This window comes from Podarcis raffonei, chromosome 1 (assembly GCF_027172205.1).
Source record: "Podarcis raffonei isolate rPodRaf1 chromosome 1, rPodRaf1.pri, whole genome shotgun sequence".
In the NCBI taxonomy this organism is placed as follows: Eukaryota; Metazoa; Chordata; class Lepidosauria; order Squamata; family Lacertidae; genus Podarcis; species Podarcis raffonei.
Window position 1 is genome coordinate 31,027,460 of NC_070602.1, and position 65,743 is coordinate 31,093,202.

General features: G+C 42.6%; 4 protein-coding genes and 1 long non-coding RNA gene across 14 annotated transcripts in view; 2 read left to right on the top strand and 3 right to left on the bottom strand.

The window, feature by feature from the left end:
• Positions 1-990: 990 nt before the first annotated feature.
• Positions 991-6,754, bottom strand: ZC2HC1C (zinc finger C2HC-type containing 1C). Of its 4 annotated transcripts, none has more exons than XM_053379212.1 (4): positions 6,637-6,754; positions 6,021-6,116; positions 3,351-4,638; positions 991-2,337 (listed from the first exon to the last, which is right to left on the bottom strand). In XM_053379212.1, the coding sequence occupies exons 3-4, from the start codon at positions 4,617-4,619 to the stop codon at positions 2,032-2,034; spliced, it is 1,575 nt and encodes a 524-aa protein (XP_053235187.1). In that variant the 5' UTR covers positions 4,620-4,638; positions 6,021-6,116; positions 6,637-6,754; the 3' UTR covers positions 991-2,031. The 4 variants fall into 4 exon arrangements, with proteins under 4 accessions (XP_053235187.1, XP_053235172.1, XP_053235180.1 ...); XM_053379197.1 differs by having other exon boundaries at positions 6,623-6,721; XM_053379205.1 differs by lacking the exon at positions 6,637-6,754 and adding an exon at positions 6,495-6,589.
• Positions 6,552-8,890, top strand: ACYP1 (acylphosphatase 1). Of its 4 annotated transcripts, none has more exons than XM_053379234.1 (3): positions 6,552-6,746; positions 7,448-7,543; positions 8,456-8,890. In XM_053379234.1, exons 1-3 carry the CDS (start codon positions 6,567-6,569, stop codon positions 8,669-8,671), a joined length of 492 nt encoding a protein of 163 aa, XP_053235209.1. In that variant the 5' UTR covers positions 6,552-6,566; the 3' UTR covers positions 8,672-8,890. The 4 variants fall into 4 exon arrangements, with proteins under 4 accessions (XP_053235209.1, XP_053235218.1, XP_053235227.1 ...); XM_053379243.1 differs by lacking the exon at positions 6,552-6,746 and adding an exon at positions 6,874-6,979; XM_053379252.1 differs by lacking the exon at positions 6,552-6,746 and adding an exon at positions 7,003-7,129.
• Positions 8,891-10,082: 1,192 nt separating this feature from the next.
• On the top strand, positions 10,083-28,080 carry MLH3 (mutL homolog 3). 4 transcript variants are annotated; one of them, XM_053379165.1, is made up of 13 exons: positions 10,083-10,437; positions 11,797-15,092; positions 16,554-16,652; positions 17,343-17,413; positions 18,565-18,669; positions 19,241-19,313; positions 20,423-20,494; positions 21,266-21,374; positions 22,471-22,630; positions 24,914-24,937; positions 26,101-26,179; positions 26,823-26,974; positions 27,663-28,080. In XM_053379165.1, exons 2-13 carry the CDS (start codon positions 11,861-11,863, stop codon positions 27,741-27,743), a joined length of 4,257 nt encoding a protein of 1,418 aa, XP_053235140.1. In that variant the 5' UTR covers positions 10,083-10,437; positions 11,797-11,860; the 3' UTR covers positions 27,744-28,080. The 4 variants fall into 4 exon arrangements, with proteins under 4 accessions (XP_053235140.1, XP_053235132.1, XP_053235158.1 ...); XM_053379157.1 differs by having other exon boundaries at positions 10,083-10,316; XM_053379183.1 differs by lacking the exons at positions 10,083-10,437; positions 26,823-26,974 and having other exon boundaries at positions 10,606-15,092; positions 27,663-27,751.
• Positions 28,081-29,456: 1,376 nt separating this feature from the next.
• On the bottom strand, positions 29,457-38,426 carry EIF2B2 (eukaryotic translation initiation factor 2B subunit beta). The gene is made up of 8 exons (XM_053379271.1): positions 38,157-38,426; positions 35,703-35,823; positions 34,196-34,350; positions 33,442-33,605; positions 32,272-32,367; positions 31,258-31,395; positions 30,760-30,826; positions 29,457-30,031 (listed from the first exon to the last, which is right to left on the bottom strand). The coding sequence occupies exons 1-8, from the start codon at positions 38,314-38,316 to the stop codon at positions 29,874-29,876; spliced, it is 1,059 nt and encodes a 352-aa protein (XP_053235246.1). The 5' UTR covers positions 38,317-38,426; the 3' UTR covers positions 29,457-29,873.
• Positions 38,427-61,790: 23,364 nt separating this feature from the next.
• The window catches only part of LOC128409085 (uncharacterized), a 5,204-nt gene continuing 1,251 nt past the window's right edge, over positions 61,791-65,743 (bottom strand). The window contains exons 2-3 of the long non-coding RNA XR_008329180.1: positions 65,178-65,256; positions 61,791-62,230 (exon numbers count right to left, since the gene is read on the bottom strand). This is a non-coding gene — a long non-coding RNA (uncharacterized LOC128409085). The remainder of the gene's footprint in view (positions 62,231-65,177; positions 65,257-65,743) is intronic.

Genomic DNA, 65,743 nt, shown 5'->3' on the forward strand with positions numbered 1-65,743 from the left:
CAGAGGTGATGCTGATGTTGGCTTGGATTCACAGTCAAAAAACTCCATACCTCACAGATGGCAGCAAAAATCAATCTATTTAAATTGCCTCCTCAGGCCTCTGGTGCCAAATCAAGGCTCAAGTATATTCAGAAACTTTATACACAACTGACGATATATATTTTGCATATGAAGAAAGACCCAAATAAGAGTAGAGCCATCTCTCTCTTCTATGGCTTTGGCATCTTCCTTAGCCACACATGCATAATAGAGTACACTGCAAGGGTTTTTTTTGGGGGGGGGTCTGCTTGTTTTTAACTCCTTTGAAACAATCTGAATCTCTCCAAGTGCATATTTCTTACTGTTCTGCAGACAGTGCAAACTATTTTGTTGAAGAGATAATCTCTAAATGGTTGTAACTCAAGGAAAATGGGTTCTGGATTTTTCTTTAATTCCTCTTGAAGGGATTTTAAAATTTCCTTTGGCTGGTACAGGAGAAGCAGTGAAAACCTTTGATAACCACCTTTGAAAGCATGCAGAAAGCAAACAAGGGGAGTTGGCAATAGCCATGCGTGCAATGGAGAAAACCAGTTTGTCCTCAACATTTTTTTTTTACTTTGTTAGTAACAGAAATGTGGAGTGTGTTTTGAAAATTGTTTCATATTTCCATTATAGTAGCTCCTACAGTGGGGATACTCTCCTGAATTCCATGTCCTACTTTTTTACAAAGTTAAACACATCAGTACTCTTTGCTGCTCTTTTTTATGACCGGTGATATGAAAGGGGCTTATGCACACCACTAGTTTTGTCCTTACAATCTCTAAAGCCATATCAGTATTTCTCACAAGTGAATCAACACTTGCATTTTGAAGCTTTCGGACATCCGTAGCAATGCTTATGAACCACATAATCTGTTGAAGTACTGCATTGCATAAAATAATGCTGGTATCTCTGAAGAAGCTGTGATGGAGGTAATAGATTCCCACGTTCAATTATTACATTTCCCCCATGTTTTCCAAGTTGCCACATTCCACATATTTTATTACAGTTAGTTCATCACTGGGAGACAATGAATGCATACACACCCTGCTTTTAATGCACTTTTAATGCACTTGTTCCCCTTGCTTGCCTAACACTCTCTCTAGTTGGTGAGCCCCCAAAATGTCTCAGCCACTAACCTGACACCAAAGATATGGCTAGTCCAAATGCCCACCTCCTGAATAACTAACTAGTTTTCCTTCCCCGCTCCCCGAGCTTATGACTGCATAAAGAGGTAGGATTCAGTGGCCAAATCATGCTAAAGTAATCAATCCATTTTACAATCACCATTCTCATATTCCCCATAGCCATTCTTTTTTAGCTTTAGAGAAATTTGGACAGACCAGGTTTCTGTTTGCCAGTATTTGTAGATAGGCAAGAAAACTTAATGGCCAGATGAGATGGATAGCATGCAATATATCCAAGTAGGTATCACCCCTTCGCAGCAGTTATATTAGTAATACAGTTCTATAGTTTGAGCTTTACGTAATGCTGAGCATCTGGGTAGTTTAAGACCTTCATTTCAGTTATGGGAGCTAAGAATTCTCTGTTCTTGTATGAACATGTAAACCAAGAATGGTAGTCCACTTAGCAGATGCCTTACAAAGTTGAAGATTACCTCAAGACAGGTAAGAGTTCCTTCTGATAATTCTCAGTAGTATCTTTCTAGCACATAATCCCATGTCCTAGGAGGCAGACAGAAATCCTAATGTGCATGGGTTCTGTGAAGGGGAGGGAATGAGGACCAGCCAACAGCAGCAACACAGATGTAAGAGCACTACCTTAGGTCTAACTATTTTACAAAGTACTGGACCTTAATATGCAATACATGGGGTTTAATAATCTGTTCATGGTTTATGGGCTTCTCACTGATTTCACACCTTTGTATTTATATATAAAATGAAACTGCAGCACTGGGAATGCTGTCTGCTACTCTGTGCTATCAAACAAGGAAATGGCAGGGAGCCTCAACGTGATGATGCCAGTTGCAGATCTCACTTTGGCCCACTACTATCAGCGCTTCTTTTGCTGTGGCGGTGGGGGTCTGTTCTTAATGTTCTTGCACTTGGGAATGTGTCTCTCTGCCACCTTGGGTGCAAACTGACGGGTGCAATAAGGGCATAACTTGTAGTCTGGGTTCTCCATAGCAGGGGCTGGGGGGAGGTCTGATGCCTTCCCTCCTTTGGAGATTACTCGTTGCAGCTCACGAGCCCTACGCAATGTCTTGATGAACGATTCGTGCTTCTGTCTCCAGTTGCTTTGCTTAGATATCTCACTGTTTTGCTTGGAAGCCTCAAAATTTTGTCTGGAATTCTTTCTCTGTAGTGAGAAGGGGGAAAGGGAGAAACTATTAGTACAACCTGTTAGCTCACACTCTGATATTTCCTGCCACTGTTTTTGTTCTGGACACAGTTTAGTTATCATATACCAGATAGCAGGACATTTCTAATGTAACAAGTTCTTGGTCCCTATAAGGCAAATGGAACTACATAGCATATGTGAAGACCAAAGTTCTGCTAGGTGGACAGAACACGTGATGCTTTTAAAAAGTCATATCACTAACTCACAGGTCCACTGCAGAATGATATCACTAGGTTTTCTACCAAAATCATTGCCACTACTCAGATCATCTGAACATTGTAACTGGAATGCAGATGAAATCTCTTAAACTGGGGTAAAATTACCAGAGTTAATCTGATGATGAAATTGAACAGACCCTCTAAAATAGAAGGACTTTAATGCCACTGGACTGTTCCATACTTTTAAATATGAGTACTTTCTTCATTCTTAATTTCAGAGGATTGTTCTAAGCCTGATCTTAATCTTACCATGCAGCTGTGACATTTGTAGGTTAGTTATGAGTGACTTGATACATAAAATTTATTTGATAATTTTGAAAATTTGTTTTCACATCCTCAACATCTCGTTTTTGTATGATGAAAGAAGGTAAAATAGTTAGCATTCTCCCTACTAAGTCTTGGTGTATTTAACTAAACATTTACCAGGACTTCAACCTACTTATTGGGCTCTTGTCTGGTCTAATTTCTAGCAGTCACCCTACCCATGGCTGAATTGAAGTAAATGAATGGAAATTAGAGGGATATTAGGGATCATCAAGATTTATTAGGAATTCCACATGATTTGAAAGGAACTCCAAGCGTTAAAGAATGACCATCATCCCAGACCAAAGTGGAAACCAGAGAATGATGGCAAATGATGCTGGTACATCATTAAAGCTAAAAAGAACCCAGGCTGATCAGTGACTGTCTAAAAGTTCCAAACAAACCCAAAGGAACAGCAGGGTATGCATAACAAGTAAGTAAATGTATTACCTGAGAGGTGTCTGTACCCTTCAATAGATAATAGGTCTCTAATTCGGTGCCTTTTGCTCTAGCCTTGCTTGAATCAAACACTTTTCTCTTGGAGCCATGATTCTTCCTGCAGATGCTTATGTGCTTCTCCAACCTGGAGCAATAAAGCTTTCGCCCACAGAAATTGCACTCTCCCCAATCCTCTACACTGCTTGGAGCCTCTGTATATGAGGGTTCTGCTGCCACACAGTCAACCTGTCCCAACGAGGCTGCTGCAGAAGGAGCCTGGTCACGCATGGAAGCCAGTTCTGGGCTAGAAGTGGCTGAAATCTGGGATACATTCTCTCGAATTTTACTGTTGCTAGCCACCAATCTTTGCTTTTTTAGCTTTTCCATGTGGAGTGCCTGGGGAGGCAGGGTAGTCCCCACTGAGACAGCAGGGCTGTCTGGAATATGTACCTTTTGACAGTCACGCATTTGCGCTATAGACCTGGAAACATGGCCCTGAGTAATACCTGCTGTTTTCCTCTCAGGCATACATAGTCCTCCCCGCTGCCGTCTTCCTTCTGCTTCTGCCTGCTGCCTCTCCCACTGGATTCTTCGAAGCTCTTCTTCCGTTCTCCTCAGCTTCTCCCTGAGCAGGGCCTCCTTGCGCTGGATCTCCTCCTCTAAGCTCCGCCCAGCAGCCTCCAGTTTTTGAATGTAGCCCGACTCTGCCCTACGGGAATGAGAAACTGCTCTCTTGGATTGCTCTACAGAAAAAGGAGAAGGCCCTCTAACATGATGAGTCTTCACTGCATGTGACCTTCCTTTTTTCTCTGAGCTAGGGCTAATGGGAGGAGTCTTTCTAGCTGGTGGGCTCCCAACTTGCCAAGAACTGGGCAGGTGAACATTCCCAGCTGTATGGGGAAAGACTGGTTTTAGAGGGTATGACCTGTCCACACCTTCTCTCCGTTTGGTTCTCCAGTGGGAGGGCAGACTGTTGGCCTGGCCCTTGAAGTACCAATTGCGTGGGCCAGCAGAATAGAAACCTGCCTTCTCCAAGATCAGTTGACTAGTTTCTGCAGGCTGAGAACAAGAAGAGCTCCGCCCTTTTTGGATATGAAGATCTGCCAGCTTCTTATCTTTGTTGCACAGGAATTGCTGCTGGATATTACTCCTCAAGTGTTCTAGCTGGACCGGCTCTTTAAGAGCCTCAGGGTGGCATCTTTCCTGGCTTGTTGCAGGAAGGCTGGAATTGGCTGCCATTGGATCCATATGTGAACACACGGCCAGCTGCAAATGAGCCATTCAGCATTTCCAGTAAAGCCTGGGGGAATGCAACAAGTTACATACATGCTATGATTGGGGCCCTCATGCTAGAATCCCTTCCCCCTACTATAATAGGGGAAAGCAAGTACACAATCAGCTCTAGGGGGCCTTTACAGATATATACAGGGGGCCCTTGCTTTGCAGTGATGGAAACAGCACTGGCATATGGGGAAGATGACAGAATATTCCATGAGGGCCTGACATTGTATCATCACAATATCCAGAATCCTTAAATCTGTGCAAATGTAAGTGCACCAGGCAAATTTGACCCTATGCCATTAGAAATTTCTGTGTTGACATCAGGGCCTAAGGGAGCAGGAAAGGTGTAGAAAAGGGGACAAGAAGTCAACAGTGTATCAAGTTGTCCAGACCTTTCCTCTCTTAAAATGGACTGGCAGAGGGAGGGATCAAACCATTATATCTGCACAGAAAGCCTTTTACAAAGACTTTAATAAATGGTGGTGGGGAGATTCATAACTTGATGCAATCCACTATCCCACCCCTGATTCAAGGTTAGTGCAAGGAAACCTTTTCACACTTGGTCTTCTGTCTACAGGTTTGATCCACAACACTTCTCTAGTATTGCTTCTGCTACCCAATTATTTAATAAGCTTTTAACAAACAAGCCATTTGTATGTAGCCTTTACCTACTGCTAAAAGATAGTAATAATGGTGTCAGACAAAATTCTCTGGAGAGGGAATTTCATAGACAAGGTGGTACAACCAAGAGACCCTCTCTGTTCTCCATCCTCCCTACTTCAAATAGTGGGGGTACCTAGAAGAGAGCCTCCAAAGATGATAAGCACAGGAAAGCTGACATGGTAGTAAGTTTTCCTTCAGGTACCTGGGTATCAAGTCATTTAAAGATAAGCACCAGCTCTCAGAAATTGATGAGCAGCCAGTGAAGTTTTTAAATACACTTGAAATATGTTCAAAATGATCAGAAAGTATGCTGAACCAACTGAAATTACCAGTACTCAAAAGTACCTCACGTGCAATGTATCACATCTGTCAACCCTAGATTATATCAGGGTATGGACAACTGTGATCAAGCTATCTGTTCAACTGGTGCACCAACCTATGCTTATGAAAGGTTTTGACAATCAAAGGCAGCAGACTAAATAAAATGGATAAAGTTCTATATATAGCATCCAGCTGACAGTATACGTATAGCATCTAGGATACAGGATATTTAACTAGATATACTATTGCTCTCATTCACTATGACAGTTCTCATGTAATAGAAGACAGTAACATAGTGTACATCTAAGGCAGTGTTTAGGGTCAGTGATGCTACTGACCCTAATGGAATCAGCAAAATTCCTAATAATGGGAAGGTGGCCTGACAGGTGTTTGATAGCTCATTACAGGTACACTAACCTTAAGGTAACTGAACAGTTGTTTAGACTACAGTAGAAGCTTCATCAGATGTTGGCAAGAGATGGGCCTCAATGTCAGAAAGCTGATGCAAGATACCTGCCAAAATAATTCTTTTAAATCATGGTAGCTATTCCTATGGGAAACTAATAGAGGTTGCATCCTCAAGTCAAGGGTGGGGAACCAGCGGCCCTCCAGATGTTGCACTCCAGCCTCCATCATCCCTGACTATCCCCTTGCCTATCCTGGCTAAGGCTGACAGGTGTTGGAGACCAACAATTTGTGTCTGGCCACGGGGTCCCGTCCCCCGGCCCTTATTCTTCAACAAGACTGCCAGTTAGGTGCGGAATTAAAAGATTTCAACCCAGCGTCCTATTACCGCTCGCCCCAAGCGACTGCCTGCGGGGCAACAGGAGCCAAGCAAACATCTTCCACCGAGAAATGGGATGAAGTGGGTGAGGGGACACCCACACCCACCTGTTCAGTCTCCAGGGTAACTTGGACCCCCGCGCTTCGCAAGGCCTGCCTGCTCGCCCGCCCTCGCAGAGCATGTCTGGCTGCTCCAGACACTCGTCCCCAGCCCCTCAAGCCAAGCCTATTCTCACCTGCCTCTTCTTACCGCAGCACCCGATCCTCAGGGCAGCTGTTTACCACCGTTGCTTAGCAACGAGCGCCCGCGTGCTACATCCGGCTCCGTCCGTCCCCCCGCTTCCTGTCCGCATCTTTAGGGTCTGTATATCTCTGTGCGTTGACTTATTTTTATTTATTTTTAAGGGAAATGGTCGTCCCCTCTCTATGGTTCGAGCTTATTTGCCGTTCCAGCGTGAAAAGGGCCGGTGAGGCAGCGGGGGGAGGGGAAGGGTTAGAGAAAGAGACGTCGGGTCTCGTTCCTTGACGACTGTCTCCACTTCCGCTCCATCTTCTGGGGCCCTTCTAGTCACCTGGCCCAGAGCAGCTCCATGGTAAGGCGAGCCGTTAGTGGCGGTTGGTGCCACCAGGTGCCCCTGGCTCCTGACTGGGAGCTCGGAGACCGGCTCCGCTGCTTGGCGACGAGCCTGGCGGGAGCTTCGCGCGGTTAGATATAACACGCCGAGAGGCTCCTGAATCGGCAGGTCTCTCCTTCCCTCTTCTGTAGCCAAGGGGATGCAAATGACGGGCGGCGCCCTGACCCCGCCGCGCCCCTTCGCCCTCTGCCCTCCCTAATATGGGGCAGCACGCGGGGCTGGCGCCGAGTGGGAGGCGGTCCTCTCTCCCTGGGAGAGTCGCTGGGCCAAGTAGGCGCCGCCGCCGCCGCCACAACCATGGCTCCTTCGTCGGAGGCTGCGGAGATTACCGTCGTCTTCTCCCAGCATTTGCAGGGGTGGGCAATATGGGACCCTCACCCTCGGCGTCTCCTTTTCTGCCTAATCGCGTTTCTGCTTTTGGTCCAGGCGCCAGCGGCCATGGCGGAGGGAGACGGCCTCATTTCAGTGGACTACGAAGTGTTCGGGAAAGTCCAAGGGGTGTTTTTCCGCAAAAACACACAGGTGGGTGTGCTCTAGTCTGAGGTTTCCCTGGGGTAGGCAAAGGGAAGGTGGTGTGTGACTTTTCCGGTCTCGTCTCCCCAGCGCGCCCACACAGGCATTTGGGGGGGAAGCGTGAGCATTATGAGCGCTTTAGAAGCTTTGCTTGGGCAGCTGAGCAGATTATGTTGTGTATACACTCCCGCATCCAGTGCGTTCCTACTGCCTCTTTGAGATACATACACTACTTGGCCACAACTGCATCTATCTCTAGCTGTGTTTTAAGCTGGGTATGTGGACACAGCCTTGGGCTACAGTCCTATCTCCAGTCCATTTATTTAAGAGTAAACCACGCTGATCCTCAATTTGTATTGTCAAAAGGCTGGATTTTAAACAGTGGCTATTTCTTTCTTTTTTGGTATTGGTTGCTATGCAAATATATTCTGTAGTTTCCTTTCTATTAAGACTAATTACTCTGTGTATGTGTTTGTGTGTGTGTGTGTGTATGTTTCAGCATATATATATTGACAACGGAGCCAAACTGCTGAAGAATTACAGTACCTGCTGTGGCAGCAGAGACCAGTAACTCTTAACTGCTGCCTCCTGTGTTGTTTTTGCTGTGTTAGCAGCACTGAAGTGACCTCCCTGGGGTGCAAGCCTGGGCAGTGTATATGGAGGTCTTGGGCTGCCTAGACAAAAAGACACTCCTTTTGGCCTTGTTGATGTGGTCTAAAGGAAAGGAAAGCAATATGTTTTGCTCCAACATGGCTGCAGGAGCTGCAGGAAGGAGCATACAAGGCTGTCTTAGGGACTCCACTCTGGATTTGTATAGTGTATACTCCTTAGCCTTTCCTTCTCTCAGATATGTCCCACAAGGCAGCGTATTAGTATTTCTTTTTCCAGCATATAAATTGCATCTTTATATATATTTTTTAGACTGAAGGAAAGAAGTTGGGTGTCGTTGGCTGGGTGCAGAATACTGACTATGGCACTGTGCAAGGCCAAATCCAAGGTCCTACTGTCAAGGTGCGACAACTTCAAGAATGGCTTCAGAAGACAGGAAGCCCCAAGTCCCGCATCGACAGAGCTGAATTCCGCAATGAGAAGAAGATTGCTCGTTTAGAGCATAGTGACTTTTGTATTGTCAAATAATAGTGCCCCAGGGGGGAAAGCACTATATTTATAGTAAGAGTAATAAGCTCATTGGGAAGAAAGCGCTCCCTTTAGTTTTTATATTAATTGTTTATGTACAGATTTATTCACTTTTAACTATATATTTAAATTATTTATTTACATTGTGATTACATTGGTTACACTGAATGTTCTAAGAACTTGATGTGTTAAGAGTTGTTAATAAAGTGTATGCTTAGGTTTGTTTATTAATTTATTTATTTAACATCACCCCCTGGAGGTGCACTCCATTGTTTCTTGAGACAGGCAGATGCCAAAAAAAGTTTAGAGCATATGTACCCTGCTCTTAAATCAACAAGGCTCCCAGAGTGGCTTTACATACAATCAATTAAAACAAGGCAGTCCCTGTCCACAGGCTTACAACAATGGCAGACTTTGGTCTTTAAAATGTCAGTGGCACCCTGTGTAAGGCCAAAATCTGGTACCACCTCAGCCTCTCACCTTTGGTTCTGCTCAATTCACTACGTTATAGTTGCAAAGCCCTGCAGCGCCCTCCAGTGCAGTGGAACTGATTGCACTGCCCAAAATTCACCTCTGCCTACAATCTAAAAAGCCACAGCACATAAGGGACAAGGAGGGAAGAGGGGAAAATACATCAAACTCAGACACTAGTTTTTAAAACAGTTGTTTTTATAATGACAAGCTTGCATAGTTCAGGGGTAGGAGGTACATGATGAAGCTGGGCCTTTGGCAAAACTGGTGGAATGAATGATCCCTGGAGGAAAGGATAATCAAAGGCTACTTACTAACCATGAAGTCTATGTTCTACCTCCACTATTGGAGGCTGTATGTCTCTGAATGCCTGTTGCTGGGAATCACATGTGGGAAGAGTGCTGTTGCATTCACTTCTCACTTGTAGGCTTCCCATTGGTATGTGCTTGGCCACACTGGTTACTTGACTAGACAGGCCTTTGGCCTGATCCAGCAAGGCTCTTACATTCTTAACAGTGGAGCCTATCCATATAAAACTATTTTACAAACACTTCATGTGTATGCAGTCTGCACTGCATTGAGAAGGCTATATAGCTAATGCTCAGATCTGACAAATTTAAAGAGCACAAAAAAGGCTCCAACCTGTGTGTTTCAAACCCAACGTTCATCCCCTGATTTGCCTTGGCCTCTGAATAATTTTCACAGAGGCAGCTGTATTAGTCTGTTCAGCTAAAACACTATCATTGCACCTTAAAGGCTAATCAATTTTATTATGTTATCAGCTTTCATGGATTAGAGCCCAGTTCATCGGATGGAAAGAATGCACAGCGCTAGAAACAAATTTTCTGAGTTCCTTCGCTCCCTTGCCTACAGAGATTTCTTCTGCTGCTGCTTATTCCACGCCGCTTTTGCAGGGCTGACTTATCGGCCCTTCCTTCATTAGGAGCGCCCCAGAGACGTCCAACACAGACTATGTGCGGCAAACACAAAGGATCCTACCAGCGGGGCTGGAGAATGAGAGTTTCCAAAAGACTACAATACCCAGGGTGCATTGCAACGCGTTTCTGTACGCGGGGAATCGGTGCCCCGATACTTTCGCCGGTGGCTGTTGAGCAGCAGCAGCAACAACAACGACAGGCCTCCCTCCTCAGCGCTGCCGCCGTCGAGTTTTCAGGTGGTGTCTGACAGTTAATTTCACCAGCTGAGGCAGCGGGAGATGCAAGTCGATTTAGCTGCCACGGATGTGGATTGGTGCCTTGTCCGGTTGCGGGAGGCGGAGCGAGGAAGAGAAGCGGGTCTGTTGCGACCACGCCTGGGATGCAAGGAGGGAGGAGACAGTCCAGCCAGTGGTTTACCCGGGGCAGCCCAACAGCTTTCTACTTCGTCTTTATAAAGTCTGGAGCACCTGCTTTTCTCTCCAGCTTTGGTCACCCCAAAGTCTTGCTTTAGTCGAGGCAAAGAGGCGGGTATATATCCTCCCCCCTTTCCCCTCATCAGCTGGAATCGCTTCATAAGGGGTCTTAATTGTATTTTTAAAAGTGCATTGGCTTTTTTCAAATCCTTCTAGGTACTCCTTTATTCTATTTCTCAAACCCTGGTTGGCACAACAGCAGTCCCATGAGGTGGGATAGACTGAAAGTGGGTGACTGGCCCAAGATCTCCTAAGTGAGTGTCAAAACTGAGGATAGTTTTGAACTTGTGCTTCAGCCAGTATTTTAACAATGACTCTATACCTGCTCTGCAAATACTTGCCTAAGCAATGGGAGTTGGCATTGCAGTAACCAAGAAGCAAAGGAAGCGGTGGCTAGCTGGTGCTTCCTTTTTCATTTTTTAACTTTATGCATCCTCTCAAAGCCAACACCACACTAGCTTCTTTCTGTGTGTAACTAGTCTGAATGGACTGTACAGTTTTTGGGTGCTTCCAGATAAGTGTTTATTGTGGAATCAGTTCTCTTTTCTTATTTATTTTTGCAGCATCCATGTAATGTTATTCGCATGAAAATACCAGAGCATAATTTTTCCCTAGATTTACCCTTTCTGTGGAAAATCCAGTAGGTTAAAAATGTTGCTAATGCCCCATTTACAATATTAAGCCCCCATCTAGAACATTTGTAATAAGCACAATGTTTGTGTATACTTATTACCATCTGTGTGCCAGCTAAATTATGGCACTCTGCATTAGTGTCCAGCAGTTATGCTTAATTTCACCCATATTAAGTTGACACAATCCTGCGTGTATATGTGTGTTGTTTTTAATTTGTGAAACCACATGTTTGAATTCACCAAAAATCAGTTATTTGTCATAATTTAGCTTTGGCATTGATGACTTTGGATTTTGTGTATATGTGCATGTTCATATGGTTTGGACAGAACATAAAGAAGTGTTGAATCAACTTAGAAACAAATGGAGCTATTCTGCAATTGCTGAACTTTTCTAAAATGAGAACTGAATTTTGTTGACAAATGCTGCAAACTGGGACTAAGCACCATTTGCCTCTATGAGGCTAACATATGAGTAGGCAAATATAGGATTGTGCTGTAAGGCAACAAGAATGACCATGGAAACAAACTAGGGAAATGTTAAGGAATTTATGAGGAGTCTGGCTAAATATATCTATTAAGCTTTTGGTTGTTTTCACTCTGTTTTCTTATAGGGGATTCAAAGAAAGTGGCAGTACATATCCAGTCTCCTGAGGTTTTCATCCTTCTACTTTTGTGATGATCAAATGCTTGGCTGAAGAAGTGCAAACCAGCTTGCGGTCTGGAGTGGCCATCAACTCACTAGGCCAGTGTGTTGAGGAGCTTGTCCTTAACAGCATAGATGCTAAAGCAACATGTGTGGCTGTCCGATTGGATATGGAAACTTTTAAAGTCCAGGTGGTGGATAATGGCAGTGGGATGGGAAGAGATGACCTCAACAAAGTGGGAAATAGGTATTTTACCAGTAAATGCTACTCAGTGGAAGACCTAGAAAATCTAAAGTTTTATGGCTTCCGTGGAGAAGCTTTGGCAAGCATAGCAAACATGGCCAGTATATTGGAAATATCATCCAAGACAAATAAGGTAGCAAAAACCTTCCTGAAACTTTTTCACAATGGAAAAGGACTGGAAGTCTCTGAAACAGAATTGAATAGACCAAGTGCTGGAACAACAGTGACTGCATACAATTTATTCCACCAATTACCTGTGAGAAGAAAGTGCATGGATTCCAGATTGGAATTTGAGAGAGTGAGGCATAAAGTAGAGGCTCTTTCACTTATTCATCCTTCCATCTCATTTTCTTTAAGGAATGATGCTTCCTGTTCAATGGTGCTTCAGTTACCAAAGACAAAAGATACACGATCTCGGTTTTCTCAGATTTATGATCTAGGTAGATCCCAGAAATTACGAGAAATAAATTATAAATCTGCAGTATTCGAGATAAGTGGTTTTATCAGTTCTGAAGGGCATTACAATAAGAATATTCAGTTTCTATATGTGAATAATAGATTGGTATTAAAAACAAGATTGCATAAACTTATTGACTTTTTATTAAGAAAACAAAGCATTATATGTAAGACAAAAAGTGGGTCTTCGACTTCAAGTCCTGCTCGTCAGCGCTCTGGCCCAGAGCTCTATGGAGTCTTTATTATCAATGTGAAATGTCCATATGATGCGTATGATGTGTGTTTGGAACCTGCAAAAACTCTAATAGAGTTTCACAACTGGAATGCTCTCCTAGATTGCATTGAGGAAGGAGTAAAATATTTTTTAAAGCGAGAACATTTATTTATTGAGCTGTGTGGTGAAGACGTTAAGGAATTTAATGAAAACAATGACTTTTGTTTAGTTAAAACTGTAGATTTACACCCATCTCTCCTTGAGGAGAAGGACTTGCAGGAGAGTTTCAAGAGAGCTTCTGATAATATTGTGGATTCTTATGAAATGTTTAATCTGCAGTCAAAGTCTATCAAAAGGAAATTAATTCATGAAAATAAGACATCAGACCACACAGCACCAACTAACAATTTGGAGGGAATAGATGCTGGCTCAGATTTGACTAGCACTGGACCTGTTCATGATCTGAGTAGCAGTAATGTGAAGAATCTTCTGCCTGACAAAAATGGCACAATTCCCAGCTTGCCAAAGTTGGGTAACCTACACCAAGAATCAAACATTTCTGATAATCTCCCTGTTGAGCCAATTAATTCCAAGTGTCCAGAAGAAATCGGCGAACAGGACAGGACAGTTGCTTTAGAAATAGACAAGTATGCTTCTACTTCACTTTGTACTGAGAAACATGATAACTGTGCAAATAGGCAACAAGACAGAGCCCTTCAGGAAAGTAACCCCAGCACTGTCACTCTGAGACATATTGAAGCTATGGAAGATGTTAATGAGTTTGAAGGTGAATCTCTTCTTGGACACGGATTGATAGGAAAATATAAGCCAGTGACAGGTAGGGAACCGTCTGCAGGATCAAATGTCAATGGAGAAGTGGTAATGGGAAGGAAAAAAATTAAGTTGTGTTCCACAGGCCTTATAACACATCTGATGCAAAATCTGCCACCTCACAAAACAACAGAAATTAACAGTTCATTAGACAGACAGACACAACTGGGTCCAATAAGTGCCAAGGATATATTTGGAAAAAAGCTAGAGTTTTCAGAGAAAACTCCAAGTGCTGAAGAAAACTTGAGGACCAGTGCTGCCATTGGAAACAAATGTATGAGGAAGAAGAACATGTCAGGTCAAAAGAATGAGGTAGTTTCTTTTCCTCCACATGGTAGTGTTGACTTTGTAACATCACATGGCAAAGAATTTATTTATAAGGCACCTTCAGGTCCTGTTCATCATCTAGACAGTGCAACTCAGACTAGGGAAATGATTGATCCTTCAGTTAGGCCTAGATCCTGTGGCTTTACAAAACTAAGCTTGTATCCAAAGCTGGGGTCATTAGATAGATTCAGAAGACATTATGGGAACATAAAGAGTACGCCAACAACTGATGCGGAAAAGAGTGAGGTTAAAAGGCCAGCCTGTGGCAGGTATCCCACTAATGAGAATACAAATTTTCAGAACTCTAGTACTTGTGAAATTCCAACTAACAAACATTATGTGTCTAATAACAGTGGTCATGATTGCCTTTTTTCTTTAGAAAGATCTCAGCACTCCATAAAAGAAAGTCTATTACATGGAGAAGCTGTTCATATAAGGGAGAGTCCTCTGACACTGACAGAATACTCTCAGATAAAAAATAAACCTCTTTCTGACACTAACTTCACAGGAACACTTGCCTCTAAAGTATCTAGAATGAAGGACTGCCTTATAGAAACTTTAACTACAGAACCTCTAGGGCATACTTCAGAACAATCCCAAGCACATTCAAGCCAAAAAGATGAAGTCAGACATGACCACCTATCTCAAAATAATCTTTTGCAGAGTGCTTGCCAAATACCTCAAATTTCCCCAAGAAAAACAGGAGCAGAGAGTTTTTCTTTTGCTTCAGCCTCTGAAGAGCAGGATGATCCTGTAGGAATCTCTAGCACAAGACCTGGGAATGCGGAAGATACTGTCAGCCATTGTTTCATTGACACTGATGGGGAATATGCAGTTTCCCCAAACAGAAGTTTAGCTTTGTCCAACAAAAAGGCTGATTCTGAAGGCTCCTGTGAAAATACAGGCATTGTGGATGGATTTATAAAGCAAGCTGGGAAAGCCTCTGAACTGCAAAATGTGAACTTGACTGGCAATACGGAGGATGCTGCAGATGACTCAAGTGCAGCTGAGGAGGAAGAGCCACAGTTGCATCATTCTGAATGGTTTCAGCAGTTTGATGCTTCGTTGGGTAGGATGGTATACATCAACAAACTGAGTGGACTGAGCACCTATACTGCTCCCAGCAAGGAACCTCAGGCTATATGTACTAAAGATATAAGCACAGTGGCTGTAAACGTTGTCATGGAGAGTGGTAAGTTCACAGTGTTTTTTCAGGTTTGCTTATCATCAGGGATTATTTAGTTGTGATTCCTGCATTGCAGGAGGTTGGACGAGATGACCCCCTTCAGTTCTGTGATTCTATAAGCACAAAACCATGTAACCACCTGTAGCAGGATAGGCAGTAGGGGGAGAGGAAGGAAGAAAGTCCAGGTGTTTGAAAAAAATATTTATTTCAGTCTCAACACCTTTTGGAATAGTCCTTCAAGGGAGAGGGAATACATTCTCTGAACAAGAATTGTCACCAGTGTTTTTATGCACTTGATGAGAGCTATTCAAAACATGCCCCTGAAACATGTTGGGCCTGGAATGAATTTTCCTTCAAGCACTTGGGAGTTTCTTCCCCACCCCCACCCCCCACTCCCTGCTGAAAACCACTGTTCTTTTATTTCTGAACAGTTTATATGCAGGTCTCCTTGCTGATGTGTCTTTTGTAATTCATAAAATGGTTGACTAAATCTTATTTCTCCATCATTACAGTGTTGCACTGATGTGATTCTTTAATGTTTTGTATTATGCTAATCACCTATTGATCCTTTTATAATAAATACAGCAAGTGGACATTTTTGTAGACTAGCACTTGTAAACACATAGAATCATAGAATCATAGAATCATAGAGTTGGAAGAGACCACAAGGGCCATCGAGTCCAACCCCCTGCCAAGCAGGAAACACCATCAGAGCACTCCTGACATATGGTTGTCAAGCCTCTGCTTAAAGACCTCCAAAGAAGGAGACTCCACCACACTCCTTGGCAGCAAATTCCCCTGTCGAACAGCTCTTACTGTCAGGAAGTTCTTCCTAATGTTTAGGTGGAATCTTCTTTCTTGTAGTTTGGAACCATTGCTCCGTGTCCGCTTCTCTGGAGCAGCAGAAAACAACCTTTCTCCCTCCTCTATGTGACATCCTTTTATATATTTGAACATGGCTATCATATCACCCCTTAACCTCCTCTTCTCCAGGCTAAACATGCCCAGCTCCCTTAGCCGTTCCTCATAAGGCATCGTTTCCAGGCCTTTGACCATTTTGGTTGCCCTCCTCTGGACACATTCCAGTTTGTCAGTGTCCTTCTTGAACTGTGGTGCCCAGAACTGGACACAGTACTCCAGGTGAGGTCTGACCAGAGCAGAATATAGTGGCACTATTACTTCCCTTGATCTAGATGCTATACTCCTATTGATGCAGCCCAGAATTGCATTGGCTTTTTTAGCTGCCGCGTCACACTGTTGGCTCATGTCAAGTTTGTGGTCCACCAAGACTCCTAGATCCTTTTCACATGTACTGCTCTCAAGCCAGGTGTCACCCATCTTGTATTTGTGCCTCTCATTTTTTTTGCCCAAGTGCAATACTTTACATTTCTCCGTGTTAAAATTCATCTTGTTTGTTTTGGCCCAGTTATCTAATCTATAGAAGTAATTCTTTTGTTGGGTATTTAGGGTTTCAGTGCAGATGCCACCCATTTAGAAGTGAGCTTATTGTGCCCTTCCTTCCAAGACCTCGGCAAGAGAGGAGTTTAGCAAGCCAAGATTTCAGAGGTAGGCCAGGACATAGAGTACTATGTTAAATAATAACAAACCAAAGAATTCTGCCAGCTGTCCCAACAGGAACTTGGAGTGATTCAAGGTCTGTTAACAATGGGACTTGTATGAATCACTTGACGTGTGGAATTGGAAATAACTTTTTTAAGGGTCAAAGTCAATTAAAATGTGGATAGCATGCAGTGCCTACTTCTATGTAAACAACAGTGATTTGAAGAGGAAAATTAATCCCTTTCTTCTGATTGTCCTAGTTCTCGTCTGGAAATGACACCATATTTAATTTTTGAGATCTTTATGAATCAAGGAAAGGTGAATCATTGTTCTGATATGTGTTTTCTCTAGTAGGAATGAGCAACTTACTTCAGGCCCTCTTTAACATTTCAAGGCAGGGCAGATTGTTGTACTAAAACACACACTGGAGGAAGATCCTGACCTTTTAACAATCTCACCTAAAGGTGACAGAGTTACTTAAGCAGCGGTTTGGGGATACAAACTTTGCTTTGTACCCTTCTATATAAATAGTGCAGTGAAGTGGTTTTCTAATCTTGTGCAGATGTGATAAAATAAAATCTCAAATGTCATAATGGGCAGTGTGCTTTTTCTACTTGGATATTGTCTTAACTTGTAGATGAAAAAAATATGAACCAACCCCCATAGTTTCAATACTTTGCATTTATTCTCTTCTAGATACGCAAGGAGAATCTCTCCAGTCCTTGTTTTCTGAATGGGACAATCCTGTGTTTGCTCACTTTCCAGAGGTGGGTGGAATTGCGTCACCATTAATTATTGGGATTTGCTTCTGTTTTATGTTGACTTGTGATTTTTGGACTGAGATAATAATTGTTATATAGATTTATGGAACTGTCCAAAAACTTACCACTCACGCCTCTTATGCTTATTGAATCTACAAGTCCTTCATGCAATTTGGAAATTGGTGGTATTTTTGTTCAAACTTTTCCAAAAGCTTATCCTGTTTCATTTGGAAGCCAAATTGCTTTTATAGGCCCTGCTTAGATTACCAAAACAACAATCTTGACTTGAGGATAAAGCACTGTGCCCTAGTTATAAGCTAAATGGTTTATAGCACAGTTTTCAGTTATCTCTGGCAATGTAAATAGTGCAATGTGATTATTCTTGTAGGACTAACTGGATTCTATAATGTGATAAGGAAGCTATAGTATTATCCATTGCACCTACTGCTCATTTAAATTAAGTTTCTTTACTCATGAGGGATATGGCTATCTTTAGAATAAAGGTATTTATTTGAAACTGAGTCCAACTGAGCTTCAATGAAACTTCTTTCAAGTAAATATATAGAAGGAGTTGGTCAGTGATGGAAAGTATACACTATGCCCATTAGGTTATATTCATATTTTAACTTGGCAGTAGTCAAGTCAAAGTAGCAAACCTTCTGCTGTTGCCTTTTAAAAAATAACATCAGCTTCAAGCTTCAGTCCAGTAAGGGATAGCTTCCATCATTATCGTTATCATCTCAAACTGATGTAGACATTAAGCATCTGTGTAAGGTGACAACAATAGTGGGTGATAGTTTTACTAGCTCATTGCATCCACTCCAAATACAACAAAATGCAGATACTAGAGTAGGTGACCACATCGCTTCTCAAATATCAGTGGGACCAATTTAAATGTTTTGGGTAAGATTGCTGCAAAAAACCACTTATCTTGATCAGAAGGACTGCACACTGTTGATGTTACAACTTTATTTAGCGTCCCACAGAGGTTTGCAAGATGGTGTGGGAAACACCCATGTCAATACTATTTAAATGGGACTTTGAGTTCTGTTATGAAGAGCATTGTTTAAAAACAATTGTTCATATGATTTTGAGTTCTGATATTTGTTGTTCCAGCGGTCATCCTAATAAGTTAATTTTGATTATATGTTTTATAGGTTGCTCTTAATGTGAGCAGTGGGCAAGCTGATAATCTTGCTGTGAAAATCCATAACATCCTGTACCCATATAGGTTCACCAAGAAGATGATTGATTCAGTGCAGGTAAATATGCTAACAATTTGCATAAAACATTTCTTTTGAGTTGGAAAGATACAGACAGTGCAGTAGTTAATAGCTGTTGTTAGCAAAGAATGTTTTATTGGTGTATGTCAACAAATTGTTGAACTAGTGAAATATTTTTGTTGAATTAAAAAGGGACCCCTGACCATTAGGTCCAGTCATGGCCGACTCTGGGGTTGCAGCGCTCATCTTGCTTTATTGGCCGAGGGAGCCGGCGTACAGCTTCCGGGTCATGTGGCCAGCATGACTAAGCCACTTCTGGTGAACCAGAGCAGCGCATGGAAACACTGTTTACCTTCCTGCCAGAGCAGTACCTATTTATCTACTTGCACTTTGATGTGCTTTCGAACTGCTAGGTTGGCAGGAGCTGGGACCGAGCAACAGGGGCTCATCCCGTCGCGGGGATTCGAACCGCCGACCTTCTGATCAGCAAGTCCTAGGCTCTGTGGTTTAACCCACAGCGCCACCCGCGTCCCATCTTTATTGAATTATTATACAGTTATTATAGATTTATTTGCAAGTTTTAATGAATAGTCAACTGAATGTGTTACAGGTTCTTAATCAAGTGGACAATAAATTTATTGCTTGTTTAATAAATACTACGGCTGATGAGAATGAAGACACAGGTAAGAATGCTACTTCCTCTGAGTAATGGGGTTTTGCAGCTTTTGTAGAACTTGGCTTTACCCGGGACAATGACATAACTCTTTTCATATTGAGCCAGTAATGGCATTTCTAGGCTGGCACCCTGGGCCATGTTGCTTTTGAGAAGACTTTAATCTCTACTCCTCAGTTGAAGAGCAGAAATTAAATGCTGTTCCCTTGGCTGCACGATCCTGTTCCGTGCTGGGAATGGGGCACACAGGCAGTGCAAGACTAAACTCCATCATCCAGCCTCTCAGTTGATGTCACCAATGTTGTCAGCTGATGGCCCAATGGGGGTGACCTGGGGAAGATGGTCTTGTGGGCCAAATTGGATCCCCCTTGTGGGGCAGGATTGGTCTGCATGCTGGAGGTTTCCAACCCCTGGTCAATAGGACAAATCTACAAAATATCTTAATGATATGATGTAGATTCAAATAATGATTGCTAATTCATAAATTAGTGTACACACTAATAGACTTTTATTGAATTCATCTGTAGAATAGACTTTTATTGAATTCATCTGTAGAACATATCAAAAGAGAACCTATTTAACCTTGCATCGAGAGTAGACTATACAATATTAACACCTTAAAACCTCTTAAGATCGCTCTTTGACTGGGGAAGTAATGTGTAAAAATACTGCAATTTTCTTTTTTCTAGTGCTTGAAAGTAATATGACAGGTTTTCCATTAATGCCCAATCTCAACATTTTTTAGCTATTCTTTTACTTTCAGTATTCTTTGTTATCTCCAATCCTTTCCACACAATATTATTGCCACAGCTTGTATGTAAGAAGTTACTTCCTTGGTGGGGGGTTTTCCCCATACCAAGCCTTTGACATAATTTAGTTTTTCAAAAATGGGATTTAAAAGAATCTTTTAAACGATAACAGAAACTATCACACATTTTATCTTCTTCCCCGATACTTTTTTGCTGCATGACATATAAGATAATATCTCCTCATTCTTTTTAAAAAAAATTTCCAGCATATGCTCAGAAAACTTATATTTATTCTATTGGATGAGATGAGATCAAAAGAAAATTGTAGCCAAGTTTATATGCTGAATTTTTTATGATGCTTTTGATCTAGGTGGAAATCTCTTAGTGCTGGTGGACCAGCATGCAGCCCATGAGCGTATCCGCTTAGAGCAACTTATTACAGGTATAGTTACAGGTAGTTAAAAAAAAGAGCAGCTTTCTTTCTTTTCTGATGCAAATCTGTATTAGATTTGTTGTGATGTATGTCAGTTAATTGTAGAGAATGAAAATACGGGATCCGTTTCATTGTGAGAACTAGCATCCCCAAGGTTGGCTTCTTTTGATTTTTCTTTACATCCCATATTTTTAGCTGATTGTGAATAATCTCCTCTGTCCAACAAGGGATGTGTATTTTTCAAGCCTCAGGAGATTCTGGCTGCAACTCAGTAAAACACAGCAGCAGTCCATTGTGCCTATAACAGTTCGTTGACCTCCTTGTCAACAAGAGTTATGAATTTTCTGCAGAGAAGAGTCCAAGAGAAACTTTTCTGGTTGTAGCCTGGCAGCGAAAATTGCTCAAGAATGTGAAAAGCCCTTGGGACTGCAAAAAGTGTTTGCTAAAGGATTTAAATGGAGTCACTATACTTGTAACAGCTTGCTTGGCTATTTTTTGGGTGGGTCATGCATTAAAGGAAATTATAATTGTTACCTATTCGGATAGCCGTGGTTGATACTGGCTGGGAATCCTCATGTCTCATGAGCAAGCTTGTGGTTGAAAATAGAGAATATTCAGTTCTTAATATTATAGGTCCCGCGTCCACTGCTGAAGAAAATACTGTACTATGTTACTTCAAACTGCATGCATGTTGCATTCTAAAACATAGGGCTGTAGGATGAGGCAGTAAGGCACATTTCTTATATATAAGATAGATAACAGTGCATTTGTTGTTATCAGATTCCTATGAGAAGCAGCCAGAAAAATTGGGCAAGAAGAAATTGCTGGCCTCCACTGTTTGCCCCCCATTGGAGATTGAGATTACAGAGGAGCAGAGGAGACTCTTATGGTTGGTATTAGCCAGACTGTGAATTGGCTGTGCTTTTTATTTCTCTTTTAAAATACACACAACTTTTTCTGGTTTAAGCCCATCCAAAGCAGCTTACAACAATAAAAACTACAAGTATAAAAAATCAATTATTTCTAAAACCAAGAATAACACAGATTCACAAGGATAAGACAGACCAGCACCTTAAATTAGGCCTGGACACACACTGACAGCCAGTGTAGCTGGTATCGCACAGGTGATATTGAAGCTGAATGAGTATCTCCTTCTCTGAGTTGTTCCTCTTCTGTGGTAGATGAATTATGAAGTTCCAAGTTACATTGGTTGGAAGTGAAAAAGATTTGTTTGCTCAATCTCCAAGAGCAGTCTTGTTCAAGTATTTAAATCTCCCAGTTGGAGATCAATTGGGTATTAGATTAAACTTTATTAGGGTACAGGCCCCCCAACACTTCTGAAAAAGTGGCTTGTTTTGCCTTTAAAGCGACAATTTAAGGAGAAAAGTTAGTGGGGATGATAACATAAATTCTTCAATGGAGAAAACTCTTATCTGACAGAAAGTTTGGTTTTAATATTTATTTTAACTGTGTAATGTATTCTGCTTTTGTTCTGTTTTACATTTTTAATCTTTTGCAATGTCTTCAGCTATACAAATAAATAATATTCAAACTTTAAAGAAACCGTACTATATCCACTGACCTGGAAATAAGCAACTTACTTCTGAATAAACATTTATTTGGTTGTGGTGTAAGAGGGTATGTTTTGACCATAAATCATAATAAAATTTACAATCTAAAAAGATAGGTTCAAATACAAGTTCATTTGCTGTTAAATCTAATCATAAACTTTTTTTCCTGAACTGAACAATGAGTGGTGCTCTGTAATAGAAGCTCTGTTCCTCCATATAATTATTTCTCCCTTTTTTTTTTTTTTTTGGTAAAGAAAGTATATCAGCAAATGATTGTGGTGATCCTTGATTATACTCTGTTTCTTTTTAAGAAAGTGCAGTAATTGTAGTTTGGGAGTTTGTGCACTGGGTGGAAAGGAATATCCAGTGCTGATCTTCCAGTTCAGAGTCTTGTGCTTACATTTTAATTTCTAGGTGCTGCCAAAAAAGTCTGGAGGACTTAGGCCTTGAATTATGCTTTCCAGAGAACAATCGCTCTCAGATTCTTATTGGGAAAGTGCCACTGTGTTTTGTGGAGAAAGAGGCCAATGAATTGCGCCGTGGCAGGCAGACAGTGACGAAGAGCATTGTGCAGGTGATATGTGGATGTGAATAATTTACTATGTCTGCTCTATAATAACGATCGGCAGCAAGTTGCTTGGAAGTCCTGTCTGCATTACAATTACTCTTGTTCCCTGCCCTTCATAACTAGGAGTCTGTAAGAAGTCCTGAGAACAGAAAGATACCATGAAGTGTGGGAGAACTCTTATGTGGCACCCTGCACCAGTAACAGACAGCATGGTGGGACTGACCTCCTGACAGTGGAGCCACTGCTGCTTGCCAGCTGGAGAGGTTGGTGTGGTGCAAATGCACCGGTTGGTGTGGCAGATTGGCTCCGCACTGCACCAACCTTTGTGCCACCTTGCCCCTCTCCCTCACCTTCTGGGCAAACAGCTGTGTGGCGATCACACAGGGTCCCCGGACGTTTGACAGTCTATTTACCCTGTGCCACCACTGTAATTGCTTTCTTCGCTGCCACCAACCCGGTTCTCTCACACAGAGTCCAGTCAGTTGTTAACATTAACAAATAATCAAGTTTATTTATAGGCATGAACAAGCTTATGGTTTCAGTTAATTTTTCTTGTCAGTTTCTTAATCTTATTTCCTTAACTGTCCTATTCGTTCCTAACAACTTCAAACTGATTATCCCAACTAACTATCTGACTCCACCTAACAATTCCTCTCACCACACAACTCGACCAACCCACAGACTATTCCTCCCTCTTCCTTCTCCAACTCCCAACTCTCAACTCACTTTTCAACCACTCTAACTCTAACTCTTAACTCCTCCTATCAGTTTCCACTGGCCAATCACTTCACACTCATTTAACCCTTTCCTTATGACCCACCTAGGAGGCAAACGCCACAAGCTGCAACTCAGCTGTGGGGGGCCAGGTGAGCAGCACTACCATGCCACCCACTACAGCCTCATTTTTTTTCATGTGTCATCATTGTTTATTTGTATGCTGTTTTTTCATCATAGATCATGCTCAAAGCAGCTTACAACTTCAAAAAGTTTACATAATTCACGAGCATTTACAAGACAGAACAACATGTAAATAGTTATATAAACAATAGGCTAATGAAAACATCTCTTATTAATAAATATACAATAAGATGAAGCAATCCAGTGATAATATATATTTTTTTAGAGTAATCATATAAAAAACGTTTATTGCTTGGTCAAAGGGCACCAAATTTTATACACAAAAAGAAAGACTTTTTCCTAACCTCATCCACCTCATTGATTGGAAGAAATAAATGCAAGAAACAACAAAAATTAAAAATGATGGGTGAAAAGGCATGTTGGATAGGAAATATCGCCCTGTCTCTTACCCACCTAGCACCTTTTAATATGCCAACCAGCATCTTGTAATGATCTCTCTCTTATTTATTTATTTTTTATTAAAGATTTTCTTGTTTTACAGAAGTATGTGTAATGTCTCTCGTATTTTTTCCATGTAACATTTTTACAAATCAGTTTCATTTGCTGAGACATTTGGGGAATACAGCCTCATATTTGTCACTTTTTAATTTAAGAAACAGGCTAGAGATCAGTTTAGAGCTTGTATTACTTTTCGGAAACCAGATGTCCTCATTTACCACGTATGATTTCTGATTCATTTCAACCTCAGGATTGCTTCGTGGGTTACAGGTTGTCAATGCAGTTTTATAAAGCTCTTTCCAATGCTAAAAAAAGAGGGATGGAGCACTTCGTACAATTGTATTGGAAGTCTTATGTTATAGAAATGATACTTAAACCTACAGAGCATTTTATACCTAGAATTTGCTTGGCCTATTTTCCATTGTAATTGGCAAGATGGGTTTGGGGAAACTGCAGTCATACTCATGCATGAAAATCCATTAAGGCTGATAGTCAACCAAGTTTTAATCAGAGTGGACCCATTGAAATTAATGAACATGACTAAGTTAGGTCCATTAATTCCAGTGGGTGTACTCCAAGTAAACTTAGTTGACTACTACCAATTAATTTATTTTGAAACATTTCTGTATCATCTTTCAATTCATAATTTCCAGGGCAGTTTATAATAACTAATTAAAACACAATAAATTTAACATTATATCTTCAAGTTTACTACATAATGGGCTTCTTAGTTCCATCCACATACTTTCCTCTGAGACATCTGGTGTGCTGAAATGGGCATGTATAGATCCTTTGTATTCTGATTTTTTTGTTTTTGTTTTTTTGTTACCATGGTTTTAATAATCCCTTTTTGAAGGACAGAGATTTTGTTTGTGAGGGTGAGAAAAGAACATAACCTCATTTGTCTGATCTGTATCTTTTGTATTTTTTTAGGAGTTCATTCGAGAGGAAATTGAGGTATGGTGTGTGTGGGTATGTGTGGTTTATAAAGAAGAGCTGTATGAATTAGACATGACTCTCACATTACCCTCCTAAAGTCGGAAAGCATATTGAATTTCCATCTGCATGTTTTGGAATCCTGAGGTTGGGGCAGAGCCCTTCCCACCAGTGGCCAGAACAGGAGGATAAGAAAAGCCAGCCCTCCCTCTATGCTTGGGGAGGAGTTGGAAGAAAGAGAGCAGCCGCATCATGTTGTCCTTGGACCTGTGACATCTAACTGTTTCAAAGCAAATGTACATTCTTCACTCTTGCCATTGGTAGACGGCAATTCACCCCCTTCTTTGAGATTCTAAAACAACACAGCCCAGAAATAGTGAAGCTCCCAGAATAAACACAGTAACAAAACAGTGTCTAGAAGGTAGCAGATACATCAGTAAATAAATAACCATGTATGTTTAAACCACAAATGGCCTTTCACTGGAGAATCTGTGGTACAAGCTTTTGTTACATGGAAAAGGAGGGGGGGAAATATACAGTGCTCCACATAAATTGTTCTTTTATTGTGTAGGGTTCTAAAATAACCAGGGGAGAATTCATATTCCCTTGTTAAAGGAACTAACAGTCTGTAACAGCCTAAGGGCTGTTCACAACTTACCCTTGAATGAGATTTTTTACTAGGAGAAGGAAAACAGTTAGTAACCACCCCCAGGATTATGAAGGGGACTGGGAGCAAAATCCTTAAAGGGAGCTCTCTGCTGAGCACTCGCCCCTCCTTGCTGAGGAAGGAGTCTAATGCTTGGATGCAACAGTGAATTGTTTCAAATTTAGAGCTTGTCCACACCTCCACTTGTGCCATGTCTGAGCAGTTTTCCCCTTGCGCTGCTCCTTTCCCAGGGAAGGACTGTTTTTTAGTACTAAATTGGAGCCAGTGTGAATCCAGGGGGAAAGCTGAATTGCTGTTTGCTCTGATTGAGTGCTAAAGAGGGGTTTCACCTAGTGAAAGCAGCAGGGCAACAGGAAGCGTGGATATGCCTAGTTGACTGCTAGTGCAGAGCATGGCATGAGAAAGGCAAGGTTATATGGACCACCTGGGACCTTATGGACCACCTGGGACCTCACTATCTCTAGTTGCTGTGACTTTTCATTCTTAGTTGTCTTTAGAAACAATTGTTGTTTTTCAGCTTCTGCAATCCACAGGAGGGGCACGAGGGACACTGCCTCTAACAATTCTGAAGGTGCTGGCCTCCCAGGCTTGCCATGGTAAGGAAAGCATTGTTTATCTTGGGCCACCTTTCTTCTACAGAAACCTTTCTCATACTTTCAGAGGACAGGTGTAGCTTTCATTAAAAGCAGAACAGCAGGGATCTATGATGTTTCATACTGAAACTGTGCTTCCGTATATCAGTTTACTGTGAACTCAGTGCTGCTCATGCATGCAAGTTTTGTGCTGCATCTAAAAAGCATCATCCTTATCAAAATGCCATCCCATGTTGTTTTCCCATTTAATCCAGATTTACCATTTTCATGGAGGATCCGAAGCGAACTCCCCATGAACAGTAATGGGGGAGTGGGGAATGAAATGGCATTTTGATGAGGAGGATGTTGTGTGGATGATGTCATGTGTATTCTGTGGAAAACTTGCATACACAAGCAGAAATGTGGAGAGAAATCTGCCTTTGATTTTCACAACTATTGTTTCTTCCTCACCCTCACGGGCAAAAAACGGGTTTTACTACAGGTATGAGTTGCAAATTGTGTGCTGTTGGTTGCCGTAGTGAAACAGATATTAACATAGTTATAGAGCTTTTGCGGGGGGAGGTCCCTCTCCTTTTATGCAACTTCATGGCTAGGAAAGAGCTGTCCTTCTTGTAGAGTTACTCCATCCAGCCTCTTCTTTTTTCAGGTGCTATTAAGTTCAATCACAGCTTGACTTTGGAGGAGAGCTGCCATCTTATGGAAGCTTTGTCATGTTGTCAGTTACCTTTTCAATGTGCTCATGGGAGACCTTCGATGCTGCCTCTTGCTGATGTAGATCACTTGCAGCAGGAAAGCCAGGTATTACATTCAGCAGACAAAATACACAGGATATGGTGACTGAGTGTACCTATCCTAACAGAAATTTCATACTAACCATCAAGTTTACCTGGGTAGAACACACTACTTCAGTTTTCTTCTTCTGTATGTGTATATATTACATGCAACGTTTTAGGATAGAACCTTCCCAATGTGGTTTACTTCAAATTTGGATAGAGAGATTTAATAATGTGCAAAAACTATCCAGCATCTCATCTGAGAATTAGTTCAGTTGAAGTCCTATGTGAACTACTACTATAAAGGCCTTTTCAAAAGTAAGATTTAGCTTTTTGAATAATACCTGTAAAGGAACACATGAGGAATCAGAACTGAACATCCATGTCCATGTGGATTTCTGAACAGGACCAGGCAAGAATCTAATACATTTCTTGCAGATCTTTTCCAGTGCAATCCTATACAATGTCTACTCAGATGTAAGTCATATTGAGTTCAGTGGGGCTTACTCTCAGGCAAGTAGAAACAAGCACTGTTCATGATAATTGTATAACAAGTTTTAATTAATTTTGCAGAAAAACAAAAAGTAAACTCGGAGGGTACTCTCCATTTAAATATCAATTTGTACAGGATTTTATAAGCAATATTATTGGATTATTTTCTTTGAGTTAAGGTATGTGTGACCAAGTCATTAATGTTCCTTTTCCCGCTTCAGCCTAAACCTAATCTGGCTAAACTAAAGAAAATGGTGAAGTGCTGGCAACTCTTTGGGAAAGAGAAGGACTGTTGTACCTGAAAGCGCTGACCAGAGCTTAAAATTTCATTGAATGCTGATGCCTCTCAACAGGTAGTGCTTGAGGCAAACACCAATAGATGTTCCTGTTATGGAACACAAATTACTGTGGGACTGGGATCAACTCTGAAAGCGCAAGAAAAGAAGGAACTTCAGCATCCTGAATTCATTCAGCAAGGACCAGGATTGTCTAATACTTAAAAAATATATGAGGCAGAATATTCACATCTGTGCTCCTGAAAAATGTGGAGTGACTTGCATTGCACTAGCACTGTATAATTAAATGCTTTTGAAAGGTTGTTTTGTAAAATAATAATAGTAAAATAATAATAGAATCACACTCTTGTCTCATTGCTTTATGGTCATACCATTATGGTCCTACACAGATTCAACATTTGATCAGAACTGTTGCTTCAACCAAATTGTTATACTGCTTACCTTAGTATTTTTGTCATTTGGTATTTCAAGTCACTTTTAAATGCTGATTTGCATTATCCAACTGATGCAGAGTTTCAAACTGAATTACTACCAATACAGTGGTGCCCCGCAAGACGAACGCCTCGCAAAACGAAAAACTCACAAGACGAAAGAGTTTTCCGTTTTGGAGGTGCTTCGCAAAACGAATTTCCCTATGGGCTTGCTTCACAAGAAGAAAGCCCATAGGGAAATCTCCGCCGGCCTTCAGAAGAGGTCCTGGACCTCTTCTGAAGGCCGGCGGGGGGGCAAAAGTCTTTGCTCCCCCCCGCCTGCCTTCCCGGGATAGCGGAGAAGCGCAGCGCGTTTCTCCGCTATCCCGATGGCTTTTGAAGGCAGGCGGGGGGGAGCAAAGATTTTGGCCCACCGCCGGCCTTCAGAAGAGGTCCTGGACCTCTTCTGAAGGCCGGCGGGGGGCAAAAATCTTTGCTCCCCCCGCCTGCCTTCCCGGGACAGCGGAGACTTCTCCGCTGTCCCGGGCGATCTGAAAATGCTGGCGGGCGGCAGCGAACGCTGCGCTGCCGCCCGCCAGCATTTTAAAAGCCCCCAGACAGCGGAGACTTCTCCGCTGTCCTGGGGCGATCTGAAAATGCTGGCGGGTGGCAGCGAACGCTGCGCTGCCACCCGCCAGCATTTTAAAAGCTCCCGGGACAGCGGAGACTTCTCCGCTGTCCCGGGGCGATCTGAAAATGCTGGCGGGCGGCAGCGAAGGCTGCGCTGCCGCCCGCCAGCATTTTAAAAGCCCCCGGACAGCGGAGACTTCTCCGCTGTCCCGGGGCGATCTGAAAATGCTGGCGGGCGGCAGCGCAGCGTTCGCTGCCGCCCACCAGCATTTTCAGATCGCCCCGGGACAGCGGAGAAGTCCTTGCCCCCCCCCAGCCTTCAGAAGAGGTCGGGGGACAGACTGTCCCCGGACCTGGTCTGAAGGCGGTTTCCCTAGGAACGCATTGATTGATTTTCAATGCATTCCTATGGGAAACCGTGCTTCGCAAGACGAAAAACTCGCAAGAAGAAAAAACTTGCGGAACGAATTAATTTCGTCTTGCGAGGCACCACTGTATAAAATGCTTCTTATTCTTTGAACCACCCTGAGATCTCTGGGTATAGGGCGGTATTCAATAAATTATAATAATTCACTAAATAATTAAAGCATTCAGATGCTATTTTGTAGAACTGGTTACTTTAACTTGCCCTGAATGCAAGTATCATCAGCATTTAATTGAAACAAGAATGAGAGCAGGCTACTTTCCATCAGAAACTATCTGAATAGCTAAACTTTATTTCTATGTCCTATTTCAAGAAGCAAAGTAGAAGAATCAAGGAGCTGGACCTGTTACAGGAGAATTTGTGATGACAGACTGAAGGTGGCTTAGCAGCTGCAAGCAAATTCCCTATCAATGTTTAGGCCACCACTGAACTATGGCCTCTATGCTATCCTAAAACTTTCTCAGCCAAGATTTATACTATGTCTTTCAATAAAGCTGACAGAACCCAGGACTGGAGCAGTGCTTTTTCTGACAGAGAAAGCAAAGATCAAATAAAGTATCTTTTGAAGACAGTAAGTCCATTTCCTGCAGTGTGACATTTTTTTTTTTTTTTGCCGCTGCTTCTTCAGGCGAAAGTACACATCTACTCCGTGATATAAATGGTGTCCACAGCTCAAAGTTCACGATCCGCCGGGTGATAGAGTTCACTCATTAGACGATAGATGTAGGAAGGAGCGTTGCCTCCAATATTTGAAATGAAGAGTGTGATAAGTTCTGGAGGAACGTAGTCAAAGACCGGACAATAAATGTTGACCTTAGACAGAATATCTCCTGAAAGAAAAAATTGCAATTTAAGTGAAAAATGAACAACAGAAGTGAACAAGAAAAAAATTGGCCTTGCACTTAGTGTATGGCACATAAGAATCAGTGAAAAAACTGAGACAATGCAGCAAAAAGATGTGAGATAAAAACCTATCTTGCCTCATGTGCTCTATTATTCAAAGCCTAAGTACACAACAGTGTAATCATAAGCGTGCTTATTCAAAAGAAAACTGCACTGAGAATCCCTCAGAACCGCAGCGTTAAAGACACAGTTGGGGACCATTGCCCGTGCTTGCTTAGCCAAAATTATCTCAATAGTATATCACTGCTTATATGACACCATATTTTGCCTTCGGTGCCCAATATGAGTTGGAGGAAGGCATGTACAAAATATATTAGCTGAAGAAACAGTTACAGAACAGTTATTGCTTAAAGTAGATCAGGATGTAAGCATAGTGAATATCTCCCTAGTAATAACAGTGCAACCTTTTGCATGTTTACTCAGAAGTATGTCCCATGAAGTTCAATGAGACTTGCTTTTTGGTCAGTGAATTTAAGATTGAAGCTTAGTAACTCAGGCTGCAATCCTATGCACACTTACTTGGGAGTAAGCCCCGTTGAACACAATGGGATTTCTTTCTAAGAAAACATGTATAGATTGGGCTTTCAAAGGTCCAGAGTCACTAAAAGTAGTTTACAAAGTAGCTTCCTCTCAAAAGAATTTTTTAAAATTCTACCTTCTGTGAAAGGCAACACTTCCTGTGGAGAGACGAATTTATGGAATGAGTCGTCTTCATTAAGGAACTGGAAGAGAGAACAGCAAAGGAACCATCACTATCATCCTATGCAAGAGATGAAGCATAGGTACTTTTCTCGTACATTTAAAAACTTATCATTTCTTATTATTATCAAGCCTCTGAATTCTGTATCCAATATCATTTTCAGCGCTTGCATGTTCACATAGCCTTGGTCCATTCCATATGCCTTGTTAGATTTCAGAAGAGATACGATCCAAATAGTACCCGGCGGGGCAGGACAGGATTTGAGTGCATTGACACATTTACTTTATGGTCTTCTCTACAAGACACACAGGCATTTTGCAACTTGCTTGCGCTAGCAAAGGTCCATATTAATGCATGCATTTGGATTCATCCATGTGCAGCAGCACTGGCTCTCTCTGAGCATTTGTGTTGCTCTTGACCATAGAGATACTATTCAGAGGTTACTGCACCTACCTGTGGTGTGAGCTTGAACATGGGTGCGCAGACAATAAGAGGGGTGGAGTGGTGCTTGGCTGCCAGTGCCAAGGTATGAGTGCCACTGACAGCTATCAGGGCACCATTGGCCAAGATAGTCTTTGTTCCAATTATTACCTGCAATACAGAAATATTAAGAAACCAGAGTATCATAATAACGTGGTGGAAGTTATTTATCTTAGATCATGACACAGCATGATGATAAGCATTCCTAACGTACGATAGAACCAGTAACTCGAGTGGGGAGCAAATTTTGGGTACAATTCATCATAGCACTAAGGAGATCATTCTGGCAGCACAAGCATTTCTCTTTTCCCAATGAATTGATCTCTCCTCCTGCACATTGTTCTAGGGGTGTCCCTCAGCCCTCCAGAGTATATTGGGGGAAGCACGGGGGGGGGGGAGCCCATTGAACTAGCAGGGATTCTTGCACTGGCTTCCACTAGCAAAACTGTAGTTGAGTCTGGCCCTCTTGCTTGTCAAAAAGGCTGATCTTGACCAATCTGACCCAACACAATTTCTCTCTTATGGGACTCCCCAGATAACATGTAGTCAGCCAAGAGCATTTTTTGATGCCCCCCCCAGCTCCAGTTTTTCAGAACAGGAATTTTGACTGCTATTGGACTCTGTCTCTGATGCCATGATGCTAAAAGATTTTTGTGGGGCCCCCAGCCCGTCCTCCATTTCTTCTATTTAAAACTTAAAAAAAAAAATTTAAAGTCTAGTTATTTCAATGACTACTTCCATAGGTATTGCACTGTGATGCTGTTATGCCAAAAGTTTTGGGGGTGTTTTTTTCTGTGGCCCACCAAATTTTGTCTTTTGTCTTTTTTCAAAAAGCCATATCCATTGTTTACACTTTGTCCCCTGGCTGGTTTACAATAGTTCAATGCAGCCCTTGGCCTAAAAGAGTTTCGCCACTCTGAATCTACAAGCTTCCCAGTATGGTCCACATAGCAGCAGAAACAAACCAAACAATCACAACCTGCCTACCTTGTTGACACGAGACATGACAGCAAAGATGGCGGCATCACTCATGACGGTCGTTTCTATGTTCTCCTTAGACAAACGGACAGCCATTTCATGACCCTGAAAAGGAAAAAGGGGAAAGTGACAATGTGCATTGGAAGGGCCAGGCAAGTAATGCCTGTAAGCTAGAGTTCCTGAAGCTTTATGAGCACACAGTTCATCTCAAGCCAGGTCACACCAATAGTCCCACTAATCCAAGTATTATTTCTGTCAACAGTAACGAGACAGATTCCTTGACAATATCCATCACCTCTTAACCCCAGAATCGGTCAGTCAGAAGTCTGAAAATGGAGATGCACACCTATGATTTAATTTTTCTACTATCTATCCCTCAAGTATTCACCTAATGTTTTAAAAACAAACAGTAATGCTCATCATTCACCACAAAGAATTGTGGCAATTAAATCACTATGTTATTTATTTATAACAATTATTGACAGAACCTTTTAGACTGTTCTTCATTACAAAAGAACCATAGGACAGTTTCCAAAATACTATAGAACTATGTATTAAACAAAGAAACAACAAATAGATTTATCAGTAAACACAAAGCTGAATAGCCTATATGTCAGTCACCAAACACCTAGGAGAACAGATATGTTTAAAGCTGGCACTATTATCCTGCCACTTCCAGCAGAAGAATTCCAGACAGGGAATTCCATCACAGAGAAAGTCTGATCCCGTATTAGAGCTTTGCCTGCAACAGCAGACTTTGGAACAACAAGAAGTGTTGGTTGATACAGCATGGGAATAATATCAATGGTGTGTTGACTATGCATTATATGAAGAAATGCTTTATTGTATCTCAAAACTGCCAGCAATCAGAATTTATTGTGAAATGGGTGCTGTTCAGGCATGCAAGGTTTTCACACTGTCCATAAAAGCCATTATCATCAGAAACACTACCATCCTCCTACTGGGAAAGGTAAGAAGTTTCCCTTAACCTACTGCCTGTTCACAAAGCCTATACATTCCCATAAACGGAAAAAAAATTATTTCATTTATGATTAAAATATACAGTTTCTATTTTTGTTAAAATTGTTAAATAAATAAAACAAAACAAAAATACAATTAGAAGTGTTCCATAGTCAACAGTGAGCAGGGGACAAGGATAGCCCAGATAACAGGCCTCACCTGACAAAAGGGTGCACATTCAGCCACAATTACATGGAATTTCCTCTTGCGTGCTGCCTCCTTCAGGAAGGCCTCAACTGTGCGTGAATAGCCAATGGTCATGATCACCTCATTAGAGTGGATATGCTCCAGGGCCTGCATGGCAATGTTGTCAGTGGTGCCCTCTGCAAATAAAAGAAAAGAAAAAAGAAATCCAGCCATAAGAGAAAAGACAGGCCCAACACCTCCTCCACTGCAAATTAGCTAGGAAATGAGGCACTAATCCAAACAGGGTGGAATCTCATTATTTCCTACCATACCTGAATCGTATACTGCCAAGGGCTTATGGCATTAAAAAAGAAAAAAAGGACACATTACTGATATGGTTTGCAATTACAATTGGATGAAAGGGCATTATGTGCATTATATAAACTTTTAACAGTCCCTACAGATTACAGACACAAACTGTTTAGCTTTCATTCCATGCAAGAAGTAGCTTCCTGTGGTTACGTCTGTATCTTGAACCTAGGTGGGCTATATTTGTACCACTTACTATATCATGAGTTCTAAAATCTTCTTACACTACTCCAGCTGAAAATGATGGAAAAAGCTCTACCTGTTTCTTCTCATTTCTGATCTTCCTAATAGGAAGGCAGCATTATGCAGCAGTTAAGGGTGGAACACTTCAGCAACACTCATTATTGGAACTTTCTCATTTTACTAGCAATCATGTAGTTCCCACAGTTATTCCTGTTATTATACTGCTCTCTCTTACCTAGTTCAATCAACAGTTCACTAATAATTTCAATGATATTGGCCCTGAGTGGAGGATAGTAGATATTGAAACTCTCAGTGTCGTCACTACTTTCCGAGGTCAGAAGTTTGTGTAGTGATTCCTGCTGGTCACTCTCCTCACTGTATCCTCGAAGCCTGCAAAACAAAAGGGACTTTTTCAAAACAGAAAAACAATCCTGCTGGAAGACTAAGTTACATGCTGGACCAGGCATTGTGGCTTCCCATCAAAGAAGGAATTAAGAACATCTGATTATATTTATGTTAGTCCTTCTAAAAACCAAATATCCTGGGTCAATATTGCTTACACAGCTCAAGTGTGTTTGGCCAGAAAAGAAAAAGAATAGCATGTGCAATTGTGGTTTAATTCAAGGTAATTACTTTGCCAGGGAATGGTACATACAGTAGCAACACATTATTAATTATAATTTCTTACCCATCCTTCATCCTAAGGGCTGAGGGCGGGTTACAATTAAAACACAATATTAAAAACAGATTAAAACACCACTCCTGTGTAAGCGAGGGAGGACCCCAGGAACAGCTGAAGACTCCTAAGCTTGGATGCCTCTTTGCAGGACCAAAGCCCTGAGGCCTGGACTCAGCCACTCTCACCAACACCTGTCACTCTACCCCCAGCTGAAATACATCATCTAGCTGGGCTGGTGAAATAAAAACAGGGCTGCTGTGGGGGATCTAAGTATTTGTTCCTGGCATTAAGCAATTGGGACAGATTAGGGATTCTGCTGGTTTACTGCCTGCCTCACTGCCCAAGGTCTCCCAACCTGAGCTGACAGAGCGGGTCTCAGAATGATGTTGAGGGCTCCTGGACGGCTGGTTTTGGGGGCTTTCAACAGCCATGGTAAAGTGCTCTGGGGTGGCTCAGGGCTTCATCACTACCATGATGACCTTGGGGCTGTCTCAACATATCATCAGCCCAACACATGTGGCAGGTCACACTCTGGACCTTCAACTGGGCAGGAAGAGGGTGGTCTGAAAGTGGGGAATTTGGATATCAGTCCCCTGTCATAGACATGGAACGCTTTCCTCAGGGAGGCTCACCTAGTGCCTTTGTTACATATCTTTAGGTGCCAGGCAAAAACATTCCTCCTCTCTCAGACGTTTACTAATTAAACAGACTTTGGCCTTTTAAACGGGGGGGGGGGGGGGCGGGTATTGTTTTGTTACTGTGTTATGTATTTTTCTATTTTTAGCTTGTAAACCACCCTGTGTTCCTCGGGTGAAGGGTAGTATAGAAATTTAATAAATTAAATAAAACAGCTTATAATCACATGAATAATTTAGGTCCTAAAAATAGCGTAATAAAGGTTCAACACTCCAAAATCAACTGTTTCAAAACCCTTTCTACAAATGAGTTCCAATGGTTATATATAAATTTTAAACAGAAAGTTCCAGGTGTGGTAAGGTCAGGTGGTTTCTACATTAGAGAAATTGGATTGGCTAGGTTCTGATCAAACAAAAGCAACCATTACCTGCCATACTCCTCTCGAATTATCTTCAGCACTCGTCTCACCATATTGCCTACAGTGGTCTCAGATGGCTGGGCCGCAGTCATTTTCTTACCCTCCTGACGAATTATGCTTATCAGCTCTCCTGAAATGTAAGGAACTTTCAAAGTTAATTACATAGTACAGGGTGTCTACTCCTCACAGTAGACACTCAAATGATACTTCAAACTACTCACTCTGCCTGCATCCGGTTGGCAGGAACCTGGGGGGGGGGGCTGTGTGATACATTGAATTACTTTCCACCACCCCCCTTTTTGGGTGATTAAAATAAGCCTACCCAGATCAGGATGATACATCCAGTAAAAAGTGCCTACATTACACAGATCAACAGAGGCAAGGACAGGATAACCACTTGCAGGCGGGGTGTGGGGGTGTTTGGCTTATGTACCTTTTAAGGGCCCCAGACATCCTTTTTATTGGGCATTCAATATTATTTGTGTTCATGATTGTATTGGGGTGGTTATAGGCAATCCGACTCTCAATATTGTTTACTTCTGCAAATGTTTTGGGGCAAACATACTGCTTCATTTCAATTCAGGGCATCTCCCCATAGCTTTTAACTGAAATATTGTAACTTATATAACAGAGGCTCTGGAGTTATTGTTTTGTCTTTTGCCAGCACAAGAGTGACCCTCTACACAGCAATAATGTGATGACATTGAGGATGCATTGCAGAAATACTAATAAAATGTAATAATGCATGGGAGGTCCAATAGAAAACCACCACTAATGCACCATTATCACATGGAAGACAGGTTGCACACCAATCTAGGGACCCCCTAAGAATTGTGTATAAGAAGGGGGCCACTAGGGGCGCATTGGAAGATGGCCGACAATAACATCTCTCCAACCCACACGAGGTAATTAAGAGGCTGTTATGGGAGTATGCAGCCTCCCTGCCCCCCCAAGGGAATGGGGGGGGCTGCCCTTGCCTGCTGTGCCCATAAATCACCCCCAGATTCGAGGGGGTGAGGGCACTAGGCAGAACGCCCTTGTGTGGACTTCGGCTCTCCTAGACGCTGTCTCTGATCGCACCACTAGCTGCAGCAACTTGAAAATAAACAATTAAGAAGAAGCAAATGCACATATTTCAAGTGAAGAATGGGGAGTAAAGAGTGCTAATTGAAGGGACCTCTGTGAAAGAAGACGGGTCGGATAAACAGGAATATATCATGAGAAGACACATCAAGGCTCGGTATGTCGGCAGCAGGACTGGATGGGGGAGGGGGAAAAACTTTTATTTCTTTCTTCTATGTGATTAACCAATAATCCCCCCCCCACAAGTCAGAAATGCCGATTAAATGACCTAAGCTGGATGATTTAAGACTGTGTGAAAATAAATTCTAACCAAAAGCATGTTTTAAGGAGATCGAGGAAAGTACAAGAGCTTTGGGATGACGCAGTAAAAAACAGCGTCGCCATTTTGGCAAGTTCTGTCGAAAGATTTATGTCTGGGAGGAGGAATGGATCTGTTTTTATACTGCGGGCGAACCTCCTCAGAGACTAAAGAAGGCGACAGATTTGCGAAGATTAATGATGGAAAGAGTGCTTTTATCTATGGAAGTGATGATATATGGAAACCATCTTGATATGGCTATTGGAGGAACGGAAAAATTCACACAGGATTACAACTTGTTTTTACCTGCTTAAGGAGATTATCAGAAGAGGTCGCAAGGAGAAAGGAAAAATATACCAAAATAACAAGATGAGATGTGGGAAACAGCAAGATAGGATTGGATAGAATTATGAACATTATTTGGACAGATTTGTGGACATTAATGCAGCAGCAAGAAGATGATGATTGGATCCCCCTTCGGAACTTGAAATATGGGTACCCCCAACAAAAATTTAAAAATTCGGCTTTGTAATTTGGAATTTATGTGATGTGATTTGATTTGATTGGTCGGTTAATAAAAATTATTTGCAAAAAAAGAAAAAAAATGTGTATAAGAAAATGTTGGCAGCTACATAGGGGTGGGGGGAAAACAAGCACCTTCCATAATCAGCTCTCCAATACGACCCTTTAAAATACAAGTGGCCCTCCAGGTGTTCCAGCTCCCATCAGCCCCAACCATCACGACCAATTGTCAGGGACGATGGGATCTGGAGGGGCAACAACATCTACAGGGCCATAGGTCACCAATCTCTGCTTAAAAGGTGCAGGAGTCATAAACTTCCATTGCACCTGTGACCGCTCGAGGTGGAAAGGCAAAATATGTGTGGTGAGCTAGGCAAGTCCTGCCATCGTTGCAGCTACTTGTGGAGAAAGGAGCCAACCGAAGTAAAATCGCGGTTTTGTTTCTCGGTTTAGGGAAGAAACGGCACGACTGGGAAGAAAGGGTTTAAGCCCGGCGACAGGAGCCCGTGCATGCGGCGAGGGCTCCTTCGCCGCCTCCGCCGCTCCAGCTCCTCTCTCACCCGCATTGTCCCAGCGCCCGTTCGCCACGATCCTCCGCAGCAGGCCCACCGTCTGCCGGGCAACATCCTCCGAGCGAGGCCTCTTCCCGCCCCGCTTTAGCAGCGCCACAAAGTCCTCGATCTGCCCGGAGAGATCGGATTCCCTTTTCGCAGCCGACATCCCGGCAATTCGAAGCGAAGGTTGATGGAAAGGGTTGGCGGGGCGTGGGAACTAATCCGGCAGGGGGAACGAAAAGCAAAAGGAGTTTGTAGCCAGCCGGACCGACGCACACGCGTTTTTTCCGGGTAGGCCCGTTGCCATTGGACGACTGAAGAACCTGCCCCGCCGCCCGTTGAGATCTGATAGGCCCGATCTCCAGAGGGGGCGGGGCTTGCCTCGCGGTCTGGTTGTGCGTTCTCGGGAGGGACGCGGCGTCGTTGTGGCCGCTCCGACTCCTTTCGTCATCGAAGCGGAAGAAGCCGGAGGAGGAAGGCGCTGTTTTCCGGACGGGGAGACCAAAGGAAGCGGCACCTGTTTTGAGAACGGAAAGGGCGCTGCAGCACCAGACCAGAAAGGTTTATCTCGTCCAGCATTCTGTGTTTACGGTGGCCAGTGGCCTAATCCAGCTTCCTTTGTCCCTGCTTATTGCGCAGCTGCAAAAGGGATGCTGGCAGGTGTAGCATGTCAGGTAGCTGTGCTGCATAGGATGGAGAAGCTGTACCCCGCACCCAGTGTCGGATTTACGTATAAGCTAAACAAACTATAGCTTAGGCCCCCCCCAAAAAATTAAAGGAAAAAAAACCCTGGATGTACATTTCCAAAATATAAGATAAAAAACAAATACAGTAAAACAAAACCTACATACAGCAACAGTGTTTTGTGTTGTGTAGGCTCCTATGATGTAAGTAATGGGGCCCGCCTGCTAGCCTACTCCCTAAAATATCACTGGTTTGCTCATTTCTATATATAGGGTGCCTACATTCTGCATGGACCGGTTGCGTGGCAACATGTGCAAATGGTTTTAGATACCTATTAGGTCCATAAATTACCATATAGCATATATTCAACACAAAAAAACAGCAACAATTTGTTGTTGACAAAGGACAGCTGGACATATAAAGGGCCCAATTACCTTCAGTAGCTTAGGGCCTCTTCAAACCTAAATCCAGCCCTGCCCGGGCTGAACCACTGTTAATTGTCATAATTTGCTGGGGAAGGAAGAGAGTCTTTTGGCAGAGCAGAACACCTTTGGCTGGCTGTGAGTATTGGCACAGGTGAGCAAAGGTTATCATGGGAAGGGGTCCATCATGATCACGGGCATAGGCAGCAGGGAGTGCTGCATCCCCCCAATCAAGTAAACGAATAAAAACACTTAACTAAATGTAGAAATGGTAGAAAGCTTTTGACAGATTTTTCTGAGCACTTGGGGTAAAAAGATATTTTTTATAAAAAAAACACCTGTTGAGACATTTCATTCCAAACTGCTAGACAGATCTCCCCCATCTTATATTGTAGTCATGGGCATAGCCAGTATTTATGGGGTGGGGTGGGGTGGGCAGGACACCCACATAAATCCTGGCTATGCTCATGATCATGTAAGAGATAAGGTGGGGCAAAGCCATGGAGGGTTTTAATGTTCCAGGACTTTGGAGGCAAAAGATAAAGGGATACTGGTTGGTAGTGGAAGGAGATTTATTTGAGAATAGAAGATACAGTTTTTATGCTTAGGGAGCTAGAGGAGAGATAGTTGCTGAGTATATTGCACACCTCCTGGGACTTTTTAAAAAGAAGGTTTGCACAGACAAGAGCAAAAATATGTGAGGATCAGGAAAAGGGTAGGGATTTCAGTTCTCAGAGTAGTTTAACTGTCAGTCTCTCGTCCCAGGGAACTCTGGGAATTGTAGCTCTGTGCATAGGGGTCTCCTAACAACTCTCAGCAAACCTAACAAGCTAACAGTCCTAGAATGACTGTTTAAAGTGGCATGATGTTGCTTTAAATGTGTAGTATAGATGGGGACCATGTGTATCTGTATCAACAAATTCTGCTTAATAATTGGGGGGTTGTACAGGACCTCAGAAAAACTGAGCAATGGAACTCATTGCCACAAGGAAAATGCCATGACAAAGAATTTAACAATTTCCAAAGATGGATTGGATATCAGTAAAAAATGATGTTAGTAACTGCCAGCTGATATACCAAACTCTCCCTCCATTTTCTACCATTTAGTAACTGTGTCTCTGTGCCATAATTTTGTGAGCCTCAGTAATTTTCAGCCGTCTCAAGAGGGCCCTGGGACTAGAAAATTTGAGAACCCCTGGCTTGGAAGCCTATTTTGGCATTAAGCAGTACATAATTAATTCAACATCATCTACATTTGCTAAGAGTGATAAAATTAAGAGCAGAAGACTTGAATTCTGTGGAAATGATTCAGAGAAATTTCTTAAGAATGCTCTTGTCTTAAACATGTGTAGAAGATGGCTTCCGGGCAAGTTCATTCTTTCATGCAAATATATATATATATTTATAAAAAACACTTCAAGTATTTGCTTGGCCATAAAACCCAGTGACTGGGCTTGGACCAATCTCTCTCTTAGCCTGACCTGAGCTGCCTCACTGGAGAAGGCGTGATATGGAATGAAGGAAGGGATGCAATGAATAACATCCTCAATACCTTTATTAGGCCAACTGAAATGTCACAAAATAGTGTGCAACCTTTCAAGTGCTTCAGAGCTGTTCATCATGCTTGATTGGGCAGGGGCAGGATATCAGGAAAAGATGCTTTTTTGGGCTGGTGTGCAAGCCTTGCTTCTCTGCATCTGATAAGAGACTTAAGGAGGTGTGTGAGTTGAGTTAGCAGACATTTAAGTGAGGCTCCTTTAGCTGTTATGTAGGTATCAGGTTGTACCAATTCCTCCTTGAAAGAAGGAAACACATGATGGTTGATCCTCCAACTCTAGAAATACAACCAGCTGTTACTCAGTTCTATCTCCATTCATAGATGGAGGTACAGATTCCTTAGTAGGTAGGGAAAAGAAATAAAGAGAATCTAGGCAGTCCTCCCAGTAACAGGGGTGAATATTCATTTTATAATGGAAGGGAACCCAAGGATCATCTAGTCCAGGCATTGGCAAACTCTGCCCTCCAGATGTTTTGGGACTACAACTCCCACCATCCCTAGCTAACAGGACAGGGATGATGGGAGTTGTAATCCCAAAACATCTGGAGGGTCGAGTTTGCCTATGCCTGATCTAGTCCAACCCCAGCCATGTAGGAATCCTGCCCACAGCCGTCCTTGATGGGCTGGAACCACCAACCTTCAGATGCACTGAGCCAAACTGAGCAGATTTACCAAGCAGAGAGAAGGAATGCTCAGAGAATGAAGTCTCATCTTTGGGTGGTTTAAATTCTCTTCAGCTGTTGTACAGCTAAATTCAGTATTTTTCAAGTCACACAAAAACAATAAAAATAACACTTCCTTTTTCTCTAATCTGATCATATCACAGTTAGGAAATAACCACGTTACATTTCCACATTTCTGTATTAATATGTCATGATATGTGCTTGTGCTGGTAACTGAATCATTATTCTGGAGAATGTTTTATCGCCCAGAACGTGCTCCCAGCTGTCTGAGGCTTACTGGAAGTAGCCCATCACATTTTGCTTTCCTCATGCCAGCTCATCAGCTTGCAGTCTGATATTCAATAACTTGGGTTCTGGTGAGGTCAATTTGGAAAAGAACGCCATGAGACTTGAGTTGTGTCTCCCACCCACAGGTTCATCTTGGCAATTCTCAGGAACTTTGTTTTCTTTACCCATAACTCCCTTTGGTGTTCCCTGATCCAAATAGTAACAATCCCACGATTTCTCATTTGAACAAGACATTTCTGAGGTCATGCTCTTTCCTATACATGTCCGCAGAGAGCTTCCTGTTCCGATTTTGAGTATCAGCAACCTGCTTCTAATTGGCTGGGTTTATTCCAACCCAGCCTGGTTTGTCAGTTTCCCTTGGCCTTACAGTAGGATGCTACTTTTGAGTTGTCGCCACCGGCCCTTGTATCATTTGCTCTGCGTCTAGCATCTTTCCTATTGGCCCCAATATCAAAGTTTTGGGTTAAGGCTGATGTTATTTCAGCTGTGGGAGGCGGATCCATTATAAACTCTGAGAAAGCCCATCTGGCTTCTTCCCAGGAAGGTTATTGTAACCTTGGCACCAAGTACCCTCAAGAAGCAAAGGGGAGAGAGGTAATGTAGTCAGGAGAAGACGTACATTATTTTGGTCCAGACACCAGTCCCCCACCCCCTCCCTTCTGCTGTCAATCTTCCAGGAATAGCAGAGATCACTTTATATTATGAATGGAATTTTGAGTGTGTATGTATGTATATAATCTCTTTTTTACAGTCATTGACAATTATCCCAAAAAGAAACTTTGTCCAAATATATAAAATAGTACCAAACAAAACAGAGAACCATAGCAATAAACTTAATAGTAGAGGTATCATAATATAGAATGCTGGGCACAAAGAACAAAATTATAAGTTTGCTAAAATTACTCCCTGGCGAGTTTTACAGGCAACAGCACAATATTTAGCCACCCTGGAAGAGGTGGATGCCTTCTGATCTGAAGGAAGTAAAAAAGCATAACATGCACCCAATTGTCTGGGGATTTCCATAAAAGGGATTCAATAAAAACTTATGTCTATAGAAGGAGCAATACCTTAGGACATGAGTTATCAGTTCTGTCTATCCAGATTCACAGGGACAAAAGGGATTATTTGAAACCTCTCCTCCAGAACTGGGTGGTTGTTAGACAGTTCCAACAATGTACTTAGAACTTAATAAAGAAGTACAAGCAAAGGAGAGAGTGGTCCCCATCCCAAGGAGTATAGAGTCTCAATCAATTTCAATAGGCAGGGGGGAGCAACAGAAGATAGGAGGGAAGAGGGAGGCCGGGGATAGCAAGGGATGAATGTGGGGGAAAGGCAACTTCTATGTACTAAGGTTTTGTTTTGGCTGGGGATAAGGACAGTTGGTTCAAGAGATTCTCTCCCTTTGGTTCTCATTTCACTGCTTGGTGCTCATGGGACTTATATTCATTTTGTTTCTCAACCGCTCATGCGGCTCCCACCCTCCCAGATCACTTTATGCATACCATGAAGTTTGCCTGCAGCACTTTTTATTGCCAGTCTTAATTAGAGCCAAGGAGGGAGTAGAAAGATGGGAGGAGGGTTTTGCATAAGAACCGAGGTGTCACGAGGTGCAGATGACTGAATTTTAAATATTGATTAATTTGGGGCAGGGGGAAGCTGGGTAAGGCGGGATACATTAGTGGTGCATTCTGCATGGTGTGGAGAGGAAAGCTTATTTCTCTCTCTCATAACACGAGAGCCCAAGGCCACCCAATGAAGCTGAATGTTGGAAGATTCAGGACAGACAGAAGAAAGAACTTCCAAATAGTGAAACCGGAATTCCCTCCCACAAGATGGCCACCCACTTTAAAAGAGAGAAGGGCCATAGCTCAGCATCTGCTTTGCATTTAGATGATCCAAAGTTCAATCCTCAGCAACTCCAGATAGGGCTGAGAACGTTCCCTGTTTTAAACTGATAGAGCTGCTTCCTGTGTTCCTGTTATGTACTGAGTTGAATAGGATCCAAAATGCAGCAGTCTGATTGGTCCTAGAACAATAGGATCCAAAATGCAGCAGTCTGATTGGTCCTAGAACAATAGGATCCAAAATGCAGCAGTCTGATTGGTCCTAGAACAATAGGATTCAGAATGCAGCAGTCTGATTGGTCCTAGAAAAATGCAGCAGTATGATTGGTCCGCAGGAGGCACCCAATCCAGCTCCAGGTGGAAGTGAATCCACAACCTGATTGGCGTACAGGAGAATCCCGGAATTAGCCAATCACGTGCAGCCCATTGTGTAAATAATGTATATAAAGCAGATATTTTGGGGGGACCTTCATTCCTCCCCACCACTATGAGCTGAATAAAGAGCATGAAATCCACTCTCGACTCCGAGTATATTTCAGTTCCTATGAAGATTAGACCTGTTTACTGAGGATAGGGCTATCAAAGGCTATTGGCCATGATGGTTACAGTCTGCCTCCACTGTCAAGAGGATGTATGTATGTCAGTTGCTGTGAATCACAAGTGGGGAGAGTGCTGTTGCACTCAGGTACTGCTTGCTGGATTCCCATAGGTTCCTGGGCTAGAGGGAGGCTGAACTAGACAGGCCATCAGCCTTATGACTTAAAATAGCCAGCCATCGCCGTCCAACGAGTTTCTAAGGGCAACATGGAGCCTGTGCCAGGTTGCAGAATCGGAAGGAAACGGGGTCCATATCAAGAAGAAAAAGGAGTCTATATCTGATGAAAACATGGAGGCTTCAGGGAGTGATGCAGAGTCTATGTTAAGCATCAGGAAGGAGTCTCTATGGGGAACTGCTAGATTTATTTTGGATAGTGCAATATTTGAGAGACTCTGAGCCAAAGTAAATGGGATGGGAAAGTAGCTGTTCCTGGCAGCCTGAAGGACAGGGTCGGTAAAGCCAAAAGCAGCTCCTTTCTCTGTAATTTCTGGAAGGTAGAAATTGTTGCTTAGGCAGCAGAAACTGTACTCACCCCGGGGAGCCTCTCTTATTCATCCCCTCCACTCTCCTTAATCTCCCTGGGGACCAGATCAAACTTACTTTGGCTAGAACTCCGGGCTTAATCCTAATATCTGTTTGAATTTATGCAGGTAAGAAATGAGACTGGCCATCTTCAGAAGAAGAAGAAATGTATTTGGCTTTGTATACGGCACACTGTACATTTAATGCATATAGCTTCCCCCAGAGAATCCTGGGAACTGTAGTTTGTTAAGGGTGCTGCTGGGGATTGTAGCTGTTAGGGGTAAGCTACAGTTCCCTGGATTATTTGGAGTTGCTTTGAATGTATGGTGCATATGCAGCCTGAATAATTGTTGCAGGTAAGCTAATGTTTTGGGGAGAAGGGGCGTTTGAACTCCCAAATCTTTTCCCACCACAGAAATCATACTGTCCATCCTCCTCTGTGTGCACACCATACATTTAAAGCACCCCTCCAAAAAAATAATAATTCTGGGAAGTATAGTTTACCTCTCACAGAGCTACAATTCCAAGCACCCTTAATAAATTGGAGGGGGGTAGATGTGCTTAGGCAGCCCTTGTTATCCATTACCAAAGGATTTGCCTTCCCACAGTTGAAAGCCTCTGTCCCTGGGGCCTTCTTGTAGCCAGCTATAAAGTCATAAAGGTCGATTTCTAAGTGGGGTCCCACTCTTTTCCCAGGCTGCATAGTCTGTTGTGCTGGCACAGCTCATCTCCCAGAAAAAAATATCATGTTGCTGTTGTGTTGGCCAATGGCATGTGCTTGGCAGGATTTGTCTGCTTCTTTTCTGTCTCAGGCTCCCACCCCCCCTTTTTTTTGTATGATCTAGTGCCTAGATGATACCCTTCAACTGATCCCATCTAAAATATTTCTGGCATGGCTGACTGCTACTTTTGGCATGAGTCAATATTCCTGCCAGACACATTTATACCTGTGAAAAAGGAGCAAAATAAATAACGCAATTGATTGGCAGGGGATCCCAGACCTGTCTGCTTTGTTTACTTTCCCTTCAAATAAACAGTGAGGCCACAGGACAAATGGGTGAGATACAGAACGATGCCAGACTGATTCCAGAGTATCAGTTTAAAGCACAGAAACACAGCATCTTCCCTCAAAGTTGCATTTGCGTTGCATTTTCATAACACCCAAAGCCTTTCTATTTTGTTATTGGGGCAGTTCTTTGTCCACATAGAACATTCCATTATAATGCAATTGCATGAATGCCATGATGCAAATCTGCCAGTTTCGGTTTCTCTCAGTTTCTCATTTTTCCTATCTTCAACTCAGTTTTTCTTCCACATTTCCACACCAGTTTGCAATTAAAGAGGGGGGCGGAAAGTTCCTCATGAAAATTCATCAGCATTTTGGTTCAGAATTTTCCTGATTTTGCCTAATATACCTTTTTTTTTTTTTGTAAAACAATTTCCCCATATATAATGCATTTTTATGCCCTGTTTATCATTGTGTATGCAACTCTGTACACATTTGCCTGGAGAATGGCACTGCAAAGTTTAGAGAAATGCACATTTCAAAGGATAGCTGTTTTTTCAGATTGTTTATTGTTTCAGAAAGGGCAAAATAGGCAGGTTGGCATTTAAATGCAAACTGACTCAAATTTCTCCCTGTTCCCTACTTGGGAGTCAATGGGAACTGAAGCTTTACATGGACAAGTGGTTTTATAAGTTTTATTTTGAAACACCCTGCTGAGAACTTCTGGAAAAGTCATCTTTCAATCTCTAGTGAGCTTCAACTTATATACACTCAATTCTTCAAAGGCCAAGCTTGCCTCTCGGGTGCTGGATTGTCCTTTATCATTATTAAGCATCTTCTAAACCCCTTTCTGGTCAATGAAGCGCACTTGACGCTCTGCAAGGCTTCATGAAGCCTTGGGTGTCAATTTGCCATGCCCATTTTATTCCCAGAGAGCGCCTGAAAGGATATTTTCGGAGCTTTCTGCTTCCACATAACTGTGGCTTGCATTCCAGCAGCTGACAAGGGAACTGGTCACAACTATCAAGTTACACAGTGGGGATGATAATTCCAGCCACAACAAGTAGCATCTGGTTGTTGGCAGTGGAAGAAACCACTTCCAAAGCATAATGTGCCCAGAAAGTGATTGACAAGGAGGTTGGATGTTGGGTCAGAATCAGAGAATGAAGGTGGTATGAAGGGAGAAGGGCACATGATACATTATAGGGAAGTGCAAAATAGGGAGGGTGTCTTTGTGTTTAGAAACTGCAAGCTGGTACAGGGTACTATGGCTAGACTGCTTTCAGGTAGCCATTGCAGGGTCCATGTGTCTCCACTACTGTTTAATTTGCATTGGCTCCCAGTTAGTTTCTGGTCACAGCTCAAGGTGCTATTATGTTTGAAGCCCTAAATGGCTTGGGTGCAGCGTATTTTAAGGACCACCTTCTCCCATAATGGCCAGCCCACCAATTGAGGTCATCAGCGGAGACCTTGTCTCACATCCCACCACAACAAGACATGTGGTTGGTTATGGTGACCCAAGGCAGAGCCTTCTCAATGGCAGTGGCCAGCCTTGGATCACCTACATTATATACACATTATATATGGCTAACCTCTCTCCTACCTTGCAATCTTTCCAGGATCTTCAGGTTAGCAATAGTGTAGCCCATAAGGTGGGTGTGGCCACCTCACAGACCTGCAAACAGACACTGCACCCCCAACCCCCATTCCTCAGCTGACCCATGGCAGCAGAGGACCAGGGGGTATTGTCTCCTTATCACAGTTCTGCTGGGCTAGGCAGAAACGTTTAAACCTATCCATCCAGTCCAGCTCTACAACAGTTAGAAAAATCAGGGGTGTGGTTTTCTATCCCATCACTGAGTTGGGCAGATAGTTTAAAGTGCTCTGCCCACCCCAGTGCTCACAATATTACCAATCAGCCCCAGCCCAGCATACCATCAGTGGGGGCGCTGAATGAAGTGCCAGCCTCTCCTCTGCCACTGAGAGCAGATTGTAGAGCTCTGGAAACAGGAAAGGATTCTCTGATTTGTTCTGATGCTTCCCGAGTCTTTATGATAGTGGTCTAGAAATGTAAAAGCAAGGAAGCAAGCAAGCAAGCAAGCAAGGAAGGAAGGAAGGAAGGAAGGAAGGAAGGAAGGAAGGAAGGAAGGAAGGAGAAAGAGAGACAGAGAGACAGAGAGAAAGAAAGAAAGAAAGAAAGAAAGAAAGAAAGAAAGAAAGAAAGGTGTTTAAAGTCCTTTTAGATTTATAGTCAAGTCCTACAACCAATACAGGAAATGGGCATATTGTTTAGACAACACTGATTCATTTTCTTTTTGCCTTATGGCTGATTTTCTGGACAGATGTGCCTTCCTTCATTGTATTTCCACTGCAAGGCTGAGTCATTGACTCAGTGGTCGTCTCCTTTCCTCTTGTCAAGACTGTGCTTCCCATGAATTATGTGAACTTGATAGTCTTGCTGTAGAAACTACGTTTTCCTTTTCCCTTTTCAGTTGTGCAATGCTTCCCCCAGCTTTGTCTTAGCTTTGTAATATGCATCTTGTTAATCTGATATGTGCTAGCGAAGTGAACTGCATTTGGGGAGAATGGGCATTTGTGGTGCGTGGGACCTGTCTCGAACCTCGGCTGGCATGGAGCAACTTACCTGAGAGTTTGCATTTTTGGTTCTTAGATATACACAAGCAAAGATGCTATTTCTCCCTCAACATAGCTCACCAGTAAAGCTAGCTATCTGGTAGCAAAACTACCCCTACCCCATGAATTATGTGACAATGAGATATTCAGAAATGGAACTTCAGCTTCTTTCTTTCTTTCTTTCTTTCTTTCTTTCTTTCTTTCTTTCTTTCCTCTCTCTCTCTCTCTCTCTCTCTCTCTCTCTCTCTCTCACACACACACACACACACTTTTTTCCATCTTCTGGAAAGGCACCAACACAGTAAATCTCAAAATGGTGTCAAATGTACAAACTTAAGAGAGCAAATAGTTTATAAGGAAGTCAGAACCTGTGAAGCTTTGTAAACACGTTATTAGTGCTGTGATAATGCAGGCTACATATTACACAACTCACACTTAGTTTGATCAGGGTGTTGTTGTTGTTGTTGTTTAGTCGTTTAGTCGTGTCCGACTCTTCGTGACCCCATGGACCAGAGCACGCCAGGCACTTCTGTCTTCCACTGCCTCCCGCAGTTTGATCAAACTCATGCTGGTAGCTTCAAGAACACTGTCCAACCATCTCGTCCTCTGTCGTCCCCTTCTCCTTGTGCCCTCAATCTTCCCCAAGATCAGGGTCTTTTCCAGGGAGTCTTCTCTTCTCATGAGGTGGCCAAAGTATTGGCGCCTCAGCTTCACGATCTGTCCTTCCAGTGAGCACTCAGGGCTGATTTCCTTAAGAATGGATACATTTGATCTTCTTGCAGTCCATGGGACTCTCAAGAGTCTCCTCCATTACCATAATTCAAAAGCATCAATTCTTCGGCGATCAGCTTTCTTTATGGTCCAGCTCTCACTTCCAACATCACTACTGGGAAAACCATAGCTTTTACTATACGGACCTTTGTTGGCAAGGTGATGTCTCTACTTTTTAAGATGCTGTCTAGGTTGATCAGGGTACTGATCTGTAAATCATCTGCTCCCAGCATGTTGCAGTCGGAGTCAGAATTGGATGCCCCATAGCTGTAATTAAAGCAAAAAATATTTAGCATGATGCTGGTTGACTTATTCCTTCTTCTGCAGCACACAATGAAGTCCTAACAGCAGATCATCTCTGTAACAGGGCTGAATAGCAATGACATGATCGTCATACTGATATTTGGGGAGAAATGGGGCACTTCCACACTAGCCCTTTTCTCTGGAATTAATGCCATTCAGAGCTGTTTGACAGTGGAACAGACTCCACCGAGAGGTGGTGGACTCCCCTTCCTTTTTTTAAGCAGAAGTCGGATGGCTACCTGTCAGGGATGCTTTTGCTGTGATTCCTGCAATGCCCCGGGGTTGGGCTAGATGACCCTCAGGGTCCCTTCCAACTCTACAATTCCATGAATCTATGATACGCAGAGAATCTTGATAAGGGGGTGGTATCTAGCTAGGCTTTAATCAGAATAGACCCATTGAAATTGATGCACCTAATTTAGTCATGTTGCTACTCAAACTTTCTATCCCAGGGAGAATCCAGACAAATTTGCAGCAAAAACTTCATATCCCGAGGAAACTCCAGGGGATTTTGTGGCTAAAATCTTTATTCTCCATTATCCTGCCATAGTTATTTAATATTTGGTTTACAGTGATTTTTCTGACATATTTGCAGTGTCAACCTTTCATGTGTGGACAGGTGCTATAGGCTTGTCAGCTGGCTTGGAGGAATGCTCTGTAAGAGCATAATGCGATATGAGACCACCAGATCTGGCACATGGCCATGCTGGAAAAATTGCCAGAGAAGTGTGAATTTGCAGCTAATCAAAAGAGTACACTTTTAGCCCACTTTGGTGTGATATTATTGTTCATGCAAATCAACCAGTCACCGGAGCCCCATCATTGGCATCTGTTCAGCTATGGCTGGCGTAGAATATATGGTCCAAGAACAGAGATCCCGGGAAGGTTGTCAGCAAGGGGAAAGAACCAGAGATAGGTTAAGGTACAAAAAAAGGCAAGCTCAACTATATGAGTTTAAAAAACAAATAATGTTGTAAGTTTTCAAAACCAGCAAACTAATTGCTTAGTTTTCAACTAGTAGTCCACCTTAATGCACACAAATAAAAGCATTTTTAAAGCTTACAAGATTAGAGAGCTATATGGGTTTTATATCCTATTATTATTTATAACGAATACAAGAAGCAAAATGGGAAATGGATGTGGATAGACATTTACTTTATGATGATTTGAAATCTGAACTTGAACCTAGTTAGTATGCTAATAGCCTATTTTGTTAGGCTTTTCCCACTTTCTTTAATTTAATCATGCTATTTTTCTTTCATTTCCCCCCTCTTCTCTTATTAACTCCTAAAAAGCAAACGGTATGATGTGTGAGATTGTATCAGGCTGAATTTATTGGAGTATTTTGCATACACTCTTGGTTTTCAGTAAATAAAATAAATAAAAGGGGCATTGCTCCATCCCCTTGATCATTTTGGCTACCCTTTTCCGAACATCAGCATCATCATAATACACCGCCCATCCAGCTGGGTTTCCCCAGCCACTCTGGGCTGCTCCCAACACATTAAAAACAGAATAAAACATCAAACATTAAAAACTTCCCTAAACAGGGCTGCCTTTTCCAGCTCTCCAATAAGTGAGGCAACCAGAAATGGACACAGTATTTCAGATGTGGTTGAACCATGTGTGGCATTATGGCATAATATTGGCAGGTTTATTTTCAATTCCTTCCCTAATGATCCCTAGCATGGAGTTAACAAGTTTCACAACTGCTTCCCACTGGGTCAACACATTCCTTGAGCTATCCACTACAACCCCAAGGTTTTCTTGTAGCTCAGTCACTGCCAGGACAGAACCCATGAGTGTACAGTGGTACCTTGGGTTAAGTACTTAATTCGTTCCGGAGGTCTGTTCTTAACCTGAAACTGTTCTTAACCTGAAGCACCACTTTAGCTAATGGGGCCTCCTGCTGCCACTGCGCCGCCGGAGCACAATTTCTGTTCTCATCCTGAATCAAAGTTCTTAACCTGAAGCACTATTTCTGGGTTAGCGGAGTCTGTAACCTGAAGCGTACGTAACCTGAAGCACCACTGTGTATGTGAACATAAGGGGAGGTTGCCTCACTGTGTATCAATTTACACTTGTTTAAATTGAATTGCATTTGCCATTTTACTGCCCATGCACACACTTTGGAGAGGTCCTTTTGGAGATCTTCACAATCTCTGTTTTAACCAGCCTAAACAATTTGGTATCTTCACTTCTACCTCACTTCTTACCCCTAACTCCCAAATCTTTTATGAACAAGTTAAAAAGCCTGATCCTTAGGCGACTCCACTTTCTTCATCCCTCTATTGAAACAACTGCCCATTTATTCCTTCCTTCTGTTTCCTGTTTCTTAACCAGTTACTGATCCACAAGAGAACCTCTTCTCTTTTTTGATGACTGCTAAACTTCAGTCAGTTTTTGGTGAGGTTCTTTGTCAAAGGCTTTTTGAAAGTACACAGTGTCAACTGGATCACCTCTGTATGTTTGTTGATGCAGGTGGTGATGGGGCTGGCAAAACTCCACATTTTTGCAATGTATTTCCTCACTGCCTTTTGCTTTATTTTAATTTCATTTTGAGGTGGGTTTTTTTTTTAAAGTGTGTAAATTATAAAATAAAAACCTCATTTGTAGGCCTGGGCAAATCTCTCAATTCTGGTTTCTTTCAGTTTCTTGTTTTTCCGATTTTAAGTTCCATTTGCCCCATTTGTGTACCAGTTTGCAATAAAAATCCCCCAATTCTGCACAAAAAATCATACTATTTTTTGTGTGCAATTCCCCTAATATTTGTGCAAAGCAATTTCCCCATATGTAATTCATTTTTGTGCACACATTGGGGACACACATTTCTTGGTTAGAATACTGCAAATTTTACGTGATCACCATGTGTTTGTTCAGAAAAGGAGAGTTAGCAAGGTCTGCTTAAAAATGCAATCCAAATAATTTATCTCCTATCCCTGCTGTTTTGCACCTCATCATGATATGCTGTGTAATGCAGTCTCTTTCTCATTACTTTGCAACATCGTCTTTCTGTGTGCAACAAAACTCCTTCCTCCATTGCTTTTCAACAGCTCATATTTTCATATTTTTCTTTTCTTTTTAATGTTTTTGCCCTACAGCACAAATACGCAAATTTTTAAAAAGCAAATGTTAATGGTCTGTGGGATTGCTAGGGCTGGTGCAACAGGGTGCACTTTTGCATTTGCTGCAGGAATGAACATTATGGGAAATGTAGTGCTACGTAGTGCTATGTTAAGTACCATGTGGAACAACAGTGATAAATCTGCTGATTTGGAAAAGTAATGCTTCAGCAGCACTAAAGGTGTAAAAGAGGTCAGTGGTGCAGTGGCGGAGCTCCATGCGGAGAGCAGGTGGGGGCATGGCTGGCACGCATCTCGGGGGCGTGGCATGCATCCTGGGGGCGTGGTGTGCTGCCTGTGAGGGCATGGCACCCGGGGGGCAGCCGCGATGGCACTCCACCAGGATTGCGCTGCCGGCGGTGTGCTCCCCCGCCCCCATCTTCCTCCACAAGTGCAGTGGTGTGCAGACTGAATTCAGGTGCTACTTCCCACTGCTGCCGCCACCACTGCTGAAGATGATGCAACCATGTATTGACCTTGGTCAAAGGCAGCCCCTACTTCACCCTCCAAAATCAGAAGCACAATGTACATTGGTGACCACGTTAATGGTTTTCTCCAGAATTCCTTCCTGGGCCTTCAGAGGCATGTCAGCTGCAGTGTGCACTGCCCTTATCCCACAGTGCATTTTGTTCATTTGTTCATTTATGTTCAATATGTGTACTCTTTCACGCTTTTGTTTCAGCCCTCATCCATATCTGTTTAGTGTTCTGGTAAAATACTAATACCCCAGCATCATACCTCTGCATGAGAAACCTGAGTTGGGGATTAATAGGATATAGATGAATCATTTCTGTGACTCTTTTCAGTTTACAACCTGCAGTACAGTTCTTATCTCACTTATGCTCACAGCAATTTTGTGAAGCAAGCAAAGGCAGAGAACATCTTGCCTGAGGCCACCCAGTGAGTTTCTTCACCGCTCTTCCATGTCCAAAACCAATCCACTGTGTTCTTTACCGTACTGACTCCTGCTTTCACTCCAAAGCTGCTCGCTCTTCTGCATCCCTCACCTCGCACACATATTCCCTGTTATCTTAGTCTGGGTCAATATTATTATGATGGCTAAAGCCAGCTGTATCCGTATGATAAATAGACATGATGAGCTGGGAGCATAGACTTTTTGAGCTTCTGAATTGTGGGCTAGAAACCAAGGACATGTATTAGACCAAAGCTCAGTGGTAGAGCCCATGCTTTTGTATGCAAAAAAAGTCCAAGATCCCTGTCTGGATAGCTGCTGTCAGTCAATGTAGGCCATCCCCTACACTGTGTAGCCCCACCTCAATCTCCAGGCAGTCTAGCGCTTATCAGGTTAGGTATCCTTGGAACAAAGATCAGTGGGGATGGTGGTATCTTTGGGATATGTATTTTAATTTACACATATATACAACCTGAACAAAGGGTGGAGGGTCTCACAGCATTAACACTGTTGTAGAATTTGCTTTCCCTTTAGGTTTATGGGGAGCCCCAAGTCCAGTTTCAGTCCCAGCAAGGAGCAAGAACTGCCTATGTCTCCTAACCTCCAGCTGACACACACAACTCTACCTGTTCTTCTCCTATGTACCAGCCAGGGGGGTGTTCTCTGACACAGAGCAGCTTCTTTGGATATGTTAAATCATGGTACTTAACTAGTCAGCCAAAACCATCACCTTGACAAAAGAACTTGTATGGGAAATTTCCTCTGGTGCATTCTACCCTCATATATACATACATATATACAGTAATTGGAAGGGATCCCAAATATCATCCTGACTGATTCCCCCCAAACTCATAACAATATAAAGCAGTTTGCTAAGTTCCTGTGACCTCTTTTTGTAATGTATTTAATCTTTTTCATTTTTCAGCTGTTTAATATGGTTGCATTGAGATATATCTTAGTTTATATTAGAGCATATGACATGCAGCAATTATGCAAAATTAAAAATAAAACAACAATAAACTCTGAAATGTTTCTGAATATATTAACAAAGCTGTGTTGAAGAGTATATACCAAAATTATTACCGGTATTACAGATATGAAATGATGTGTTGTAGCATGTATTGCTTAGATTGGTGACCATAAGTAACAGGTATTTTGTATCAACAATGAGAACCTATAGGAATTCATAGGAGGGGGAGAGGGAAAGAATTAAAATACAGTGGTACCTCAGGTTAAGTACTTAATTCGTTCCGGAGGTCCGTTCTTAACCTGAAACTGTTCTTAACCTGAAGCACCACTTTACCTAATGGGGCCTCCCGCTGCTGCTGCGCCGCCGCGTCGCGATTTCTGTTCTCATACTGAAGCAAAGTTCTTAACCCAAGGTACTATTTCTGGGTTAGCGGAGTCTGTAACCTAAAGCGTCTGTAACCTGGAGCGTCTGTAACCCAAGGTACCACTATATATACTTCGTGCGTGCCAGACTGTGGGTCTTGTTCTACCATATGTGTTTGAGTAATCAATAAAGACACACCAGACTACATAAAAATTATCATGTTTCTTTTGGACTCTTGCTCCTTTTAATTTTTGTGTCATTTTTTCCAGTAATGCTGTTTGCCAGATTGCAGTATACCATTGGTCCACAGTTAATAATTGTAAGGATTTACGTGTCCTGGCAATAGTTGTTCTTGCAGCAGTTAGTATATGTTTTATGAGTTCCTTCTTTGTAAATTGCAATGTATCACATCTATACAAGTTAAGTTGAGCCAGCCCTGGAGTCATGGAGACGGTCTGCCTTGTAATCAAAAGATATTTCTCTAAATACATTTTTCCAGAACTCCTGTGACCTTTTCAGCCTGGAAAAATGGGTGCAGCAATAGAAAGAAAAGGAAAGAGCACTGTGAAATACCTAACCATTCATTCCAGCTCTTGGTTAAGCCCTGCCTTTCCTCCCCTTCCTCAGCGTAGGCTTGAAGCGTACAATGGCCATGTTGTTGGGGTGAGGGCAGGTGCTCTGCTGGCTCTTGTCCAGCACACGTGTGTCCCAGAATAGGCAAGAGTGTCAAAAGGAGGAGCGTCTACTCCAGATACGCTTCTGCAGAACCTCTCTCAGCTGCTAGTCACTTGTATAATTTTGGATTGTTCTCCTTAACCTGGTCATTGGGTAAGCCAAATTAAATAGATGCCTGGGTGCCCTAGCTTTATCCCTGGCATTAGGTCTACCCTAAAAGATCCCAGTTAAAAACCAGCTGCCACAAAAATAACAAGTCTACAGAATAGTAGGACTCTTTTCGTATGGGTGGTGATGATGTAGATCTGACGGCTGTTGTCAAGTCACTATTCTGCCACCTCTCGAATTCTGCCCACCCAAGTACCTATAGCTTTTCCTCAGTTTGGTACATTTTGCTGGTCTCCCATCTCCCATCAGCCAGAGCTAGCACAGCCAATGGTCAAGGAGAGTGGAAGTTGTGGTCCAATATATAGAGGGAGGTTGGGAAAGCCTGCTTATGCACCCTAGTGCAATAGTTGGACTGAAAAGACGAAGGCATTCGTGTAGTTCAGTTGGTTCAAAATCCACCCAGATCTGAACATATGTTCATCAGAACATATGGATAATTAAACTGCGAGCAATGAAATAAACAAGGTGTTAGTTATAATAGGAGTCTTAGCTTTTGTTACAGACAGGCAGTTCTTGGTTTTGGGGGGGCTCTTGGGCAAGGTGCCCTCAGTGGACCCCCCCTTTTTTGCAAGGCACACACCCATTCATTTAGCAGGGAACAAGTTTCTAGTCCTTTTGGCTGCCCAGATGTGCTCAAAAGTACATGGCCAATGCTTGTAGAAATAATTATGAGAACATAAAAATCAGTCAATTATGCATAAATTTAGCTTACTTTGGCATAGTATTCAGATTACTTGGGGCAGCATTTTGGGGTTGTGTGTGGGGGGGGTGCATTTAGTGTACACAGCCCTGAGTCGTCTGCATTTTGGAGAGAAGTGATGCCTCTTTGTTTCTGCGTGGAGCGGAACCCCTCTACCCCTTGCACAGCCTGGCTGCTTTTTCGATTGCCCCCGCTGTGCGTCATTATGACATCTGCTCTCCTGCACATGCTACAGGATGTGTGTGCATGCAAGTGCATGCAGTGTAAACAGTGCTTGATGGCAGCACAAACACAATCCTGCCAGACATCCTCCTTGGTCTGTTCTCACTATGGTAACAGCCCTGCTCGGCTCTCTGGCAGCTGGAGCCTGCTGTTTGTTTTTGTCCGGGCTCAGAACACTGCAGCCGATTAAGCAGGATCGCCATGGGAACGAGAGCCTCTCGGCCTGCCAAGCTCCATTCACGGGGTCCACAATAATGGCGAGACCTTTTGTCTGCCGCGGTTCCGAGAATAGGTAGGTCAGAGACAGCAGGAAGACTCGTGTTAACCCTCCTTGTGACATTTCCCCCATTTCCGAGACCTCCCAGCCCTGGAAAACCCTGTCATGGGATGAGCCCAGGGTGTAAGATAGAGATCTAGGGTGGCTAATTGACCAAACGAGAGAGGAAGAGGAAGGAGGAAACCCCACTGAAACCAGGCCTGGCCTACTGTTAGCAGCCTCTGATAACAGCTTTATCTGCAGTGTACATTAAAGCACATGACTTCTCCCCAAGAACCCTGGGAACTGCAGTTTGGTAAGGGTGCTGAAATTGTAGCTCTGTCAGGGGTAAATTACCGTTCCCAGAATGCATTGGGGGAAGTTATGTGCTTTAAATGGACTGTGCGTACACAGCCAAAGTCAACAAGTGAAGTTTTTCACAATATGGGAATAAACAATCACTAGCTAATTTCTGCATAACAAACCAAAGTCAAAACAACAGAGACCAGCTGAGATGTTGGCCGCTCTATAGTTCTCATTCCTGCAACAGGAGACTCCCTCGCTGTTTCCATTTCCCAAGACTTCTTGTCAGGCGCAGATCCTGAGATAAATGTTTGGCCTTTAACTGCTTCAAGGAAGGCAGCATTTCACCAGGTGCAGCTTTTCGTAGCTTTGCTGTGATGGGAGCAACTTACTGCATCGGCTGGGCTTTCCCCCTTCTGTCTCTTTGGACTGAGATCTGGGAATACTATCTGGGCCTTGGGGATGTTACAAGGGGATTCCTGCAAGGCGGCCAAAAGCAAAAGAGGTCAGAAGTCCTGGACTTCCAGGACTAAAAACTAGCAAGGAATGTCATACTTTAAAATTATGAGCAATCCTGCAATTCTTTGTGTCAATAGAGGGAGTTCACATGTGTCTTCTCAGGAATGCATTTGGGAGGAGTAGGATTACGATTGTGTATACACCATATAGCTAAAGCACAGACAAACACACCCAAAATCCTGGGAACTGTAGTTTGCTAAGCTTGCTGGGAATTATAGTTCTGTGGGGCAAAACTACAGTTCCCATGGTTTTTTGGGGTGTGTGTCATATTTTGTTTGTTTGTTTAATTTTTATACCACTCTGTACCCATAAATCTCAGTGCGTTTCATAACATAAAATTACAAAATAAAAAGCATTAAAAACATAATAAAAATAAGAACAAAGAACCTAATAATCCCCCATGGTGTGTATGCAGCCATGTAATCTGGTTGACCACGCTACCTGGAAACAATATGCATGCTGGCCCCATCACCTGTCAGATGGACATGCTGTGTCAGTGTGAGGGGGTCATATGCACAAAGTGGAAATGAATCATAGAATCATAGAGTTGGAAGAGACCACAAGGGCCATCGAGTCCAACCCCCTGCCAAGCAGGAAACACCATCAGAGCACTCCTGACATATGGTTGTCAAGCCTCTGCTTAAAGACCTCCAAAGAAGGAGACTCCACCACACTCCTTGGCAGCAAATTCCACTGTCGAACAGCTCTTACTGTCAGGAAGTTCTTCCTAATGTTTAGGTGGAATCTTCTTTCCTGCAGTTTGGATCCATTGCTCCGTGTCCGCTTCTCTGGAGCAGCAGAAAACAACCTTTCTCCCTCCTCTATGTGACATCCTTTTATATATTTGAACATGGCTATCATATCACCCCTTAACCTCCTTTTCTCCAGGCTAAACATGCCCAGCTCCCTTAGCCGTTCCTCATAAGGCATCGTTTCCAGGCCTTTGACCATTTTGGTTGCCCTCCTCTGGACACGTTCCAGTTTGTCAGTGTCCTTCTTGAACTGTGGCGCTCAGAACTGGACACAGTACTCCAGGTGAGGTCTGAGCAGAGCAGAATACAGTGGCACTATTACTTCCCTTGATCTAGATGCTATACTCCTATTGATGCAGCCCAGAATTGCATTGGCTTTTTTAGCTGCCGCGTCACACTGTTGGCTCATGTCAAGTTTGTGGTCAACCAAGACTCCTAGATCCTTTTCACATGTACTGCTCTCAAGCCAGGTGAAATGGATGCACACAAAGCTCATCTGAATTAGAGGGAAACCTGGGACGTTCCATGTGTGGATGTTGTGCCAAATGCATAGAACAGAAAGGCTTTACTTCAGTTGTAGAGCATCTGTTTTGCACACAGAAGCCGTCAGGCCCAATCCCCAACATCTCTGGGCAAGACTGGGAGGAAACCATGTCTGAAATCCAGAAGAGCCACTGCCAATCCGAATGTGGAGAGGACTGAGTTAGCTGGACTGAAAGTCTGATGTGGTACAAGGCAGCTTCCTTCTATATGTGCCTATAAAGTTCATTTGTATGCGTGCACGAACCCTCCACGCCATTGCTTTCTGTCAGCTTCCAAACCTAAACACACAATGGAGCTGAACTAAAATCACATGTCATGAATTCTGGAATTGTGCTTATCTGAGGGGAACTGTCGCCTTCAAAAGCAGACTCACTGGCAAGACTGCATTACGTTAGACCAGGGATGGAGAACATGTGTGCCCCTGTGCCACTCTTTGGACTCCAGCTCCCATCACGCCCGGCCAGCATGGGCAGCGGTCAGGCATGACAGGAGTTGTAATCCATCAACCTTTGGATGGCCACAGGTTTGTCTGCATCAGACAAAGATGGATGATTACGATGTTTGCCAAAGTTATCCTGAGGTAAAAAGGTAAAGGGACCCCTGACAGTTAAGTCTAGTCACAGACGACTCAGGGCTCATCTCGCTTTACTGGCTGAGGGAGCCAACGTTTGTCCGCAGACAGTTTTTCTGCGTCATGTGGCCAGCATGACTAAGCCGCTTCTGGCGAACCAGAGCAGCGCACGGAAATGGCATTTACCTTTCCACCGGTGTGGTACCTATTTATCTACTTGCATTGGCATGCTTTCGAACTACTAGGTTGGCAGGAGCTGGGACAGAGCAACAGGAGCTCACCCTGTCACTGGGATTTGAACCGCCGACCTTCTGATCGGCAATCGCTAGGTGCTTATCTGAGGGAACTGTCACCTTCAAAAGCCTCAGTGGTTTAGACCACAGCGCCACCTGCGTCCCTTTTAGACCCGCGTCCCTGAGGTAGAGTGGGCCATAAATAAACTTATTAGATGAATAATCATGCAGTACAATATATCCTTTAATAACTGTTTACTTGCTGTTGCTTTTTGCCATCTTAAAAAAGTCATTTCCCTCTGATGCATAATTTTAAACTGAAGGCAGGATTAATTAAATATTGGCAAATTCCACCGATATTATATTTTAGCAAAACTTCCCCCAAAAAATGCACAATCATTTTTGGCAGCAACAACAAAAATGCACAAAAAAATGCACATTTTAAATGGATGGCACACCAAAGCACACCATAGATATTTCTGTACCTTTAACATGTTCCTGAAATGTAGAAGTTTATCAGGGGAAAGATTGCCCATCATTGCTTCACCTCTGACCTCACCTCGCCAAAACAAAACCCTTACAGTTTTGTTCACAATGTACAGTTCACTTCACAATGTGAAGTCGGGAGGGTGTATAGATTAGACACAGCAATCAGAACCAAGAACTTGCTGCCACTGGGCATCAAACCAAGACAAAGATGCCTGGTATTATCCTTTTCATTTTGAGTCTGTCCAGAGGTAAGGCTGACATTGCTCTCAGGTGCCAGACAAATGTGCCCTAAGGCAGTAAAAATAAACAGTGTTGTTCCAGCCATGTGCAGCTGGAGGTGAGTAATTGCCTGCAGCTTCCTGCTGTTGCTGACAGAAACAAACAACAATTGCACATGGCAATGGAGATGGTCAACACAGAACACTTCCCTCAATTGTCAGTCTCCTGAGCAAACCAGAGCCCTAAGACACCTGGCTTGGATGAAACTTACATGCGATAGGAATTTTCAGTGAATGACACCAGAATATTCTGCTGTAGTGTTCTGAACATTCTGACAATAGTGGGTGAGTTGCTACTTTCATATAATTAAACACACTCTAAATCAAACAAACAAACACAGGAAAGAAGGCCAAACATGAATGATTTTCCTCCAGGAGGTTGGAGGTGGTTTGACTGTGGAATTGCTCATGACGTGCACTGTTACACATCACCCCCCAATCTCCGAGCGGTGAGAGACTCCAGGTGTTCCTCAGGCTGTTTCCTTTGGAAAGGTAAGCAGAAACTGTGGTGTCTTTAGGATTTATGGTTTTATTTACACATATATACAACCACACAATCATCTAGTCCAGCCCCCTGCAAATTCATGAATATGCAGCTGTCCCTTACGGGTGTCGAACCTGCAACCTTGGTGTTGTCAGCATCACACTCTAACCAATTAGGGTGGAGGGTATCACAGCATTAACACCCCAACAGATATTGCTTATCCATTGGTTTCCAGGGGAGCCCCAAAGCTTAGCACAGAGCTAACGTGTGTCTCCAGGCTCCAGCCTGCTTCCAGCTCAGTTAACACACAACTTTTGTTATTGTCCTGAATAGCAGCCAGGTGAGGGGGTGGGGAAAATGCCACCCATTAGTTCTATGGCAGAACAACTTATTTGGTTATGCTGAATAGTGGTACTTAACTAGCCAGCCTAAGCCATTACCTTGACAAAGGAACTAGTTTTCAAGCTTCCTCTTATACATTCTACTCTCACTTGTATGGAATTGAAAGTTTGGCAGGGGACCCAGGGTTCCATCCAGACTGACACCCCCCACCCTTTGCAACAGTACACTTATTTTGCCATTGATAAACAGATCTGGCAGGCTTCTGTATTCCTTCCAAAACCTGTAGGACCTTTTCACGCCAAGTGACAGTGGGACAAAAAATAAACAAACAGGTGGTACGCCTTGGGGAGTGATGCTGCTCTCAAACGCATTTTCAACTTCATTCAGTTGCTTGTATAACCTGTTTATTAAGCCTTCATCCTGATTAGTTCGTGGGGAGATTAGATAACCTCAGCTATTTATTGAGCATGCATCCTGATTGGTTTGCAAGGAGGTTAAAAGATATTGAGTGAAGCAAGTGCTACCTCACATTTAACAGTGCATTTTCTTATCACTTTGCAAGAAGTCTGATGGTAGTGGAGAACAGGATTGTTGCACAAGAGCGTTAATCAACTTGGATTGTGCAATTTGATTTTGCTGGTATGTGATGAATCCCACCTGAACCACTCTTCGAAATATAGTCTGCCATAAGCCAAAGCCTGCAGGGACTCTTATTTCATTGCACCCTGGCCCTGGTTTGGAAAATCAATTATTATTCCAGCTGTGATTTTCAATTCCTGCCTTTTTCAACTTCCTCCCAGTAGTTTCATCTTTTGATCTGTTATGGAGTTTTAAACCCCTCCAATGTTGTTAATGCACCTTGAGCTGGAAACAGACAATAGTGGATTTAAAAAAACAAAACAACTGAAGATTATTTGAGCAATGCTAAGGGGTAGATACCTATTTCCTTTGGCCCAACTTGTCCAAATGGCTTTTGGAAGCAATACCTGCAAACCTGTTTACCAGAGACAAAAGTGGGATGACAATACCTGCCACAATGCTACATGTAACACTTCTTCTTCCAAACCACTTTCAACTGTGTGTAGGAGGAAGACTATTGTCTCTCTCACCTTTGCGTTCACTTGTGGCAGCACAGCTGACCCAGTCCTGATGGAAAAGCAGATTTATTTATTTATTTTTGCGGGATGGGTGGGGTGGGTTTAATTTGTGGCAGAGAAGTGGTTAGGAGAGTGTTTAATCTGCTTTAATCTTCTTATCTGCTCTAAATTCCCCCTCCTCCCAGCCGCTTTTCCCTTTCTGGGGTTTCAAATGTTTACAGAGAGATTCCAAACCTGTTTGTGAGTTTGCATGCATGGGGTGCAAATACATTTTTGTGTGTGTGTTTTTATATTGTAAGCTGCCTTGAAATCCTCAAGATGTAGCATGGTATAAAAAAGCAATAATAAATAATACTAATAATAAATACAAATTTGAACTTCGCAATGGGAGCAGCAGCTGAGGCTAGGGGAATTTGGATCAGAGCAGGTGTGGACAGGCAAAAGGTTTTAAGCACAATGCATTTCAATCCTGGCTAATGCAAACGAAGGGACAGAGAGATGCTTTTTTCATCTGGAACCTGCAGGATAGATAACTAAAGTGGGGACCAGCAATAAATTGTTACTATTCATCCCCAGCTTCTATTCAGGGCTCCACTCAACCCAAAATAGAAGTCTTGTGTTGCAGCAAGGCTCATGGAGAAGTTTTGAACATGTTTCAGGTAAGATGCTGCCAATTAAAATGTGGAGTCGTGTCCTCATTTGGCTGGCAGCACTTAGCTATAAACATATGAAGGGAAACTTTCATTTGTGGTTTGAAGGGGGGGGGATAACCCTGCATTTGAGGCAACATTGTCTCATCTCCCTACAAACAAATCCTAGGAGGAATCCTCAATAAACAAGCCCTCTGGGAGCTCTTTTCCTTGGGAAATAAATGGAATTCTGGGTGGACATGCATCCGCTTGCATTGAAAGTCCAACACCAAATTTTAAAGTTGTTTTTATCTTTTTGCAAGCCCTCTGTGGGTAATAAAAAAGGCAGAAATGTAAAATAAATGAATGAATGAATGAAGAAAAGCTATGGGTGTGGCCATCTGCTTCAGAGGAGTGCAAAGGTACGTAGTGGTGGGTGATTAAATATAAAATCCCGCTTCGTCCTTAAATCTGATTTGCATTTGCTTACTAGAGATTTAAATGCTTCCATATGTTTAGGCTATGTCCTGGCAACTAATGAATGCAACGGCATTATCAAAATCCAGACCCCCTTGTGAAATACTTGGGTTGCCTGCTTTGTTTTTCTTTCTTTCTTAGAACTGATAGTATTAGACATTTTGATCAATAAACAGCAATGAGTTCCGCCAGCCAGAAGAAAAGACCATCTTAACCAATCAAGGCCACATGCATCAAGACCACCTACTTTAAAGATAATAAAAACAGGGATATAATACAGATCCTTTGGAATCAATTGAGGTTTTGTCCCTGCTTACAGTGGAATGTGGGCTACATACCAAATATAAAAATGCTTACAGCCCAAACCTATGGATCGTTATTCAGAAGTTACACCGAGTTCAGTGGACTTATTCCCAAGTACTTGGGGATTACAGCCCTAGTTATTCCAAAATGCTGAAAACACTTTGCAAACATTATCTTAGTGAATGCTGCATTTTCCCAATCACATCCATACTATGCACTTGAAGCACATTACTTTCCCCAATAATCCAGAGAACTGTAGTTTGTCAAAAGTGCTTTGAATTGTAGCTTTGTGAAGGGTTAAGTACAGTTCCCAGAATTCTGGGGTGGGGGACCATCTCGTTAAATTTGCTTTAAATGTATGATGTGGATGTGACCATACGCCAGTGTTTGTTATTTTCATATTGCAGTGATACTGAAGCTCAGAATCACTGGCTTTTGCAGTAACTTTGAGCAGAGGTTTCAACTAGGGGCTTCTAGCTTACGGAACAAGCTCTTATACTCTCCCAGGCTAAATGCAGGGTGCTTCCAGATGGGAGTTTATTGTGGAATCAGTGATACCCAGGCACACATGTTTTTTGCAGCATCTATACAACATCATCACCAGCCCATGTCTTTCATACATTTAGTCTGGATTTCCCATTACCATGGAAAACCAGGTAAGTAATAATAACTCATTATGCATTTATTCATGCATGCATTTATCTGGTTTTAGTGGGCAGTTTGGCATGCATGTGGTAACATTTCGAGAGGTTGCCTCTATTGCTACACCCCCACTTCTGTTTGGTCCCCACCTGGCGGCCCCCAATACCAATGGAAAGAAACCTATTTTCACTTATTGCCACATGCCAGTTTGGAGGAGAGGGTCTATGAAATTCTCCATATAGTAAATGGGGGGTATTACCTGGGAAACTGCAATTGAAGGACATATATCAGGCAATAATAATAATATTAATAATAATTGATACAGGTCTTGCAAAAGACTTAAATATTAACTATTATTATATATTTTAAAAAAATAAATACCTAATGTAAATAATACCCCCCCCCAAAAGCACAATGCTTCATTTCCCCCATTGTGAAACATGGTAATGTGTGCTCTTGCACACTTCCTGTGATTTCTTTTTCAATGTGTGCACACACAGACACTGAAATACCTATACACATGTTCAGAATGCAAAAAGATAATGGAGGGCAAGGGAGGAGTGATGAAGAGATGGGGGGAAAGAACACAGGCCAGATAATTTCATCAAGCTCCACCACCGATGGGAATTGCAAGCAACAGAATAATATTTATTTATTACTTACTGAAGTTATACCTCGCCCTTCCTTCCCGAAGAGCCCAGGGTGGCAAACAGCAACACGAAGCGAAAACTGTTAAAACAATCTAAAAACAATTGCCATTAAGAACATGTAAAAGCAGTTACAGTTAAAAGCATTCTGAAAGGAGTTATAGTTGAATAGAACAGTGAATATCCATTTGCCAAAGAAATGGGAATGTGTGGAAGCTAACATGCAAATTGGACATTCAGAAAAATCTGACCAAAAGAGCCACTTGTGATATGAGGTCCCCATCTGGGAGCACATGGATATAACTGTGAAACCGAAAAAACACAAGGACGAATAAAGACTAATTCATAACGCCTCAAGTGGAATGACTTCAGGAACATGGATCCGTGATAGCAGCCGAGTTGCTACCCAGATTCATTACTGTCAAACAAGACCAAAATAGAGTTATTAAAAAACATGAGGTTTTTTTAAAGGACCATGGAATTTTGGCACACCTGGCCTAAGTGCTTATGCTACAGGAAACAGCAGACTGCAAACTTGCAAATATTCTACTTGGCGCATTTTCATGCCAAATAAATCTTTTC

Excerpts from the sequence above, each read along its gene's own strand:
- ACYP1 (XM_053379234.1), top strand. The coding sequence starts at position 6,567 with ATGTCTGGCTGCTCCAGACACTCGTCCCCAGCCCCTCAAGCCAAGCCT. Across the intron at positions 6,747-7,447 it reads TTCCTGTCCGCATCTTTAGG|GCGCCAGCGGCCATGGCGGA; the intron begins GTCTGTATATCT and ends CTTTTGGTCCAG. Across the intron at positions 7,544-8,455 it reads TTTTCCGCAAAAACACACAG|ACTGAAGGAAAGAAGTTGGG; the intron begins GTGGGTGTGCTC and ends TATATTTTTTAG.
- EIF2B2 (XM_053379271.1), bottom strand. The coding sequence starts at position 38,316 with ATGTCGGCTGCGAAAAGGGAATCCGATCTCTCCGGGCAGATCGAGGAC. Across the intron at positions 31,396-32,271 it reads TCATGTCTCGTGTCAACAAG|GTAATAATTGGAACAAAGAC; the intron begins GTAGGCAGGTTG and ends TCTGTATTGCAG. Across the intron at positions 30,032-30,759 it reads AGTGTTGCCTTTCACAGAAG|GAGATATTCTGTCTAAGGTC; the intron begins GTAGAATTTTAA and ends TTTTTCTTTCAG.
- ZC2HC1C (XM_053379212.1), bottom strand. The coding sequence starts at position 4,619 with ATGGCTCATTTGCAGCTGGCCGTGTGTTCACATATGGATCCAATGGCA. Across the intron at positions 2,338-3,350 it reads AGGGTACAGACACCTCTCAG|AGAAAGAATTCCAGACAAAA; the intron begins GTAATACATTTA and ends TTCTCACTACAG.
- MLH3 (XM_053379165.1), top strand. The coding sequence starts at position 11,861 with ATGATCAAATGCTTGGCTGAAGAAGTGCAAACCAGCTTGCGGTCTGGA. Across the intron at positions 18,670-19,240 it reads AGATGATTGATTCAGTGCAG|GTTCTTAATCAAGTGGACAA; the intron begins GTAAATATGCTA and ends AATGTGTTACAG. Across the intron at positions 26,180-26,822 it reads GGCCTCCCAGGCTTGCCATG|GTGCTATTAAGTTCAATCAC; the intron begins GTAAGGAAAGCA and ends TTCTTTTTTCAG.